This window comes from Copadichromis virginalis, linkage group LG10 (assembly GCF_057382275.1).
Source record: "Copadichromis virginalis isolate Kocher_CV1m ecotype Utaka linkage group LG10, C_Virginalis_male_GT1.1, whole genome shotgun sequence".
Taxonomy (NCBI): Eukaryota; Metazoa; Chordata; class Actinopteri; order Cichliformes; family Cichlidae; genus Copadichromis; species Copadichromis virginalis.
In genome coordinates this window covers 20,328,429-20,379,145 of record NC_140627.1, presented here as the reverse complement: position 1 = coordinate 20,379,145, position 50,717 = coordinate 20,328,429, and the positions used below count along the sequence as shown (strand labels likewise).

Here is a 50,717-nt window from a genome sequence, read left to right as displayed (position 1 = left end):
GGAGAGCACATGCCTTGTTCTGCTCAATGCAACAAAAATACATTTAAAAGCAGCGTCTCTTTCCAGAAGCCCGATTACCCCAATAAATCCACAAACCTTGTTGTGCAGGAACTATTCTCATATTGGAGAAAAAAAAGATTTAAAAGCTATGCTACACTTCTGCCTCAGTTTAACTCTCTGGAAGAACAGGAATCATGACCCGTCGAAATGTGAACAATTCAGTGTTAGTGCTGATTAAGCAGGATTCCACTTTTGACAGACAACTATTTGCACAAAAGTTGTGCTGTTGTTCTATTAATACGAGTCTGCAAGAGGCCTCCGGAGACATCAGCAGGTCGAGATGAATTAGTTACCCTCTCAGTGCTGACGCACACAGACGCTCACGCAGCAGTGACTGCTTCTCAGTCCTTGCTTCTTTCTGTCTCTCTCCCGTGAACCTGGGCTTGTCACTCTGCAGCTTTAAGGTTGGTGCAGTTTGAAAAGCTGCTTCCTCACTGTCACCTGACACACTGAGGACACGCAGCAAATCCTCACAAGGCCACTTTCAAATGTCTTCTTCCTTTTTCATGAATATTTTTAGAACAGCGTTTCCCACAGAATATGAGTAAGGTGTATTAAGATGATTTTGACCCCTGTAAATTCCCAAATTCTTCATGAGTTCCTACAAGACCATAGTGACCTACCACTCAGATATTTTTTGGGAAATGCTATCAGCATTGGAAACAAAGAAAAGCCAATCTACTGTGCCACTCCCAGTGTTGAGTATGCCATAAATAATTATTTTAGGTAGAAATCCAGCCCAGATATATATTTAACACAGAATAACCCTGTTCAGCATATAAAATGATCTAAGTGCTCTCTGAAAACTGCTATACATGTCTAGAGTGCCTGGGGGAATACCAGTAATGAACTCTCATCTGTAAAACACCTACTGTTACAGGATTGTGATTTATTTAATGCACCTTCAAAAAAAATCTAACTTGTCATGTTTGTAAAAGCACTTGAGCTGTTGTTGACAGTGGCCTCACAAGCAGATGCCAGTGCACTTACTGCATGTAAAAATCTGTTTGTGTAATTATGTCTGCACCAGATGGAGAAGCACGCGAGTCACATCTTCCTCCACCGCAGCCAGAGTGTAAGCACACCAGCGCAAGACGTGACAGAGGCATGGGTCAAAACGCATGAAATGTAACACAGTCACATGACCTAGAAGTGGAAAATGTAATATTCTGGGTCAAAGGTGGTTCACGTGTTTCATGTGTTTAGCTGTGGAAACTTGATCTCTTTTGTTGTTTTGCCCATGATTTATCAGTTTTGCTTGCTCATTTATGCAATCCTGTTTTTTTTAAAGTGTTTTTATTTTTGACAGTTCCAACAGTGTCGTTTGGAAAAAGAGGACTTTAAAAACCTTTCTATCGCGTCTCACTCTGAACTTTGTCACCACTGCATGCATAAATGCTACGTGTCCTCTGTGACTCAGCAGATGGTTTGTCCCTTTTCCTCCTGTAGTTCTTGTTGGAAGATCACAGATATGTGGGGGAAATGCAGAACCAGGACAGACCCGCTTGAAATCCAGCACTGAGTCTATTTTTAGCACTGCTGCGTTTAGCGTTTAAGAGCAGACCAAGCATAGCGCCCGGGGGCCAAAATTAGCTACTTGGAAATTAATAGGAAGGTTAAAGTGCATGTAACACTTAATAATTATGGGAAAAGGCAGATGTGTGTGCAGTACAAGGAACCAGTGGTGATCACGACTCTGTGGAACAGGAAAAGGATGGAAACTCCCTAGAAAATACCACACAGCATGCAGTGGAAGTGCTTTGAAATCCCCATGCAGGAGTGTGAAGGACGAAAGTTTTACAGATGGCATTCAGTCCCTTAAACATGATTAAAACCCTTTTTTTTTTTACTTTCCAGCTTTTTATAAACTTAAATAATCACAATGACAAAGTTTTTCTTTTGATTTTGAAAATAGAAACTATTTTTTAAAGATTATGTCACTGCCCAGAGGCTCGTAGCTCTTTCAGTGTTTTATTTTTTTTAACCTGTTTGTTGCACAGTACAGACCTCGTGGCGCAACGGTAGCGCGTCTGACTCCAGATCAGAAGGTTGCGTGTTCAAATCACGTCGGGGTCAACTGCTTTAACCCTGGGCAACAATCACATTATTCATGATGTGTGTAACGTACCGATTTCAAATACACAATACCTGTCTGTCACTGGTTTCCTATTCGCGCTTCATGCAAGTCACTGTATTCCCCAGAAGACAAAAATAAGACTTGTTTTCAATTTCAACTTTCTCATGATTTCCCGTGATTCCCATCAACTTTCTCGTGGTTCCCAAATCAACAGCAAACTTAATGCGTCAGATAAAAACAGCTAAACAAATAAAGTCTATGAGGTTCATCCTTCTGTTTCTAAAATGTCTTCATTGTCAAAGTGATTGATTCACTGGCAGCTGGCAGCACGGTCAGGATCACAGAGCAAAGACGAACAGTGCAGCTCGAATTCGGCTTACTTCGTTTGACGTGTCGACGAGACCCGAAGACATTCTTCTCTGGGAAGGTGTGTCCTGTTGCCATGGAGAGGCGTCACTTGGCAACTTGGCGGTGTAGCGTGATTGTGAGGCACAAAAGGTAGCTCTGCAGCTCGCAGTACTTAGCCCATCTCCCCCCGTTTGTAGAAAACGTATTTGTTTTAAATAAATAAGATTGAAGGGCAGCTGCTGACAGGCTACTTGTTTCCACCGAGGTTTCTTGCCTGCAGTGAGTAAGAAGAATAATCTAAGAAGAATTTTATCCTGTTCATCAGTTGGTTTGGCGTGAGCAGACCTACTCATCGGCACTGAGACACCAGTATGCAGACAAAGAAGAAAAGAAACAAAGGCATTGTTTCCAACTGTGAAAATGCAGGTATTTTATTCTCTTTTTTTTTATCAGTGGAACTCAAGTTCTGATTCATATATAATATTATGTGTTTTCCCTTAACTAGTAAAATCACTACACTGAAAGTTTATGAAAAGAATATGTGATGGATCTACCTGCCTATCTCTGAATCAAAGACAACCTCAAAATCTAGAAAAATGAAGTCCTCGTGCTGAAAAGCACTGAAAATTAGATTTGTGCCTCGAGGGCACGTTAGAGGAGAGGAAATTAAATTACAGTGCCACATTTTTTGTTATTGAAAGGATATTAGAAGCAGACCATGAAATGTATGTTACAGAAACCATTCTGAAATGATAAACTGTGACCTAATAAAAAGCTCTTGAAACTCTCACAGCACAGCATTGATTTATTATTGGTCATGCTACAGAGAAAAAAAAAGGCATGGAAAAACATCTGACCCTCATGTTTCATCCCTCAAATCACTTGAATAGGTCGTTAGAGAATCGACCCCGTGCCTCCTCATTAACCTATCATAGCTCTCTACTGTAACCCAAGCCAAAAGTCCTTAATCTCCATAGGAAGTCATTAGTAATAGGAAGCCTCAGTTTTGTTTGCTAGTTTCCCTACATGTTTATAATGCTTCCCTACAGAGAAACTTCTGGCTGTATCTTTGCCTCCTGACATCTTGCCGCTGGCCCTTGTGCCTCCTCAGAGTCCGGGTCAGTCCCAAGACCAGGTTCCCAAGATCAGAGCCTCCACTAAGAAGAAACGAGAACGAAAGAGGAAAAATCACCGCAAGGACTCTCCAGCCACGCTGACAGAGAACCATAAAAGCGATGGAAACGGAGATACTGCTCAGGGATACGTGACAGTGCTCAATGTCCCGCAGCACTCTCTCCCAGCTCAGACTCTCAGCCTGAGGTGGGAGGGAGTGCTGCAGGATCCCCAGGCTGAGGCAAAGAGACTGGAGCAGTACAGGGCCAACAGGCGGCAGCGGTACATTGCACACAGAGAGGCTCTGTTAAAAGAAACCCAGGACGCCTTAAGACAGACTTTTCCTAAAGAGAAAAAGGTTCCAGCTAAATGTGACCAGCAGGAGGCTGCGTCATTACTGCAGCTGAGCAGACACTGAATTAAAGAAGCAAAAGAGAGCCTTATGCTGTTAGTGGCCTCGGGATTTATTTGTTCACAGTTTAAAATAGATTTATGCAGTGTGAGACACAAAGTAAAGATCCTAGGGTGCTGTTAAGACACTGGACCAAAGAGAAACTGAGCAGCTGAACACCCTTTAAAACGCCCCAACAGAAATGCTTAGGTTCAAAGTACATAACCACAATGCCACAGCTTTCACGACAAGAACGCCTCCTGCTGAGCACACCTTAAGAAGTTGAGTTGATCTTTCAGGGCAAAAACCCGGTCGGGATCACATAACATGAACCCAACTCACATCTGTCAGTGAAGTGAAGGGGGGCTGATCCATTACAGCATGAGAACCACAAAGAAAGATGTCCAGCAGAGAGGGGGTGGCAATGTGACTGTAACAAAGCGCTGCTCTGCTGTCAGTCTAAGCACAATACAGTAAACACAGTAAAAAGCTTGTTGGTGACACGATGGAGCAACAATTTAATGTGCAAAGTCCTGAACTCATTATTTCTCTTTGTTGCTCCTCTAAACTGTTAACTGTGTAACACTAAATCCCTTACTGATAAATGGCAGTGGGTGTCTGTTTATCACATTTGAACTTTATAGCCACAATTATGCAGACAAGAAAATCACCACGCTACATGCAGCAGATAAAGATCATACAAATATACATACATATATGAGCTATGCGAATGCCAAACTACTGAAAAAAAATCAGAAAAGATGAGAAGGGAAAAAAATGTTAGTGGCTTCCACCTGTAAAATCATTCCTGTTTTGGGGCTTGTCTCATTGTTGTCCCACCTGCTGTTAATTTCGTCAAAGCAGCTAAAACATATTAACAACCCCTTCAATTACTTAATTGAACAGATCAATATTCTAGAAGTTTGACTTGATGCTGTAGTCTAAATATAAAGTGTTCATTAAATTTTTTCTTAACAGTATATGTGATTTTTGGAAAATGTTTGTATATGCATAATAGATGCTGGCACTCGCAGTTCCCTAAGCAATGTTTATGCAAAGTTTCATCAAGATGGCTCCACTCCCCCAGGAGGAAATAGGGAACATGCAAACATACATCCATACATATGCATAAACTAATTATAGTATGATGTCTCCCCGTCCACACAGGAAGCAGTTTGTCTGTAAAGCATCACTTTGACACAGATGTTTGGCTACTAGTAGACGTTCCAGGTTGTGGTTGCCTAGGTAACCCTATAATGTATTTACCACCCTATCATATGTCAATCCTCTAATGAAAGGATGTCAAACTGATTTTGCATGTTGCATCACATACAAACCAATTTGGCCATAAGTGGGCCAGACACTCCCCTTTGTGTCAATGTGAAGACGTTTAGCATACAAAAAACATACATTTCTATAGTTCTATAGTTGTCTAGTGGGCCAAAGTTTCTTAAAACCTGCAATTGCTACCAAGTTTCATTGGCTTTCAAAGGTTTCTGGTCACCACATAACTCGAAATCACTTCATGTGTGGATGCAGCTTAAGGCTCTTTGTGCTATAGATCTTTTACTGTCTCTAAGATGTTTGATGAGCAAATGCAGTAACATACAACATCTTAAATGTCCTTCAAATCGCATAAAGAATTAAGTGTAATTATAGGTGTACATTTATGAAGTGGGACAGATTACTTCCTGTTTCTGTCCACTCTGTGTAGGAACACTACCACTGGTGGACAATAGATGTCAGAACAGTCCCTCTCTGAGTGAATCATATGTTCTCATGAGTCACTAAATACAACAGAGACCAAACTGATATGCCTGAGTTTTTTTTTAATTCAAAGTTGAAAACAAGACAAAAATGTTTAAATGACAAGTACTTCACTTTTATTCTTACTCTTGGCATCAAGAATCACTTTGAAATGATAACAACGCTGTTACTAACAAGAGGGCTGATGATGCTCATCAATGTGTCTTCTTCTTGTCACCTCAAGAAAACAAATCTAATAATGTTCTTATACCGAGGATATCATAGATTACTCGTTGTTACAGAGTGACTGGGTTCCTGTGAATTTACAGCATTATACTGTAAATGCATTGTACATACAGAAATGAGGTAACTTGAATATCACAGGAGTCAGTCATCTCCTGTGCAATGAAATACACCTGCTCTATCCATAATTCTCTGTAAAATTAGCCATTTTCCCCCTGCATCACCAGAGCTTGATTTTCATTGTATTTAGGTTTGCACAATTAGCCAATTTTTATTTCTCTTACATAAGATAAGAGCTTCAATTTTATTAAAATGGCAAGCAACAAGTTTCAATTCAAATGCTAATAAAAAAAACTGTTTAGCCTGCCCTTTGCAAAGAAAAAAAAAACTAAATCTTTGACAGGCAACATTAGTACAGAGAGAAAAAAAAGCCATTACCACCTACTACCACCTAAAATATCACTACTGGTACTACTAACTGGATCTGGCCCTGAAAGGTCCTGGGTGAACTGAGGCATCCTGCTGAGAGCGAACAGTAAAAGCTGAGGTGTGAATTAAAGATAGCAGCAGAGCGATTGAGGCGGGGGGAGAGAGAGAAACGCAGCATTTCTGTTGTGCAGTGCTTTTGTTCGTTGTTTGCTGCAGGCCTATTGTTTGCTGTTGGTGTATTTTGTTACCATTGCCTGTTTCAGCATCTCTGTTTCAAAGAGCTGAACACTGCTGCCTCTGTTTTCCTAATCCCCCCCCAACTCACTGACCGGACCACGAACGCGGATGTAGTGGGCATTAAGGTCACTTATGTTTTTCCAGCTGCCCCATCCAAGTAAAAGTGAGCTTTAAATACTAACAGCAGAGAACATACTGAGGCATCTTAAACAGCGATGTCTCTGGACTGTTACTGAAACACTCCTGGAGACATAAATCCATGAAATAAAATAAAAAATCTGTTAAATTAATGACAAAAAAATTAGATTTAAAAAAGAAGACCTATAAGCTGCATCTTTTTGAGGTATCTGTTGTTGACATTTGGACTCCCCCTCACATGAGCACTGAATGCATGGTATGCACTTCCACACAGCCCGTATTAGATGCTGAGCTGTTACTGCAGCTTTCACTGTGTTTGGTGCTCCTTCCCTCCGCAAGTGAAGTTTGTCTCTTCCGACTGAAAAGTTTCAATCCACATTTCCAAACTCCCCCTGGTCCTTTTTGTGAGCCGTGCTGAAGAAGAGACATACGGAGGAACGAACATTGGACAGACGAGTGTAAGGAGCTGAATATCAGGACAGCTGCAGCCAGCTCAGGTCGTCTGATCTGTCAGAGAGAGAAAAAATATTTCAAAAAATGCTTTTATGTAGATTTCCACTTATCTTGTGTAATTCTGCCTCCATTCACCAGCACGGTGAATTTTAAATCAATCACCATGCGATGTGCTGACTTTCAGCTTTAATTCAAGATGTTTAACAAAAGTATTGCAATAGATACATCCATTTTTAAAACCTTTTTTATACAAAGCTCCCTTTTTTTCAGAAAGTTAATTGGACAGATGACTGTCAGGTGCTTATATGACCTTGAAGGTCTGTTCTCTTGCTATTCATTCAGAAATTAAGCAGAAACAACGTCTTCCTGGAAGTCCCAATATGAGGTCCAGAGAGATACCAAAGCAAGTGAGCGAGTGAGTCATCATTAGATTGAAAAACCAAAAAAAATTAGGAGTGGCTGAATGACCATTCTAGCTCATTCTTAAAACTGTAAGTGCAGGATGATGGAGGCTATGTAAAGCAACTTCACAACATTCAGCATTTAAAAGTCAAGAATACTCTTCAGGAGGTATCATTGTTATGGTCAACAATCAAGAGATGCCTTCAAGAATGGAAACACAGCGCGTTTGCAACAAGCAGGTCAGATCAGACTTTACCAGAAAACATGCAAAGAGAAGATGCAGCTCTAATATAATGTTTGGACAGATGAAACCAAGATTAACTTGAAACATGGTGACAGCGTTAGGGCATGGGCATGTATGGCTGCCAGATCATCTGTTTATTGATGATGTGACTGCTGCTAGAAGTAGCAGGGTCTCAGGAAACATTTTTTCTGAGTGTTAAACAGGATATGCTGTATTTTGAAATTAAGATGCTCCTAGCTAACAAGTGTGTTCCATATTTCTTAGTCAGATATGCACCTCATTCATCATGTTTGGTTTCAAAACAAGATGATATCATGGGCAAAAAAGACACTGACCTATGCAGGGACGTCTCTAATGATGCCATGAAAAACTGTTTTCAAATTTTAGTTATCTGAGATTTTTACAAAGCCTATGAAAAGTTTGATTGAGCCCATGTGAGAAGCATTCATGTTCTACCCAGATCCCAGGCATCACCAGAGACAAAAGTATTTGTTTAGTTAGAACTTGTCTGAATCTCTTTTGAATGCTACGTGTAATAAAGGCCAGCTTGAAACAAGGCAATGGCTTGATTATCCGAACAATGTCTGGACATCATGTCTCAAAACAGCTTTGAAGTCATGTTCCTGACCACCTGTGGTGTCTAACTTAAACAATGAAACTCTGTTAGATCTTTTTTTGGACTCCACCAACCTCTAGGTAAGAAACATGGCTCATTTTTCACAAAAATAAATCTCTCTACATTGTCTCTCTGGAGTCATATTGTTCAGATTCAGTTTGACTAAAATAATCAGAAGATGGGAATATAGAAACAAAGTGTAAAACAAACTGAACGATTTTACATACTGGGCCTCGTCTTTTGTGATGACTTTTCCTGTTGCGAGTCTCTCAGCTACTGCCGACACTGCTGGATCAAAGTTCAGGCCAGCTGCTGCTATGACCTCCTCATCCCTACAGGGAAAAAAACATTCCAAACATACACATCTGGGTATTTATTTAATGGTTACATTTTTTCTATCACAGTTGAATACAGTTTTAACAACAACTTACTTAATGTACAATGCGAGGAACTTCCTGTCCTCAAACTGTCCTTTTATCACGAGCTCAGTGTATCCCTCCCCATAGCCTGCACACAGCCAAAGCAAACATTCAACAATGGCATGCAGAAACATATGAAATCTATCACAGAGGGTTTATCTACAGTGTTTTCAGGCAGTAAAATAAACAGTTTGGATGGCAAAGACTGAAAAGAAAGATGTAATAACTTCACATGAATAATGATAATAAGACACCTGATTTTTTGTGTGCCAGTAAATATTTACGTGTGTGTGTATACCCACCTGTGTATCGGATGGTCTTACCCACAAGGACAGTCCAGTAGAAAGGGACTGAGTTCAGTTCAGTTGTTTTGTTTAGCATGTTCAGAGCTACTATTCTCCCTTAACACACACACAAAAAAGTTTAACATGTAAATGACATATATGGGATTTTACCCTGTAACACCCAGTGTATCATATTTTATACATGAGTTTTTGAGACCATGAATCAATAGCACCATAAATTTTTAAGCAATAGCAAAAATTATACAAATTAAAATGTATATATGCAAATTGATATTTAATTTGTTATTGTTTGTATTCATCAGAATGCTTAGTAAACACTCCAGCCTGAAGGAGAGAGCAAAGGTAAGGTTGACAGTGTTGATGTCAGTTTTGGAGCTTTAAGTAATATAAATTGACCCAGAATTCTCGTGAATTTAGTCCCGCTTCCCATAGATGACATTTTAACAGCTTTTGTGCTTCCCATGGTAAATGTCAAACATTGATTTTGTGCATCAAAGTCTCTTTGTGAAACTTTCCAGTTAAGTCTATATGTTTCCTGCTTCACCCTGTGCTTGTGCCATCTGCCAGTGTCCAATGTTAATCATCCTGTTTTTAGCAATGGCCAGTGGGAACATGGCCAGATCACCACCACAGAAGACATCGGGGACATTGGTGTGCATGTACTGCAGGAGGGATACACACAGAGAACTGATGATCAATGTTCCAAAGCACAAGTTTGGGGAAAAAGTACAAGTCAGGCTTATGTGCTGTAGATAATCGGGTGAACCGCTGACCTTGTCGACCTTTACAAAGTTTTTTGAGGTCATCTGTATTTTACTGTCCTTTAGGTACTCTGAGTTCGGCATGGTGCCTAATGGAGGAAAAATAGGAGCAGTTAATCAGGTCATTTCACTCAGTTATTTGTATACAATTTCAACAAGTCATTTAACATTAACATCAGACATATTTACAATATGCTGGCAACAGTAATTTAAGTGAATATATACATATATTCCTTCGGGATTAATAAAGTATTCTGATTCTGATTCTGATTCTGATTATAAAAGCTTTCAAGAATTCTGTGTTGCTTAATAAAAGACTCATAAAAGACTCTGATATGTTTCCACTTACCAATACCTACAATCAAAACTTCAGCTGGGATAACTTTTCCACTTTTCAGCACAACCTCCTTCACCTTGAGGAATAAAACAGAATGTGACAGGAAGAACTCAGTGTTAGTATTTTTTTTTTCATTACTGAAGATAAAACTGCTGATATTCTTATCTAAAACTAGGCGTCACAATCCTGGGCCATTTGACCCAGCCTTTTGAGTCTTAATATATTTTGATGTTTATGGTTTATGTTTAAGTTCATTAGCTTATCTAAGTTCATTTCTTTTTTGCCTATGATGCCCTGTTATAGTTCATTGTTTATTAGATTTCCCTTGTGTCTTCATGCCTCTGTTTAAGTTTCCGTCACTCTTCATGCGTTTCATGTCTGCATCTCATTATGTTTCTCGTTTTATTTTGAAGAGGTTTGGTGTCCCGTGTTCGTTGTGTTTAGTTTCACTTCCCCTGTGGCATCAATATGTTTATTCTAATCAGCTGTCACCCATGTGTTTCCACTTCCCCTGATCACCTCCAGTGTGCATTTTGTGTGTTTTCATTGATTCCTTGTCAGGTCATCTGTTGAGTTCTCGTCATGCCTCCATGTTTCCAGGTTTTTGTCATGTTCAAGGTTTTGTTCTTTGTCTGTTGTGTTTAGCATTTAGTTTTTCCCAGTTTAGTTCTAGTTTCGCCTCAGTGTGCATCTGCCTTTTGTTTTGTACCTTTTCCCAACCTCAAATAAACGGCTCGCCTTTTGTTATATTATAGTTTTGTTCCAAGTGTCTGCATTTGGGTCCTCTTTCTCCATCCACATGTTCTGCCAGTGCAAATCGTGACACTGGAATGAAGTTTATCTCCTCACTTTACCTTGCCATTCACACCTCGGATCTCTGTCACGCTATCATTCATGTAGAATTTCACATTTCTCTCAATCAGCATCTACAGAAACAAGAGTGAACAACAAACGGGTAAGCTGGAGATGAACTACTGTCAGGGAATAACACGTACATCTCAATCTCTTCATCTTTCTTACCGTCATGGTGAGTTTGCCGATTTCAGGACCTAATGTATTTTGGTACGGCATTTCACTGCTGCCTATCACTGTGATACTGGAGGCTTTGTCTGTCAAGTAAGATGCCACCTCCATGCCTGAAAGCAACATGTAATTGTAGGTGCTGGAGCGAATATCAGTGTGAATAATATATTTTACTTAATATTTGACATATGATGCGAACAAAAAGACAAAGAAAAAAAGAGAAAAATAAAGCTAAAAGATGTTGATGCTGTAAACTAAATTTTTTATTTTCCTCTCTTTTGTAGGCTTTTGGGTCTATATAAAAATAGGGAAGAAAGGAAAAAAGGAAGTTTTCACAGTTAAAGCATATAATTCCACTAGCTTTGTTTTCTACACAAATCCAGGCAATACAAATGTGCACATAGTAACTATAGTAGAGCTGGGCGATATAAGATTTTTTCATATCACGATATGTTTTTTTCACTTCAGGCGATAACGATATATATCACGATATAAGCCATATAACTATATTTGTAAGATTTAAATGTGCCGTTGCTCACAAGTAAAATGTGAAATAATCAGCAGCTTGTTTTTATTTAAATATTTATTTCCCATAATAAGTTCAACAGGGTAGATGTACTTAAGGAACATGAGACTTTTTCAGATAAATAAAGGCAAATATTGCAAACTACACAAAAGGCAGCCGCTAAAGCGTTTAAGTTCCAAAATAGAACAAACGAAACAGACTAAATTGTCAATTCCACTTAGAAACAAAATATTAATTCTAAAAATAAATCTTAGTTTGTTTTACAGAAGAACAGACAAAACTGACTAACTTTTGTCAATATCAAATAAACTGAGAACTAAAAGGAAATTCTCAATCTCTCCTTGTTGTATAGCTGAGCTTTTCAAACAGTTTTAACAGTTACTTTAGTCTGACAAAAGCCGAATGACGAAATAGAGCTTCCAGTCAGAGATTGAGCATGCACCGGTTTATTGTATTTCCAGACTTGCTTTCGGCACAATTTACAGTGCGCGCTACTCTGTTTTTTGTCAGACTTGAAATAGCCGAAATACCGTCACACTACGGAACTTCTATGGCTCTTCCGTACAACAATCTCTCCGGTGTTCTGACAAAACGTCCTACTTTGGCAAAACGTCCTACCGTAAGTAGTTTATGCACATTTCTGCTGTCATAGTAATTCCAGCACAAATGTAAGTAGGTATGACAGTTTGCCACTTAACTTTGCCTATCAGAGTATGCTTGTAGCTCACATTCATAAAGCCAGGATGGTTTGCCACTTCATTTTACCCATTAAAGTATGCTTGTAGGTCACATTCAGAAAGGTAGCATGGTTTGACACGTATTTATACCCGTCAGAGTATGTTTCTAGCTCTTATTAACAAAGGTAAGATGATTTGCCACTGAATTCTAGCTGTAAAATTATGCTTCTAGCTTATATTCACAAAGGTAGGACGCCACTGAATTTCGTGTTGTGCGCATGCGTAGAAACAACAGGTAGGATGGTTTGTCAGGTAGGATGGATTCCCAGAACACCTGCATTGGAACCATCATCTGTTTTCTCTTCGGTAACCTTCGGTCACGCTCTCGGTTGATTTTTCTCTAGTCAGCACACTCATTTCCTCCATTACCCGGGCGGCACGGCAGCTGGCTGCTTTCCAAAACAAATACACATGTGCGGCTTGGCACTTGTGCTGTACGTAACAAGTCACGTGACGTGACGCTGCGGCTGTGATTGGTTCGGCTCTGCGCTAGTTAATTTGGATTGGCTGTTCCTCTTTTTTTTTTAAGAGGACAAGAGAGATGAGGCCTATCACAATAGTTTAACTTTTCTATCGAGAAAAAGTTATTTCGCAATACATATAGTTATCGTTCTATCGCCCAGCTCTAAACCATAGTAATCAGTACCAACAAATGAGGTTCCCACGAGGACAACATCAGAGCCCGTACAGGCTGCGTGGATTTGCCGGGCGTCCTCTGGCGTCTCCAACATCTTGATATTCCCCAAGTTCATGCCAGGAACATCCAGACCCTTTGCTCTAAAGGACAGGGATCAGAAGCAACTCACTCTGTTGTAAAGTAAAGTGGATGCTCCATGATCCTTTCACAGATTTTTTGAAACGACTAATTATATCTCAAAGCGGTAAATTTTCTCGTTTTAAACTTTTGATGTGTTTTCTATCTTCTACTGTGGGTTTATGAGATTTGCTGACCTCTGCATGCTGTTTTAGGTACCTTTTATGCAGCAACCCAGCTTTTTCAGAAAAGGTGGTGTTACTCTGAGACTCAGCTTAATAAAGTCTCCTTAGTTTTATCGTAAAAGTGAATTATAATATTTTTCTTATTTAAACTTTTCCATCAAATGTGCAGACTTAAAAATATATAATAAAACTGAGAGGACACTAACAATAATATTTTAGTTGGGGAATAATTGATGCCTGCCTGAGGCCAGAGAAGGTGTTTGTGCTGGAGCCAAGTATGTGTTTGTACACATATTTGTGAGGTTGTCTGTACCTGCAGCCAGTTGAAATGAGGAGTTGGTCGTAGCTCTGGACTGAACCATCATCAAATGTGACCGTCTTCTTGTCTGTGTCCACGGAAAGCGCCTGCAAACACATCAGCAACCAGTTTCAAAGCATGACTCAATCACATAGATAGCAAGTCATTCCCACATGTGTTGCTGTCCGGATGAAGATTTACCTCAAGGTCACAATGTCTATGAGATAAAACACAGATGCAAGCACATGCAGGATGTTGTCATACAGGAAGTACTCACTTCTTTCCTGAGCCACACCTCTATGTCATACTGATGGAAAAACTCCATCCTCCTCATCAGGATGCTGTCGCTCTCCACATTCATCACCTGTGAAATCAGCGAAACTCCAGTGAAGTGAAGAAAATTCATAGAGACTTTCATGTGTTTGTGTCGAGTTATTCGCTGTGCTGAACCTTGCTCAGACGTGTTTTGTCGTAAGGTAGGAGGTCTTCTCTGGTCACCATGATGATCCTGCCACCAAAGTTTTCCTGCCGCAGCGTCTCAGCACAACTGAGTGAAGCGGCTCCTACACTTACACAAAACAACACACACACACACGCAAAGGAAGCAAATCAGAGGCAACGCAGTCTAATACCTGCACGTATCCATGTACAGCATACATGTACTTTTTTTGCAGGATCAGAGAAGCGGCTCATTTTCCTGACACATTTACTCAAATCCCAAGGCAAAATTGTTACATTTACTTATTTGTTGAGAGGACATGGTGGAAGATGCCAGTTAAGTGCCCTATTGAAGCCACACAACCACACACACATATTGGTCCACACTCACCTCCTCCCAGCAGCAGAACAGTGTGAGTAACTCCTGGGACTGCAGTGCCCATACGCTTTATCCTTTTCTCCTGCCTGAGAGTCTGAATCATGGATCAAACACGTGGTCAGGTCATCAGTAGGTACCAACAGTGATATTTACAAACAGAAAATTATTTCAGTTGCCTAAAAATACACTCACGGTTGCTTTCTTAGGTTCAAATCAAATCAGCCAGTCACATGAGACAGCCCTTCAGTGCATTTGTTCACTGCAACTTTCAGCTACAAACCAGTTTACAAAAATGTGAATCAAAATAAAGCATAAGAGTTTGTGTCAGTGATGAACTAAAAAGATAAAACTTGATATTTTAATGATTTTTAAGGGGAAAATGTGCTCAGTATGAATTTATTGACACGTCACACTTAAGAAAAGCAGGGAAATTCCACTCTGTAGCATCCTATTTTTTTAAAAACAACAAAATGATAAGTGTTTGGGGCCCAACTGTTTTAGTTTTTAAAGCAATATGCTCCCCATTTTTGATTAATCTGTGTTTTCAACTGCAAAGGTCCTCTTTTGTTAAGTTTTGTAATGTGCTAACTGTTTCAGTGGGTCACAGATTTGGGTTGCAGAAGTACCAGGAGTCTGCTATGTTGAAGTCAGGTCATCAACTGGTGTTTATCGCCTCCACCATAAAAATCCAGGTTCTCCCTCCAACAGTTACTCCCTGGCAATAATTTCAGCCTCTCTTTCCTGTAGCTGGGTTTTAACTAGTGTTCATGAATGCAGCGGGGAGCTGTGTTCAGTGACAAAGGTTTTCAGAATTAGTTGTGTATGGCCTTCTTTCCTCGCTGAAGAGATCGATACCAGGAGATTAAAATGGCCTCATATTACTAAAACAGAAAAGGTAACCTACTTACCTTTTTATTTATGGACACATACACTTTGCTGTTTTGAATATGGACCTTCAAAAGCGAAAATAAAAACATTTAAACAACAGCAAATGTGCTCATAAGCTTTGTATCAATCTGTCTCTCCGGTTCATACTTTGTGGCAAGGTAGACAGTCGATGCCGGGGTATTCCTCGAGATCGCCTGTGTGGACATTGAAACAGGAGCCGTGCCACGGGCAGCGCACTCTGTTCCCCGAAATAAAACCTGAACACACAAAGATGCGCACAAGAAAAATACAAGATGAAGACAAATTATTAAAACATAAGAAACACATATGAAGCTCAGACCAGTCTGATACCTTACAGTGTGCACAGACAAGATAAATTTCCTTAAATGACACTTTTCTGCCCACACAAGCACCCAGACTTGACTCAAGACTGAAATACATCTATGTCACAGAAATTCCTCTTCAGACTTCCTGTCTTCATACCTTTGCTAAGTGGAGCGCCGTAGTGTGTACACTGGTTCCCAATGGCGCTGTATTTACCCCCACTGCGCGTCAGCAGCACACCGTGATGTCCGACTTCAACTTCCATCATCCTGAGATAACAGACACACACACACACACACACACACACAGAGAGAGAGAGGTTTTTAATTTTTTAGAATAAGATAAATTTCATTGTTTGTACATCTAAGCTTGTTTAACACTTCAACTTGGTCTTTTCCTCCAGCCGTGGAAGCGTCGTGTCTGCAGGGATGGCTTTATCTGGACTGAAAAAAATATTTTTTTAAGTTAAATGCACCTGAAATGTATAAAATCAAAGGTTTATGTATTAAAATAATTCATCATTAATGGGTATAAACTGAATGCACACCTATCAAGTAAGTTAGTTGACCAGATTAGATTAAATGTAATGTTTTAGATTGAATTTATACAACAAAATTATGCACAAAAATTTACATGTAATCAAATTACATAAAGTTACCATTTTGGGCATAAATATTTTTTGAATACTTTGGGCTTTTTTATTTTTAAAAAAAAGTGCCCGATGAAAACTGTAGTCTGTGGGCCATCAACCTTTTGCTGATTCTGAAGTGTGGTGTGCCAGAAAAAGTCTGAAAACCAGAGCTTCAGTTCAGCCAGAGACAAGGTGGTCGTGTTATCCTCCTTATAAACTGTACTCACTTTGTTGATGCCTTACCCCTCCCCTGTTCCCGCAGAGGCTGTATTTTTTTGATAAAACTGCAACCTTGGGGAGTTTTTGACGGGGTACAATCAATGACAAGGCCTCCTGGTAGTATTTTCACTAAAACTGTTGTAGTATTGTTGGGTTTTAGACAGGTTCAATAGCCCCAGTGTCTCTGGCTCGTGTTTATGAGGCTGGTATTCACTGTCTGATCTACAGTTTTGACCAGATGGCACAGACATATATTCACTCTGGAGCTTTCATCTACTGGGACCCCCACTGTCATTTAGACCCCACAGAGTGTCTAAATAATCTAAATAAAGGGGGTTTTGTGGTCAAATGCGTTTTACACTGTGAGGTACATACAGCTCAGCCCCAAGGAAAATTCCCCTTTCTGTCAAAGAAAAGAAGGTTATGAGATGTCTTAATTTAAGAAAAAGAGAGGCCAAGAAATGTTGCTTTAGCAAAGAAAGAAATCTCTGAGCAAGACTCTTTGAGCTTAAATTGTAAGAAATAAATGTGGAAAATAACAAAAAAAAAGTCTAATTTCTCAGACTGACCAGTAATAATAGAAAAAAGGGTTTATTCACAGAAATTAACCATTTTTGTGAGGACAAAAAACAACAACAAAAACGAAATAGATTGGACTCTTTGCCGGGCCGTTTCTGGTCCCTGTCCCTTTTGTTTGACATCCCTGCTATAAATCATTCAAGTGTTTTAGATGTCACACTGAGACCAGTTTAAAATTTATAGCAATAACTGTTTATGTGGTTAAAACACAAAGGCATATGTTTGCAGGTTCCCCATCCCCTCCTTACTGTCCATCCTGCAGGTCTGACTCCAGACAAACCACCTCTGTCAGCTCCTCTGATGGGTTCTCTGAATCAGAGTCCGTGAGCTCTCCGCGGGCTGCCCAAACACATTATAAATAAATAAATGAGTCATCAAATGAATGATCATCAGTTTACTTTCAGACACCACTCTGCTGAGGCTACTCACACGGCTTGGTCGACATCTCTGTGATTCAGCTGTAAGAGCTCGCAGACACCAAGGCGAACCCCAGGGACATTAAAGGTTATTCAGACGCTCAGGTGGAAACAATTTGAGTCCTGCGTCACTTTGCTTTCCTCTCAGCAGATGAACAATGGGAGTCCATTTCCAAGGGAACCAGTCCATCCCCAACCTGCATCCCAGTTGGTCCAGTGAAAAGTAGATGATTTGGCTCTAATCACCCTGGAAAGTGTCTTCGGTGAGGCAGTGAGCGGAGAGTTTGGGCACTGTGGCGGCTCATGTTCAGCCGCCGTATTGTCGCAGAGAAAGGAGACCCTGCTCTTTTGTTTTTTTACAACGGCAGCACAGAGAAAGGCTGACGAGGCTGAACGCTGAATGGAGGGGCGACAAAGCAACACTTACTCAACCACAGGTGGTTATAATTCACTCTAAAGCAGAAACACTGAAGTCAGGCACTGTGGTCACATTCACACATGAGGCTGCACGTCTATCAGATTTTCGCCCATATGTGCCACAAGGAATTTCATTAAGAACATCCGGTGCAAACATCAAGTTTGCCATCAACTCGGCTTTCACAAAACGTTTCTTTTTTTAACATTGTTGAGATCACAGTTGTTGGAAAACTTGGCGTGTGTGTACATATGTGTGTGGGGCTAGTAGAGCTGCTGAACTGTTCAGCAGACCTAACAGTACTGCTGAAAAGATGTCATAAAGATGAAGCGAAAGTGAGTTATGAAAGCCAGGGTTGTTGTCCTTGAGAGGCAATCGTACCATTATGTGTCCACGGCCCTTTACTATCAGCTATGAGTTTATCACTTGGTGTGCGTGATGTGCGTTAGAGGGCAGAGACTAGAAACAATATATGATATATAACAGTGACCTCACAGTGACACAAGCGTCTCATGCTCTCTTTTCATGAAGCGTGTTTCCACTGAGGTATGCACTGGACATGCGTGAGGTGAACTCCGCTCAACTATTGTTATGGATTTGAAATCAACACTTCTTCTCACTGGAGGCTCTGCCGGCTCTTTCAAACTGCTCAATGCAGTCATCAGAGTCCTGCCAACACCGCAGCCGGCACAGAGGAAAGCCTGGAAATGGAGGAATGTCAGCACGTCGTTAGCTCACAGCTGCCTGACAGGAGCGGGGGCTGTTTTATGGTTCGTAGAGGCGCGCAGCAGTCAGGGTAGTGTGGACGTTTGTTTTCTACTCGTGTGATATTCACTCTTCCTGTGGGCTCTCTCGCCCTGCAGCTTTTACCGTCACCCTCAGATGATGGAGGACCTGATCTCCTTTTGCTCCCTGCACTCCCACAGTCTTTATCCACAGGTGATGCCCACACAAACACACGCACACACACACACATGCAAATGTGTATACATTGAATTTCAAAAAATAACTTGATAGCAGTTTAATACTTTAGCATTGTTTAAATACATTAGCCTGCACGCATATTTCTACCTCTCCTCCAGGGTATTTTATCCGCGACTTCCTAGACATGGCCTTGAACCAGCCCTTCAAACAGTCCTGGGAGCTACTCCTCCACCACTCTTTGGTAATGACCTTTGTGGGTCTAATGCTTGGGTGTGTTTTTGCTAACACAGTGTGAAAACATGAACCAACATACACTTTTTGTAACGGGAACACATCAGTTTATTTTACACAAAAACAGGGAATAATAATCCATCTATCTCAGTTAATAAGATACTTAAGATACTTCTCTCTTGTCCTTACAAATGTAAGTGAAAATTATGACCTCATAAGAGATCATAATGAGCTGCTTTTTGTTTTGTTTTTTACATTTTTGAATATGGAGGTAGAGTGATGCAGCTATTCACAGGATAGGATTTGATAGGATTTTTTGGACAAGACCCTGCGGAGTTGAGATGCTGGTGGGGGTGAAGATGAAACCTGAGTTCAGTGAAGTGAAGATGAGAGATGAGTCTGAAAAGAGATCACAGATTTAAACAACGCAGAGTGGAGGCTGATCGCCTCAAAGAAGCCAGGCAAGAAGAAAGTAGTAATGAAGAATATAACGATGTCAGTATTGAGATTGACAGCAGGGGAAAGTGGCAGTAATGAAATGAACAGACTAGCAGCCGAAGAGCCAGGAAAGCAGGCAGATGAGTGATTACAGATCTTCCTTATTGAACTTTCACATAAGCTTAATTTCTGTCATCCATTTAAAATACGGGATCTGAGTACTGTTTCATCTCCTGAGTGTGTAATCTAAGAACACAAGCACAAAGTTGAGTCAGTCTGGTGATAGCACTCATCCCATATCCGGGTGATAACGACGAGGTCAGTGAGCGAAACCTCAGTCGTGCTGCTCTATGCTGTGATTTTACTGTCAGCGCATACAGCAGACCTGCTTTCAGGCAGCACATGTTGTGTCATGGTGCGTTTGCTCCTGACTGTGCTGCTAAGTATCTCTATGCAGGTTCTACTTTATCCAAAGACACAACGAGTTATTTATTTTTACGTGGCGAACAGTTAATCCTGCACAAGCCTTTCTGATCAAAGTTCAAGGTTCAAGTTTTATATGTTTGCGTCCAGTTTTCTCAGAGTGGGTCACCACATTCCTGAGGTTACCCAACAGTATATTCTCCTTCATCAAGTTTGGCTTGTTTTTAATTTATCCAGATACTTAATTCATTAAATTCATGCAAAAAAAAAAAAATCTCACAGAATGTTTAGTTACATAACTCTTTTACCAAACTTTATTTACAGCGATTTATTAACATTTTAAACTCTCTTCTGTTGTCATTCTGTTATTTCCTGCGGTATTATTTTCAATAGTGGGAGGGCAGCAGCGTCGCCTCTCAGCACGCATCAATAACAGCCAATATAAAACTGATAATTATGAGATCAATCAGCAGAGCCATCAGCTGGTGTGTGCTGGCACAGATCAGCTGATCTCAGGGGACGTGTGGAGCTTGACAACCTGAAATTCATCCTCCAAATACTAATGATGGTGTGTAAAAATTCATTCATAAAAATTCATAATTATTAAAGGCTATAAAGCCTTTAATAATCATGGTCCAGCAGGTTTCTATATATCACTTACTGACATTCATTTCTGGGTGGTCTGAAATTAGCTAATTCACATTTTCCATGATTAAAACTTGTGATTTTTGCATGATTAACGTGTAAATAAAGTGTTGTATTGCTGTCTCTTTGCATGTGCTGTTTTAACATTTCTCTCAGGTGATCTCATGCTTCGGTTTGGCTGTGACGTCCCGCCTCTATCTGGGTTTTGCAGCGGTGTCTCTGCTGGTAGAGATCAACTCTGTTTTCCTTCATCTCAGACAGCTCCTCATCCTCTCAGGACGGAAGAACAAGCCAGGCACTGAACTCACCGCCCCTCAGCCCTCTCTCGCCTACAGCATCACCAGCTGGCTCAACGTGGGAACGTAGGTGGTTCAGGAATTCTTTTTAGCAGGAAGAAATGATCTTTTTATGCGAGGTGGGAAAAGATCATAAAGCACCTTTTTAAAAGCATTTTTGAATATGTTACATCAAATAAATGTTAATATTATGCAAACTTAGCCTGAGTAAAGCCTCGTTAATTTTTTTTAATGATGGCTTCATTTATTAAGGAGAGGAAAAAGCTAATTCCCCCGAAACCTAATAATTGGTTGTGTAACCAGAATTGTTGAGCTTAAAGTTGTGAGGCCTCCAGGAAACCATCTGCGCTCTACTTTTACTTCTTTAATCTGTTTCCTGAAAGGCCTGTTTTGTGTTTATCTGCCTGAAACTGTTGTCCAATAATCACAGATGTGCCAGTTTTATCCCAGCTGCTCCCACATCAATATCTCAGATACTGTGCAAGATACTGAATCCCAAGCTTTCACTATCTGGGCCTTGCATGGTGACTTTAGTGTAGACTGGTATCTGTCAGCTTGTTTCTTCTGTTTCATCTGCAGGTTTCTGGTGTTTCGTGCCTGCACGCTGGGCTGGATGAGCCGCTGGCTGGCCCGTCACAGTGAACACATTCCTCGTTATGTCCTGATGATGGGGGCCGCCGGCCTGAGTCTCATCTCCACCATGAACGTGGCGATGTTTTATAAAATGTTTAAAGCGGATATCCTCAAAAACATGCGCAATGCCACTGAGAACCACTAGGGGGAAGCAGAGCTGTGTTACTCCTGCACAAGTGACTTGAATCCGTTTTCTACCTCATCACGTGGTTAACGCTGCACTTGCAATTCATTTTCTAAGCAAATATGTTTTGTTTACAGGCGTAACACAAAATAAAATAAAATAAAATGTGGATGCATAAGATAAAGTGTTTGGTGATACTATTTAGTCATGAAATCCCTCTCATTTCAGTTTATAACCATTTGCAAAGCATCTGTGAAAAAGAAACGTGTGAATAAAAACAGCAGATATCTGTAGCTTGATTTATTTATTTATAATTAAAATGAACTTCAGTGCTCTTCTGACATCATTTTTAAATATATGTAGTTTCTAAGATTCAGTTCAACATGTGACCCCAAAACTTATCTCTGTAAGCATTAATTTTATATTTATTGTGATTTTTCTCCTGTAATTTTAAAGTGAACTGCAGTGGCAGGAGATATAGGAATAGAAGGAGGGGGAAAAGAAGTTAACATGCAATAAAACCCCAAACCAGACCAGTTTACAGTGAACTACATCATGATTCTCTTCTGCTGGAACATGGTAACCAGAGTGGGAGGTTTGCAGCTTGTGTTGGGCTGGATTTCTTCTCGCATGCGTGGCAGGTAAATCTTCTCCGTCCTGGACTCCCTCTCATAATAACGACACACCTTTAGATGCTCTGAGATAGGCGGCACATCCTGAAAGCACCACGTATCCACCGGAGAGAACAAGGTACTGAACTGCCAGACCTGCAGTGATGAACAGCGATGGAGATGCAACTAAATATAAGGTCCTGACTGCAAAAGTGGGATATCTCACATTTTATTTCACATTAAATCTTTCAGTGCTTTGAATGTCCAGAATGGTCACTATTACAGTAGTCTAAAAAATGAGGTGATTTGCAGGCCTCTGCTTTTTCAAACTGGGAAACCATTCAATCTGTCATTTTTATTTATTCTGAAGTTGCTTCAATTATATTTAGATAAGGGTGCTCTTTAGGGTGAAGTCAATATTTCTAATATAATCTGCTCCAAGTGGTCACAGCATGAATTATGTGATTCATGAAGTCAGAAAAAAAGACTCATGATTACAAAGATGTTAAATTGCATTCATTCACTGACTTTTTGCTGTGAAATGTTGCATGCGATTACCTCTTTGGCTTTCAACAATTAAACAGCCTGGTAAGAAACGTCAGCGTTGTGTTTTCTAAACTAAATGTAGCATCACTTGATTACTATCAAGGCAACCCTGCTACATGATGACAACAAGATCAACAATCATCTGGTTTCTTGTGCCTCCAGCTCAAAGCCAAACTTGCACTCGTCCCTCATATCTTCCTTCTTTTATGCTGTATTCTTGCCTTTATTTCTAATATTTACTTCTAATCTTAATTGCCCCTTGGGGATAAATAAAGTCTTTCTGATTCTGATAAACATGAAATATCTCGCATTATGTCTACTGTGAGTCCTGTTAGCGTGGCTCCAATCTTACCCTCTGCTTCACCCTCCACTTGGCTCCTCCATGAGAGTAGGTCTTCCTCTCCCAGCGGAGGGTGACCATCCCTCTCTCCTGCAGCTGAGAGGAGCACACCTGCCTCATGAGGTGGGACACCATAGCCAGCTGGGACAGGGAAAAGCTGTCCAGGAAACTGGCCATGTGGCACAGCACTTCGTAGGGAAGAGAGGTCAGCGAGTCGTCCGCTCCTCCCGCTCGACTGCCTCTCTTCCTCCAAGCAAAGCTGGTGGAGGCATCCGTGCTCCTGGATGTCTGGGAAGTGTCACCCAGGCAAACAGAGGTGGTGGGAATCAGGCTGAAGCAGCCTAGATCATCGCTGAAAGTACAGACGAAACTGTGGTCTTTGAAAGAGTATTGGATTTTTATTTGCAGAGGATTAAAATGCTTTGACTCTGATCTGAGTTATAGATTGTTAAAATAAAAGTTATAGTAGCTTTAAGGTTAATTTATGCATCATATTTGTTATTTTCACAACAGTGTGATGTTAAAAGTGTGACTTGTGATGAAATAAAAGATTAACTGAAGTTCTGAAGCGTTGTTCAGTTTGATGCTTTCAATTTTACAGCCCAAAACCAAAATCAGGGACACCTTGCAAGCAATGAAATATAAGAGTGAAGCATTAAGAGCTAAACTTACAGATAGTGTATTTGTGTGCTTGTAGAAGCTACAAACATCCAAAAAGGAGAAAATATTACTCAAGGAGGCCAAAACATGACAGCTGTGTTCTGCATCTGCAGGATATGTGAACAGATAACTATGTGCAAAATGTTTAACTAGTCAGTTTGATAGTGTGTTTCTGCTGCCCTCAAGTGGTTACAAATAGTTGTTGCAGATTTACACGATTCACTTTGACATAAAGAGAAGTGTGGAAAAAAAAATCTACACGCGCCACGATTCAGCAGCTCAGATTCAGAAGCATCTTTAGCAGCAATAACGTGAAGTAATCATTTTCTGCAAGACTTTATGAGACTTTGATATCACTGTGCAGGAATCTTGGCCCACTCTTGTTTACAATGTTGTGTCATGGAGGTTTGTGGGCGCACGGTTATGCACGGCTCTCTTAAGTTCCCACCACAGCATTTGAATCAGTTTTTGGACGGGGTCATTGCAAAAGTACTTTCTTTCCCTGTACTTGAGATCATTGCCCTGTTGCATGACCCAGGCTCACATTTGACTCTTGAATACTTTGATATGGTTTTGTTTGTTCAAGTCAGTGGCTGCAGTGCACTCAGGTCATTTGGCTACAAAATAAGCGCAAACCATCACTCCTCCACCACCGTGCTTTAAAGTTAGTTTGAGGTGTTTGTGCTCACATGTTGCTTAGTTTCTGCCAAACCTCCACTGTGGTCTCATCTGTACAAAGGACGTAATTAGTAAATGTACTTCACTGTTGCTTGCAAATGTTTTTCAGATTATTGCAGTTACTCTCTGCCCAGCACTAAAGTTTACACAGGAGTCTATGCACTCCTGTGTAAACTTTCTTTATCACATGACTGTATAAAGAGCTTTTTTATTTTCTACACAACTCTGAATTGATTTTTTTTTATTGTTTATAAAGCTCAGAAAGTGAATTAGAAATGTAACTGGGACACAGTGCAGTTAGAATGTGTACCCTGTACCCCTCTAACACGCTTCAGCTCACAGTTAAATTTGTTTACATTTCGATGAACTCTGTGATTTCTCTCACTTGTAGCTGATGGTGGCTTCGTGTGTGGAGGGCTGAAATCTCCTCTGGCTGTAGCTGCATCCCAAGTAAGCGAGCGGGCATCTCTGCTCGAACCATCCGTTTACACACATCTGGATATCACTGTGGACGTTCCTGCACACAACAGAACATTTTTTATTAGAAATAGATCACTTTGCTCTCACAGTATCAGATGGGGTTTAGAGCATCATTCTGAGTCAGTGACTGCTTTGTGTATTTCTTGTTCAGGTCTTAATCTCTTTAAACGATGCAAAACCTAAATATTTAAGAAAAAACAACTCACTTGTAATGTTTGCCATATTCTCTGCGCTGGAAGGTGTGTCCACAGAGGAAGGTGAAGGCAGAGCTGGCCTTGTGATGTCGGCTGGTGACGCTCTCCACCTGCAGCTGAAGGTGCAGCTCAAGCGGTTTGACAGCCGTCAGGTCGGCCAGCGAAGTGTTTCTCCGGAAAGGAGCCGACAGAAAGCTGTAGGTCTGCGTGCCTTCGTCTGTTAACAGACCGTCTGTGGACACGCTTTCTGCAATGAGGTGACCCCTCAGCTCCTTCTCCAGGGAGCACAGCAGAGAGGCCTGAGCAGCCAATCAAACAACAGAGCAATATTTCATCGGGGAGCTTCGTAGCTGGTGAGCATTAAACAACAACGAAAGCAAAAACGACTCTCATTTATTAAACATATGACAAATATGACATAAAACGTCATCAGTAAACAGTAACACTTGTTTGTTTACTCCGTACTTTGAGAAAACATGAATATTTGTTCACTGCACATTTTGTTCCATTGGCTTGTGATGCTCCAGGATTTAAAATACAGTCTAAGAAGGTACAAGAAAGATATATTCCTGCTCAAGAACATGAAAGAAGTTTTTTCACTCACACTGTCGGCTTATAAAATGTAAAAAGAAATTAAAAGCCCTAAAAAACAACAACAACAACAAAAAAAAAAACCAACAGTTCTTTCTGATATTGTCCTGCAGCAAAGCCACACTCTCCTCTTAGATAACCAACTTAAGTGGTTTATTTTATAATTTTTGCATGTGTCCCAGCACTAAAACCTACCGAAGAAAGTAAAAATGAAAATAGACATACATTTTTGTAAATGACCTGAAAGAACTTCAGTAACTTTGTCTTCTCGCTTCAAACTTATTACCATTCACCTTCATCAGCTAGACTCTGTTTTCATCAGGGTGTCAGCTATAACCATCATGCTTTATATGTTTTACAATCATATTATTCCTGGCTTTTAAATCTCTTTTAATATTATTATTGTTGCATTTTGTTGTAAGGTGACCTTACAATTCAGGACAATGATTCAGCTCTATGAGGTTGCTGAATCATTTATAATGTTTAATTACTTTGACATACACGTCTTAGGACTGTGGATGGGAGCGCAGGAAGAACTAATGCACATGGAAAGTCTTAAAATCATTATGAGTAATGCAAAAGGAGGTATTGAGTCTGTGGAAATCCTTTACTGGACTTGTCTACAGAGCTTTTCAGCCATTCTGAATTCATGGGTCACCTCTCTAACAAAACTACAAAATGCACAGCATTAGCAACTATCTCGTGAAACAGAATGCAACATATATTCCTCTGGGGTCAATAGAGACTGAAAACTATAAAGCTAAAAGCAAGTAAGCAATCAAGCAAAACATTAAGACACACCTTTAAAACAATAAGCAGCTGTCTGCTGATAGGTCTGAATGCATGAATGAATCTGAATGAATCAGTGCTGTGTTCACTGCTTGTTTCTGCTGTACCTTAGTGACTTTTTTAAAGCCTTTGCAGGTCTAAAAGGACAATTTTACAAAAAGTCTACAAGGAGGTTCAATTTCTTTGCCTCACCTGAACTTCCTCCCACACTGGCATTGCCTCTAGTGCCACCCCCAGGTCACTGGTATCCACAGCTTTGCTCTCTCTTTTGTAAAAACCTGGGTTGCGGATGCGGCTCTGCTTGGCAGAAAAGCTGGTCGGGACTTTGAAAGTGCGCACAGTGATGATCTTCATTGGCTCCAGGCGCTCATATGTAAACTTCTTCTTGTTCAGAGTGCTGGTCAGCAGTTTGCAGGTGTTTGATGATGTTGCACCTCCACAGGTATCTGCTTTATCTTCTTCCGTAACGGTGCTCAAGCCTTTCCCCCTCCCTTTAGCCAGTCCCCGTCCCCTTCCTGCCACAGCTGTCCCCTCAGTTTCCCTGCATCCACCCATCTCCATGCTGAACATTCGCTCCCAGGCACTGTAATTTTCAAGATGATCAGCCTCTATTCCTGATGCCCTTGCAAGAGCCTCTCTTTCTTCCTGTGTAAGCCCCTGCTCATATTCGACCCGAACCTCTTCCTCCTCATCTTCTTCTTCTTCTTCTTCTTTGTCATCAGGGGTATTATCATTCAAATTGTACGTGTTAAAAGAGGCCCAGGCGAGCTCACTGGCTTGTTTTGCAGCTGCCCTTTCTGCTGCCTCCTTCTCCAACATGGCCTTTTTCTTCCTCTCCTTTTCCTTCCTTCTCTCCTCCTCCATCCTCCTTTCCTTCCTCTCCTCCTCCTCCACACACTGGATCAGCTCTGGGAACAGTTTCTTCATCTTCATGGAGTGAAAGAGGCGGTCCTGGTCTTTCAGAGCCAAGGCCAGGTCCAGACACCTTCCCTGCGCTCTTTCTCTGAGCAGGTTTTCATGCAGCTCCATGTTTGGGAAGGAGTGGGCGTCATTGGCTGGCCAGCGGTTCCACTCCATGGAGCAGCACACCACGCTGGCCGGGCACACCTGGAGGTGAGCTGCCCGTGAAGAGCGAGGCAATTGGATCGGGCAGCCGTACTCAGCGTTGATGCAGGGCACCCTCACATTAGGGCAGAGCAGCAGGTGATCCTCTTCTTTGCACAGGTGGAAGAGAGCGCCACAGAGCAGACGGCAGGGGATGACTGCGCAGCACACAGAGGCCTCTACCCGAGCCCTGCAGCGGCGGCTGTAGCAGGAATCACAGTGGATGTGGTGGCGCACCTTGGAGGCCCGAGAACGGTGACTCTGATTTGAATGAGAAAATAAACAGGAGGAGCCAGCCGTGTAAGAATGATGACTTACTCAAAAAGCAACACAAGACATTAAAACACAACTCATTAAAGCTGAAATATGTAGAAGAATTAGGTGAAGAAGGAGTCAATGTCGCACGTTCTGTTTCTAACCTGACTTTCTTTCTGCACATCGTGTTGGCTGCTACATTGACTGACTATCCCGTCTTGAGCTACGAAGTGATATCATAGAAAAATCTGTGCTGTTGCACAATCATACTGGACATGCTTTTGCATGTTGGATGCCCAAGAACGATCACTCTGATTTGGAAAAACTAAGAGAGACCAGACTGATTTTTCAGGAGGTCTTACTAAGCCAGCTTCTTTTGTCAATTTTTAAAAGTAGAAACAATAGATGTATAACAAGACAGGTTTAAAAAGGATTTCGGCAAACAACATATGTGTTCAATGGAGAGATGACAAACATAACACACCTCATGTGACAAATGTAAAGCTGCTGAAGGAAAAACAACCAACAGCGTTTTGAAATTTTGGGGGGGATATGACGACTGCAAAAATGAAATCATACCATTTTTTCAGATCCTCTGGTGCCAGGTCTCTGAAGCTGCAGGTCTGCCCTGCGAACAGAAAGGAAACTGTTAATCAGACTGAGCCCAGTGCATGTAAATGGACAATCAGAGGATATCAGCAGAATCCTGTGGCGTAAGATTCAAAGAGGGTTTGAGGTTTGAAAGGAGAGAAAGTCCTCGCACTCCTTCTGGTACTTTTAAAGACCAAGTGTTTCCATGTGTGTCTGTTATGTGTGTTTGTGTGTTATAAATAGAGCTCAGCACTGACTGAGAAATCTTATACGGGTGGTCAGAGACATGGTTTGGGTTACTGGTCGTCTCAGACACTTGCATCAGAAATCTGCCTACTTTCATTCTGCGCGCAGCAAAACGAGGCAGATTCTTGCTTAATATCCAAACGGAGTCCTCTAGTGGATATTTAAGTGTTGTCAAAACACTGTCAATGTGAATTTATTTTGCAGTTGTTGCAGCAGAGGCTGAGCTACTTGTTCTAATGTACTTGTACTAACAAACTTGTGCTCGGACACATAAACTCAGGCTGTGAATACGGAGATAGGACGTCTTGTATAAAGTTTGGCACCTGTGGCTCCCCGCTGCAGCAATGTTGAGAAGCTGAGCGCGGAGTTATTTCTACTTGTGAACCTGCTTGTGCTGCTTGGCTAATTATAACCTACCAGTTCAAAGAGCACGGGGACAGAAAGCAACGTTATAAAACCAAAGAGAAAAAACAACTCGTCCGTGCTGTCCAACCGGTAAGGTATTCGTCGAGAAGGTTTGACTCCATTGTGAATGTGCTGAAATTCTCTGAGATTACCTGGTTTCATCTCTAATTTGAAAGGATTCCAGTGAAACTGCTCGAACAAGTGATAAAAGTGGAGAAGTGAAATATTTCAGCTGATCTAAGTGCTCGTCTGACTTGTACGTGTCGAGATTTACAGCCACACAGGCCACAGCTCGTTCTGGGTGTCTTTAAAACTGCACTAGAGCCAAGTGACATTTGTTTTACGCTTAGTGCAAAAGCTGCTGCATCAGTGTAGAAATGCTGCCCAGAACTTATTTGCCTGCTTGTTTTGCCTGTTTTAGGTCATTATTGTCAGAGTCTACTTGTTACTGAACAGGAAAGCAAAACAGTGGGAAACTGTTTTGACTTTCACAATATTTTTTTTGCAGATGTTCCTTCAGTTTTTAAAACCATGTCCGGTCAGGATGGCGTGCAGTGGTTAGGACTGTTGCTTCACAGACTGTCGTTCTAGGTTTGAATCGAGAGGTTGCTCTGCTTTCTCTGTCTGTACCGATTTCTTGATAGATTCCAGTTACAACTTCCCCTCTGCAGCTCGGGATCGGACAAGAGGTTTAGAAAACATTTAGATTCTCAAGTCGTGCAAAAGGGTAGTAATATGTTTTGTTTGAACACCTCTGACACATCCTGGCAGCAACCAGACTGAGAAGCATGAACTCTCCAAAGGATTCTGTTGTGTGACTTTGGAGTTTTTCACCCTTTTATGCAGACAAATGTACAGAAACATATTTGTGGGTTTGAATGAGTGCGAGATGAACTAAGTAAAAAAATTTAATGGTTTATGGCAACATATGAGCTTCGGTTTTGTTCATTTTTCTTTGTTTACTTGTCTTTAACAATCTGATATACTGTACGTGACCAGTGATGATGGATTGCATGTGGATTAAATGTGGCCTATATTATTCAGTGTTGGGATGATGTCACAGAAAGGTCATATCATGTCATATCATGCTTGACAGAAATGTCAATCATATACATTTGCTTTGTATTTTCTTCTTACAGAGTTAGAAAACCAGCTGAAGTCCCGTTAATATGGTGAGTCAGACTTTTTCTGCTGTTGAATTAAAGATTGAAGCTCATAGAGCTTTAAAGGTGGAGTATGTAAGATTATTGGTTTTAAAGATTATTTAAACCAATGGACAAACCTGCTTCCATCTCATATATACATATGTCTATTCAGATACAGAATAATGTAGATAATTCACTGCTAATGCTATTTTCTGATATCCCACTGTCCTCCACTCATTATTATAATGACTTATGTGTGGTATTAAGGACAGTGTTATTACTATTGTACTATCAAGACTAGACAACCCCATTGCCTAGCTCTAATAGATCTATGTATTATTATGATATTATCATTGTTGTATCTTAAAGATAATGGAAATAATCATGCATGCATGTAACTTGAACTCCCCACCTTTCCAAGCTACCCCCTTTTGAATATAGTAACTATATAGTCTAACTGAGATAACCCCCATCACTCTTTTCATCGTTAAATTCTCTGATCCTCTGAGTTTAATATGATCAACAAACCACTTATACTGTAAGGAGGCTGTCCCCCGACTCCGATCAGGTCTGGGGGTGAACCAGAGCTCTGAAACTGGACTTGTAACAGTTGTAATTCCTGCATTATGCGCACCATAGAAAAGATTTCCACTTACAAACCATCACTCTTGACCTCAGTGACCTTTTGTGCCAGAGCTGTCCTCTGAGTATAGTCTCTGACTGACTGTCTCTGTAGTAGTTTTACAATCATTATTACTGTTATATTCCCTTTTTTCACCCATCCTAAGTGCATTTATTTTGGACTGAAGAGAAATGAGGACCCTCACACTCAACACACACTCTCACATTCACACCACACCTATTCTCTTTACCTGCTCTGTCTTGTCTTGTTGGTTGTCATATATCTTTCTCTAAGTATCCTAATCCATGTGATGTCCTACTCCTTTTGTGGTACTCTTCAAAATAAGGTTCATTTAAAAAAAGATTCAAATATTATTAAATTAACAACAGATTATGAAACAACAGATCATGTGTATTGTGTTGTAGAGATATCCACCAAAGTTTGCATGCTAATAGCACATGCTATCAGTTTGTATCTAAAGACTAAATTGAGAGCTAAAATGAGAGCAAGAAGCAGTGCAAACAGGTTACGCCTATGATGCCAGACCAACATAGAGTTCTGAAGCATCCCTTTATTCCAGGGAATTTCACATATTGCACCTTTAATGAGCCATATTTTCATATATTGTAAACATCTTGTCATCACTGAATCATTCTGGGTTTTTTCCTGATCCAAATCAGAGTCGGCGTTCTCGGGCCTCCAGGATGCAGCAGCACATCCACTGTGATTCCTGCTACAGCCGCCGCTGCAGGGCTCGGGTGGAGGCCTCTGTGTGCTGTGCGGTCACCCCCTGCCGTCTGCACTGTGGCGCCCTCTTCCACCTGTGCAAAGCAGAGGATCACCTGCTGCTCTGCCCTAATGTGAGGGTGCCCTGCATCAATGCTGCGTACGGATGCCCTGTTCAGCTGCCTCGCTCCTCACGGGCATCCCACCTCCAGGTGTGCCCAGCCAGCGTGGTGTGCTGCACCATGGAGTGGCTCCGTTGGCCGACCGATGACACAAACCCACACAGCCACAAAGCCCTGCAGGACAACTTGGTGAAAGAAAGTGAGGGACAGGAGGAGGCTCTGGACCTTGCCATGGCCATAATCGATCAAAAAGACCTTTACAGCCGCCTAAAAATGAAGCCGCTCTATCCGGAGCTGACAGAGGAGGAAGAGGAGGAAATAAATGATGAGATGAAAGAGGAAGCAGCAGCTGGTGGAGTAGTCAATGGTGTCGTAATTGAAGATACCAGTGATGGTGGGTAATAGTGGTGCTTTTCAAAAGATGCTTTCCCTAACAAAATCTGCCTAAGAGTTACTGAAAACCTAAAACCCATGAGAGATTAAAAATAAATTGAATTTTTTGTGAGATTAAAATCATGTTTTAGGTACTCTAAAAATAGATTTGTGATAAATAAATCCTTAACACTTCTATCAGCACAGAATATTTCTGGATTAAACTAAAACATCTTCAACTGTTTTTGAATGTTTTTGAAACTCAGTAAAGTTCAGTTTCTCTCTTTGAAAAGTGTATTTCATTTATTTTTTCTCTCCAGGTCTTCCTAAAAACACCTCCTGTGAGCATAGTGGTGCTGAACAGACTGTACCAAACAGTGCTGTGCAAGGTTCAGGCATCAACAAAGATAAATATGACCTGTTCGAGATGATGTTCAGCATGGACAGAGGCGGCTGTGAGGCCGCTCAGGAAAATCTGAACAACCCCAAACAAAACCCAAACGTTGGTGACAAGGGAAAAACTCAGAGTGGCAGAAATCCAAAAGGGACTGAGAGGCAGGACCAGACAGACGCAGAGAATGACAGCTCTGCTGCCAAAAACTGTCCCCCAGCGGACACCAGTAAGACCGGGATGGCCCCGTGGCAGGAGGGAGTGCTGGACCGTTTGGGGCAGGAACTCACACCACAGGAGTACAACATGTACGTGGTGCATCATGGTCGCATGCTGCTAGCCTTTGGACAAATCGAGGCCTGTACTCCAAGGGAGAAAGACTTTGTGTACGGCAGCTTGGAGCCTATTCCAGTCCAGACACTGCGCTCATTCAAGGTGATGAAACTACATTTATTTTTTTATTGTAAAACAGAAATAGGACAGAACAGGATGTTTAAGTGCCACTGTTGCCTTACTTAAAAAAAAGAAAAGAAATGCTACTACGTCTCTCATTTTTCATTTGAGGATAGATGGATAGACGCCACTAGGACGTCATTTCCATCCGTGTATGACCATTCAGACCAGTTCTAAACAGTCCAAAATCTAAACTGGACTTTAAGAGCTCCTTTTACATCTGATTTTGGGTTTTAACTAAGAGCAGGAAGTGGAAAATGAAAACGTTAAGAGTGAAGCACAAATAACAGCTGCTAAAAGCTCCAACCAAAGACAAATTGCACTCAACAATGTTAAAATCCCAAACAGACTTATTACCAAGTATCCAACACTCAAAGCTGAGGTTTACAGGAAAAAAGAAATATATAGTATTTACTGAGGTTTCTTATTGCTATGGAAGCTTCTTTGTCCCACAAAAAACTGCATTCAAAATTTCTAAAACTTCTAAATTTCAACTTACTCGCTTAAACTTCTGAGAAAAGAGGTCAAAATCAACAAAAGAACTTTAAATTACAGTCTCCATTTCTGATTTGTGTCATACTTTTTAAAGTGAGTAGCTGGACGGTGTTTGAAGACAACTCCATCACTTCAATTCAAACTAATACCATAATAATACATTAGCGACCAAAGGAATTACAAATCTTTGCCAACTGGCTGGTAATTCACCAGTGGTTGCCAGATGGTTGCAGACCAGTCTTCATTTTGACTGGAACAATTGTCACATGTTCAAATATTAATGGCATATAATATATAATATAGTTAGTGGTTACATGTGTCCAAAACCCCACTAACAAAGTGAATCTTTCAAAACTTGGCTAATTGATTTTATATAATATTTGTGGGTGTGGCTTCAAAGCTAAGCATAGACTGGGGAGATAAATAAAACCCTTCTCTTGGGCTGCAGCAACATAAGTTACTGTTTAACAAACTGATAATTGTTAACTGAGTCCAGAGTCTGTTTGATTTGAGACTCACTATTAATTGATCGATAAGTAGCTGTAGCTAAAAGGTCCCATAAAACTACTGTTAAAATCAACAGTGTGTTCACACCAAACGCAATAGACGCGAGCGAAAACGCCCCAAACGCCTCTAATTTGACTCGTGCACATTCGCACCTCAACACGTGTCCAAGAAAAATCCATCGCGCCTCAAAATTGCATATTTTGACGCGCGTGAACCGGAAATGTGGGAGGAAGTTGTGCCAGACGGTATCTTTGCAAGATGGCAGCTGTCGAGCTAGAGCTTGAAGAGAGAGTCTCCCTTCTCTATGTACTGTGGAGAGCAGTGCAGCGGCGTAAAAGACGTCCTCGCCGTACCTGGGTCCATCAGGTCCTCCAGAGGCGTGAGCAGTTTGGTGAGTTTCACCATTTGCTCCAGGAGCTGCGCCTGGATGACTGCCGATTCCAGCGATACCACGTCTTTCACTCGCCAGTTTGAGGACCTGCTGTCCCGCGTCGGTCCCAGAATCTCCGCCTAGACACCAACTACAGGCGCTCAATCCTACCTGCAGAGCGCCTGTCCATCTGCTTGAGGTTAGTAAAAGTGTTTAATACTTAGTCCTTTATTGATACCTGTGCTAATATATGCTAAACCATCCGTTTATACACTGCTAACATGGATGTGCTATGCTAACAGTGAATGCATCGGTGTTTACTGAAAGCAAACTGTGGTACAGAGACGACTGTGTATAATATTTCTAGTGATACTCGAAAGGTCTCATCAAGTCCCGATTTAATTCGATTTATGCTGTTATCAGTGTTTACAATGATAGCACGGCTGTGGTGTCATATCAATATATGCTCTCGGTGTTTGCTGATAGCAAACTGGTATGAGGACCACTGTGAGTTAACCTTTGTAGTGATACTCACTCCTTTTTTTTATTTAGACCAGGTTTAATTCTGGGATAGTTGAATATTTCTATATAATCCCCGCAGACTGTTTTAGATTATATCTAATATACATTATGTAATTATCATTAAAATTACAAAATGTTTTATGTAAGATTTATGTTTTGTAATTTAAATCTGACATCACAAAAGTGTTTTGGAATTTCAATAATGTATTTGTAACTGCAGTACACATAACACTAATTTTAAACAATTTTGTCCAGGTTCCTTGCCACCGGGGACTCCTTCAGGACCATCGTGTTCAGTTTTCGAGTTGGTGTCTCCACGGTGAGCCAGATCATCCCCCAGGTAGCGACGGCCATCTGGGACTGTCTAGTGGATGATTTCATGGCTGTGCCTTCACCTGGAGACTGGCGGTCCACAGCAGAGAGGGATCCCAGCAGCGCTGGAACTTCCCTCTCTGCTGTGGAGCTCCGGATGGTTCTCCTTGCTGTTGTGGATGCAAGGTATCGCTTCCGCGTTATTGATGTTGGGGGGTACGGGAGGACCCGGTGGTATTCTGGCCAACTCCACCTTTGGTCAGGCTCTTCGGGCTGGGACTCTGCCTCCTGACCAGCCTCTACCTGGTGGAGAACACCGTGGAGCCCAGCCCCATGTCTTTGTGGCTGATGAAGCGTTCCCGCTGTGGCGTGAGCTCATGAGGCCTTTCCCTGGACGCCTCCTCCCTCTAGAGAAGAACCTCCACTCCAGGGCCAGGATGAGAGTGGAGGGTGCCTTCAGTGTCCTCTCCTCACAGTAGAGGTTGTATCGGCGCTCAATGGAGCTCCGTCCTGAAATTGCGGAGAAGTGTGTGAAAGCAACGTGTGTTCTCCACAATTTTCTACACTGTTTGGACGAGAGTGGGGCACCTGCTGTGAGGGGTGTGGCACCTGCTGTGGTGGAGCCGTTGCAAGGCCTGGGTCGTGTAGCAGCAAACAACTCCTCCAGAGGCTGTCCTGGTGAGGGAGAAATTCATGGCCCACTTCTCGGCGTAGGGAGCTGTGTCTTGGCAACCAAAGGAGTAGCCTGTTTGAAGTCCGAGTGACTTCCCCACAACGGCTCTTTTAAGAGCCACCCACAAACCTCTAAAGAGTGTTCCTGTCTTTTTCAATTTTTCTTAATAAATGGAGCTCTACTCCAAAACAAACTAGCCTCTTTTTACTCTCTTAAGTAACTTGTCTTCACTGTGTTCCTATAACCAGTGTGATGCAAAAGTTTGGGCAACCTTGTTAATAGTCATTATTTTCTTGTATGAATCACTGTTACAATGAAAAATGTCACTTGCATATATCATATAGGAGACACACACACATTGATATACACTAAATATTTATTTCATTTCTTTTTTTGTGTTGCCAATTTATGCACCTGCTTGATTTAGTTTAAACAGTTATTGCACACTTTCTGTAAACCCAGTGAACTTCATTTCACTTCTCAAATATCACTGCGTGTGTCTCCTATATGATATATTTAACTAACAATTTTTATTGTGACAACCAACAATTTGTACAGGAAAATAATTACTTTTAACAAGGTTGCCCAAACTTTTGCATCACACTGTATTGGTATATTTTGTCATTAGTATAATATGAAATAAATTCTACTTGTGTCAAGTCGTGTGTCAACATTTGCTGTGTAGTAGAACTGAGACATTAGTCATTACAAATGTTTATTGGAAAAAATATATAAATTCACTAACAAAAACATTAAACATAAATATAAAATTTAACTATTTACAGAGACAGGAATAAAAAGGACCCAGCTTGGAGTGGAAGAGCCTCAGGGAGAAGGAGGAGAAAAATAACAACATTGTTTCTGCCCTGGAGAGCTGCTGCCTCATCAGAAAACTACTGATCATTAGGGTCCAATGTTTCCAAATTTAACACAGCTGTGCTGTTGTCAAAAACTAATTTATGAATTTGAAATTTCACGAATTCTCGTGTCTGAGGCGGCATGCTCTCCAGAGCAGGAACAAGGCCGAGGAGGAAATACTCTGTTGGAGACGGGCGTGGCCTCTTTAGGCACTCCAGGATGGCCAGCTCCACCGCCGATGGACCGTCCTGGGACCTGTCCCTCAACCGCCTTCGAGATGTCCTCCTCTGTGGGCCTGTAAAACACAGCACAAAAAGACAAAGTAATGAGAAGGCTGCTACTAGATTTTCATTTTCAAAATTGAAGGAAAAAAAAAAAAAAAAAAACAGGATATAAACAGATTGGTTATAGATATTTAGTACATGCCTGTGGGTGCAGCAGCAGGAGTGGAGGGACCAGGGACTGGGGAGCCAGGAGAAGCAACAGGGGATGACTCTGCTGTAGAATCAGTTGACTCTATCAAGACAATATTAAATGTTAACAGGTTGAAGACAATAGTCAGAGAAATTATATAGAGTGGTCTCTCATTTATTGCAGCACATGAACAGTAGTCGCAGTTCTCACAAGTTGATTCTCAAAGTGCAAACCTTTGTCGATTTTAAAACGTAAAAGTATTATGCCGCGCTTTTTCCAAGGCGCCACTTTTGTGCGCCTTTTTCCCTCGCGGTGCAGGTGTGTATTTCCGAATGAGGGTCATAGTTATGAGTGTTTTTGTGCTGTTTTTTTCTATTGGACGTGATGGTTATAGAAACCAAACATGATACGTTTGGCAAGCGCAGGAGACACGACACGGAGGAGATTTGTCAATCAGGCTGCAGAATGCAATGCTGTACGATGCAATAAAAAAAAATCAGCGAAAAGGCGAGGCAGTGACGGATGAACAGCGGGACCACTGTATACTGTTTATTAATAAACAAAATATATTCCTATATGACAACACGCATAAATTAACTGCCTACATTAACTCATTGTAAACATACCTTCTGACTGACACTCCCCTGCTGCCTCTCCGGGCTGTCCCTGGTCCTCGGGGGGGAAGTTCTCCACGGTCCGCACCAAATTCCCACTTGTCTCCCGCGGGGTGAGGAAGGGGTCCAGAAACCCCATGACCGCGAAGAACTTCCATCTCCTCCCCGATCCTGCTGCAGACCCACTCCTCTTCTCCTTATTATACGTGTCCCTGAGGCTATTCCACTTTCTCCTGCAGATGTCCTCTGAATAAACACATTATCTTGTTAGCGGAAAGGTATTTGTATATCAGTGGGAAAATAGCGGGACAGTAGGCGGGCTTGCTAGCTTTTGCGCGGCTTCATCGGGTCAGTCTGAAAATTAAAAAGAAGAATGAATGAACTTACCAGGTTGCCCGATCTCCTCACTTATGTGCCTCCAAGCTAGGTCCTTTTTATTCCTGTCTCGGTAGAAGTAGTAGCTAGCATCATATAGCTCTGGATAATTAGCCACGGCTCTGATGAGCTTTTCCTCCATACTGAATGAAGAATGAAGGGCTTTGGCTGGATCTGCCCCTTTGACCCAGGTCAGAGCCACGTCAACAGGCTCCTGATTGGTTGTCGCGGCACGATTTGACGCTGGAGTTCAGATTTTTCCATCTCGAGCGGTTGACGCGATATGCGCGCATGCACAAAATGCAACACAAAAACTGACACGCTTGGTGTTTTTTTTTTTCGCGAGTCAAACGCGCCAGACGCGGTACGCTGTCATCGCGCTTTTCCATTGACTTTACATGTAAACCTGACGCTCTGGCCGCCTCTATCGCGTTCGGTGTGAAGACAAACTGCTTTATAAATACATGTAGACCAGTGATATGACTTAATTTGCTTAAAAAAAAAGTTTCGATCTCCTGGTTTATTATACTTACAATAATCATATTTATGCTAGTATTAACTTCGATAATCGTTTGAGGGATACTTTTTACGTTTTTTGCTTTAAATTACTTTTATGGACAAAATCACATTATCCCCACTACTGCTGGGGTGGAAGCTAATGGGACAACACATAAGTAAGAAAAAAAATATCATGTCAGTGTCCTGTAAAATGACTTAATAGCATTACCTGCCTCTGTGATGTATTGTATCCTGTGCCAGCCCTCCAGGGTTGAGCAGCATGACAGGGTTTTCTCTGTACAGCAGTGAAAGATCCTGGTGTACAGAAGAAACAGATGTTACAGATGTTGTTCAGTTATAGCACAAACTTCATACTTCTAAAGTGCTTTATTTTAACTTACAGAAGCACAAAATGAATATTGGATATTTGACATGTCTCTGTGTGTTCCATCTTTTAGTTTCCCAAAGTTTCCCTCTTCTTCGTACTGAGGCGTCACACGTTTTGTCTCACTGTATATACGCTGAGCAGCTTATAAATGCACCATTATGGTCCTTTAACCTGCTGGAAGCTTTAACTTTTAGATAAAACGGACTGTAGAGGCATTGTCACATAATATATAGTAAGCAGAGATACAGCCATGAGTTGTAGTGTGAGTAAAATAACTGAACTTTTCATCACCAAACTAAAGTGGCTTACTGCATTTGATTCAAGTGCTCATAATTGGTGTTCAGTAGAAATGAGTTCCACCCACTTCAAACTAGTGAGACTCTCACAGCTGAAGCAGTGATCTGTGTCTATATGTGCAATCCTACCAATGAGATTAAAGCTGACATTTGAACTTTTAGTAGCCTTTTAAACAGAAAGAAAACAGTTATTCAGCCTCTGCTGTTGACCATTCTGGCTTTAAAATATCCACCAGGATCAGAAAGCACAAAAGGTTCTCTGTTCACTGTACTCGCTTGATGTTTGTCTTCCTCACAGGTACCTGACAGCTATCACTACAGGCGACGTGTTCATCTATACGACACGGCCGCACGGGTTCAAAGTGAACCTCGCGGTGTGGACACATCGGACCTCGGAGTCAAAGAAGATGAGTGGCTCACTGATGAAGCAGCAGCCACGCTGCTGGGCTATGCAGAGGAAGAGGTCATGGGTCACAAGGTATAACATGCTCAAGCACACAAGCAGTTCAGGAAAAAAAGTGGAAAGTCTGAAAACCTTTATATGGTTTATAGTTGATCGGGTATTGCAACTGACTGGTTTCCCTCCCTGCAGATCAGCGAGTCGAAAGCATACGACGGGCTCTACATTGACGTGGGAACGCAGACATATTCGTTTCGGTCAGCTCCTTTCAAAGGGAAGACCACCCTGGCTGAGGTGATGGTGGACAGACCGCTGAAGCTTCACCTGCAGCTGCAAGCGGAGAGTGTGAACAGCAGACACAACAGAGCCAGCTGTGTCTTCACCTTCCTCTGCGGTCACACCTTCCACCGACGAGAGTTCGCCACACATGTCAGGTGTCTGTGCAAAATCTGCCCTCAGCATTAAAGTAATAAGTGTTAAGCTCTCACTGGAAGCAACTGTGGATGAGCGCATTTTTGTCTTTTTATTTTTAGACACAACCTGCAAAAAACAAAAAAAAATGTGTATGAATGGCCCTGGTTGTGTGCTATGAATGTATAAACTGCCATGTTCTTTTTCCAGGAATGTGCACTGTGACATCCACACATGTCTGAGCGGTTGGTTCGAGCAGCGGTGTCCACTCGCGTATCTGGGGTGCACCTATAGTCAGAGGAGGTTTCATCCTTCCACACATAAAGCTACCGTCACATACAAGTGAGCACAACTCATATGAATCCACAAGGATTCATTTGTTAATGAAAATAGTCTCTTAATGTCTTAAACATTGAGTACAGTGAGTGCACCAAAGGGAAGATTTTATTGCATATGCTCCTCCTTTATTTTAGTTTTAACTCCACCCACTCTCCTTTTTCCCTCCCGTACAGTAAGGAGCTGAGGAGTTTTAACTTGCGTCCAACATTCGAAGGATTAGTAGGTGACAATTCACCCACGAGCTCAGAAGGAAGAGGGGGCTCTTTGGGCTCTCTTCCCTACGAGGTGCTGTGCCACATGGCCAGTTTCCTGGACAGCCTGTCCCTCTTCCAGCTGGCTCTGGTGTCCCGCCTCATGAGGCAGGTGTGCTCCACTCTGCTGAAGGAGAGAGGGATGGTCACCTTCCGCTGGGAGAAGAAAACCTACTCACACGGGAGAACCAAGTGGAGAGCCAAGCTTGTGAGATATAGAAACAAAGCCAGCTAGTTCATCACATACTATGGCAATTATTCCTCCTTTGGTCTTCTCCTGACTCTGTTTTGGTTTCTCTTCAGGTGTGGGAGTTCAGTCATCTCTTCTCCTCAGTGGATTCGTGGCATATGGCTGACATCCCTCCTATATCTGCTCACCTGAAAGTCTGTCCCTACTACGAGGTCTCCCTGCACAGTAAGCCGGTTTCCCTCCCCAGCATGGACGAGAAATGCAGCCAGAAGAGTTCGAGCCTTGTCAACCATTTCACAGGAAACAGATGACAACAATTCCCCTGCTGCACCTGCCCCAAAAAATGTATTTATGGCCAGGTTATTCTGCACAGATATCAAGAGTGTCTTCTATAACCATTATGTTGCAAAACTCTACAGAAAAAAAGTTACCTAAACTTAACAGAGGCTTTTGGCTTACTGGAAAATAACGTGTTCTAAGTATTATCATTAATCAGACTTTTAGCTGATGATATTTGTATTGTGTGGGATTAAGATGATTATAACAGAATAAAAACTGTTAATGTTAAATAGAAAATAAGTTCATACTTTCATTTATAAATATACTATATGTTTATTAGAAGTGTTGATCAATCATATTTTAGTCATTTTAAACAAAACAGCTGAACTGGTTCAAGGCTTTTTTGTTTTTATTTGTCAGAAAAGATATTAAAATTAACACCTTTGTGGTTTTTACAAAGATTATATGCAGAACCGTAGGACCTAAAGCTGGATAAACATGATGAGGTATACCATTGAGATATAAGAAAGAGTTGTTGAAGCTTGGTTAAGAGGAGAGACTGAGCAGCCAAAAGAAGAAGATCATTGTGGTTCATCTTGGTCTGTGAAAATGACAACGCACATAATAAATGCTTTCTTTGGACAACTTCTTTAAATGTGTGACTGATTGTGGACTTAAATTTTATTTCAGTTTTTGTATATGTAATATTCATATAACTGCTACCTCCTTTTAATTTCAGAGGCAAACATTGACTTAGCTAAAGCAACAATTACTGGTTACTTCTCTTTGTCAGACAAAACATCACCTGCCAAAGCAAATGCTGTTTTTTGTTTTGTATTTTAGATCATTTTTGAAAGATTCAGAGTTACACAAAAGGAAAGTATTCTGAATCTGCACGAATGAGAAACTTTACAGTAATTTTAAACAGAATATATATTTTCCATCTTTTTTTGGTCCAAGCTTTTAAAAGAGATATAATTATTTTCATTCTGTTCGGGATGTTGTCCACATCAAAGGAACAGATCAGAAAATAGGGACTTTTTAGGTTCTTTAGTTTCTTTCTTTACCAACACTTCACAAAACATATTACAAATTTTAATTTTAATTTCCTTGTCATTGAAAATAAGGTCTTACAAAAAACAAAAGTACACCAGCCCATTCAGTCTCTTGTAGAAGCTCCATACCAGCAATAACTTGAAGTAATCTTTTCCTGTATGACTTCATCCGTCTCTCACATCATTTTTGGAGGAATGTTGACATCTGCTTTTACAGACGTCCTCCCACCTGCCGATGATCAGTTAATCAGCACCTTTTTTGCTGTTCATATGATGGTGTATTTACCTAATGTATCTAATTTTAAGGTAAATACTAAGAACCATATTTATTTCTAACAAAGAATAAAAAGGGCATACTTTCTTTTTTACCATAACTGTAAATTAAATAAGGTAAATTGATTAAATGAGTAAAATAAATAAATTTTACTGGATATGTAAGACAATAAAAACAGAACATAGAAGAAATAATCTAATACAGAAAATGCTGCTGATTGGAATTTTTTGTGAAACAGTTTTTTCTATCCTTGTATGAAGCACGGGTTGCTGTCATATAAGCAAAATACACTTCTGACTCTGTTCACGTTGGAGTAAAGATGAACTGTTGTGGGCTTATTGGTGAATTTTGAGGCATTTAGAGCGGGTTACATTTCAGGAAGCTCCTCCTCCTCCTGGTGCTGCTCCGTGGCACCGACAACCTCACACTCCGTGGTGCTTTTGTTGTGAATACATCACCGCGCTGCACATAGCCAATAACCAGAAGGTTACGAGGAGGTTGTTTCGACTCAGCCTGCAGTAGGATTCATTCATTCGTGTCGTCCCGGAGAAGAAAACAAGCGAGCGCTTTTGCAGACTGATCGCTTTGCACGGGCCTTTTGTTTTCTGCGTTTCTGCTCCATCAAGGACGGGAAATAAAGAGCCAAATCTATACGGAGATCCATGACAGACGCTTTGGAGAGGATATCGCTTCAGTATCACGGTAGGCCACAGCCAGTGATGGAGATAAATGAGAGACTGAGTAAACGTGCAGAAATGAGAAAGCTCATAAAACTGATAATATTAAATAAGAGCAGGCTACTGTCAAATCACCCAAGAAGCAGATGCATAGAAATGCATTAAAAACCCTTAAATGATGTAGAAAAGCATTGTAATATAACACCAGTTATGCTATATTGCATGAAGAAAAATGCATAATTACTAATGGATATCATTGAGTGATATAATCTTATTTTAAGTGTTCGCTTGCAAGTATTACTCAATGCCAGCATTGAAACTGCGACACTAATATAAACAGCTGTGGTAATAAATCTTGCAGCCAATCCAAAGACAAACCAGCCATCAACATCTGTGCACAGGTTCTGCAGGGGTTCGGCCATGGATGCCGGGAGGCTCGAGCAGCAGGTGGCCAGTGTGGAGAGAGGCATCACCTTCCTGAAGCAGGAGCACCTGGCCATGCTGACTGGCCTGCAGCTGGAGATCACACACCTGAAGAGGCGCTGTCACGGTCAGTGTACAGGTGAACTGCTCTTGCCATCTCATTATGTACTTACTTGTCTTATATTTGTCTGTCTGCCAGCCTGTTGTACTACTTCCTTTCTTGCCTGCAGAGCTGAGCTGTGAGCTGGACTCCAGGTTTCCCGACAGAAACACAGCAGGTGAGAAATTACAAACCCTTGCTGAGCAAGGGAAAAATGATATATGAGAGACGCTGAAACTTTATATCATAGCTGTAGAGATCTAAAAAAGAAAAGATGGGCAGAGGACAACTGAGAATTAACAGGGTTACACTGACAGGGCAAGCTTGCTAATATTTATAAAATCTATATTTATTGTAAATTGTCACAAAGCAGAGCTACAAGTCGATAATAGATTTTAAATACCGTGATTTAAAATCTTGTTTTTCAGTTATCAGCTGGATTAGCTGCTGTCATAGTTAAAAATGAGCCTAGGGAAATAAAAAGTTATGTCTGTAGATCCCAGTGTTGACTTATTTGTAGCAGTACATGATGATATTGGTTTGTTGTTAGCATTTTGAGTTGCATATTTAAAATATATCAAATAAAGTTATCAAAATGACGTGAGATTATAAAGTTTTGCGACTCTTCTAAAAAATAATTAAAGATCCTAGCTCACTGAAATTTAGCCCTTACTTTGTAGATATACCTCTTAGGTAGCACTCTGCTTCCAGTGTGTCTGCCACTATATAGTACTGTAGTATAATACTGACAAATTAGACTCATGTCTCTCTTGATTTGATTCTTGATGTGGTCAAAACAGCTACCCTTAATCTTTAATTTCATTTGGGAGAGGGAGACAAAGTAGAAAGTTTTCAAACTTGGTGAGTGGGGTGGGCGATAAGTGGTAGTTCTGCTGATGTAGCATGTTTTTAATAATGCATGGTGTTCCCCAGTCATGATTCTGACCTGATGTGTCGCCTTTGACAATGTAGACATTCCCACTAACAACCCCAGTTTGGTTTTCAAATCATAGTCAAGACATTCAGCCTCATACTTCTGGCTGCATGTTTGACCACGCTTCTTGGCAGAATTGGTTTCCTGGCACAGACCCACAAATTTTCAATAGTGTTGAGGCTGGGACTTCAGAAGCTTAATGTTAGCTTGCTTTTCCAGATATCCAAATTCAGATTTGATGTGTTTGTAATAGAGATGGCACGATACCACTTTTTTATGTCCGATACCGATACCGATATCATAAATTTGGATATCTGCCGATACCGATATGAATCCGATATAGTGTTTTTTAATCAACAAAACTGTTTTTTAAATATCTTGCTGCATTTTGTATAAGTTCATACTCAAGTTTAAAACAACAACTACACTAAAGCTATTCTGTTATACCTGTATGCAAAAAAAAAATTTCATAGTTCAGCAATACTGATCAATCTAATAAACTTAGACCTACACCATCCTCCCTATTCTGGTATTTTAAAGAGTACTTAGCATAAATATTAAGCAACCTAACTAATAGGGTTCCAACTCCCAGCAACAACAAAAATAAATAAATAAAAAATAGGGAACCACCCCTCACGCTCCACCTCATGATGCTTAATCGACGTAATCAACCTTAATTTGATGCAGTGTGAAAAAAAATGCACAGAAATCAATTATTTTTCAAGAAATATTAAATAGATTCAACATCTTTCTTCAACAAAATTGCAGACTGCACAGATGGTACCTTCCCAAAGGAAAAAGTACTATAGCTTACTAGGGTATATATATTAGACTTAATAGTTACTATATACAGTAATTGACTTCTATTCATTTTACATCAAATTAAAACTTTGGGTGTAAGATAATTATTTATTAAAAGCTAGACATTTTAAATGAGAATAAGAAAGAAAAGTATGTCTTTGTGCCCCCTTTTCCCTGTTAATGCCCTATCGGCCCCCCTGGCTAAACTTTGCTAGATCCGCCCCTGCACAGTTACCAGCGTCAGCTACGTAGAAAAAGATCCTCGAGTAGAAAGTAATATTAAATAAATTCTAACAACAGCTGATCAAGCTTAAACGTGCTGCTGTTGTTTATCCGCTGGTTTCCTCTTTCTGGTGCAAAGTGGGCCAAAAGCAAACTAGAGACGGACTCCTGACAGAAAAGCCGATCAGCTGATCGTTAAGCAGTTTCATGATTGAAGTAGCAGCAAGAAGAGGCAGTCGCTCCATATATCGCTTGTTAAGCTTAACGCAGGAATGCTTTACAAACATTCAGAGATGGACTTACACACTTGCTTTACTTCTCTCGGGATAACTTTGTCGGAGATGAAATGCCGGGTTGCTAGCGAAGCTCCAAATGCTATCCAGACCACCGACAGGTCGGCATGCCACAGCCGCTCTATCACGTGATGCATACTGCTCCGACGTGCTAACGTTCTGAGGTGAGTTACGGTGTGTTGCAAGTTTTGTGAGGTGCTTTCGTGATATTTAATGGATCGGATTACATTTTTTATTTTTCTCCGATATCCGATCCAGTAATTTAGGTCAGTATCGGACCGATACCGATATGTAATATCGGATCGGTCCATCTCTAGTTTGTAATCATCATCCTGTGGGAACACTCAATCACTCATTATTCCATTCTAATGTACCGGTATCACAGCAAACAGCCCCAGAGCATGATGCTACCACCACCATGCTTCACATTTGCTACACTGTTCTTAGGTTTGAAAGCCTCACCTTTACTCCTGCGAACACACCTCTATTCATTGTGGCGAAACAGCTCAATCTTTGTCTCGTCTGACCATCACATTTTCCCCAGAAGGCGTTTGGCTCGTCTCTGTGGGCCTCGACCTTGAAGGTGTGCTTCTTTCTTGGTTGAAATCCTCCCAGTCCTTGGTGATATAAAACTCACTTCACTGTGGACAGTGATGCTGGTATTCCAGCAGTTTCCAGTTCATGGGAGGCTTGAGCCTTGCTGGTTCCTGATTATTCTTCGGTGGTGGTTCGATCCCAGGCTGCCTCCTGACTGCATGCCAAATATCCTTGGGCAAGATACTAACCCCATGTTTGCCTACTGGTGGTGGTCAGAGGGCCCGGTGGCGCCAGTGTCCGGCAGCCTCGCCTCTGTCAGTGCGCCCCAGGGCAGCTGTGGCTACAATGTAGCTTGCCATCGCCAGTGTGTGAATGTGTGTGAATGGGTGAATGACTGAATGTAGTGGCCTCAGAATCTCATCTCTGATTTTTGCAGATGATGTGGTTCTGTTGGCTTCATCGGGTGAGGGCCTCCAGCTCGCACTGGAGCGGTTCGCAGCCGAGTGTGAAGCAGCGGGAATGAGGATCAGCACCTTCAAATCTGAGGCCATGGTTCTCAGCCGGAAAAGGGTGGAGTGCCCACTCCGGGTCGGGGATGAGTTCCTGCCCCAAGTGGAGGAGTTCAAGTATCTCGGGGTCTTGTTCGCGAGTGATGGGAGAAGGGAGCTGGAGATCGACAGACGGATTGGGGCTGCAGCTGCAGTAATGCGGACGCTGCCGTCGTGGTGAAGAGGGAGCTGAGTGTAAAAGCGAAGCTCTCAATTTACCGGTCGATCTACGTCCCTACCCTCACCTATGGCCACGAGCTGTGGGTAGTGACCGAAAGAACGAGATCGCGGATACAAGCGGCAGAAATGAGCTTCCTCCGAAGGGTGGCTGGCCTCTCCCTTAGAGATAGGGTGAGAAGTTCGGCCATCCGGGAGGGGCTCAGAGTAGAGCAGCTGCTGCTCCACATCGAAAGGAGCCAGCTGAGGTGGTTCGGGCATCTGACAAGGATGCCCCCTGGGCGCCTCCTGGGTGAGGTGTTCCAGGCATGTCCCACCGGGAGGAGGCCCCGGGGCAGACCCAGGACACGCTGGAGAGATTATATCTCTCGGCTGGCCTGGGAACGCCTTGGTATTCCCCCGGATAAGCTGGAGGAGGTGGCTGGGGAGAGGGAGGTCTGGGCCTCTTTGCTTAGGCTGCTGCCCCCGCGACCCGGCCCCGGACAAAGCGGATGAAAATGGATGGATGGATGGATGGATGGATGGATGGACTGAATGTAGTGTGAAGCGCTTTGGGGTCCTTAGGGACTAGAAAAGCGCTATACAAATGCAGGCCATTTACCATTCTTGAACAACCTAACCAGTTTCCACTAATCTGAGGGTGACAGTGTGGGTTCTCTGAAAAAGCTGTACTTACAGTTGGTTGAACTGATGTTGGAATGTGCAGATGTTTAGAACTGGCTCCAAGAGGCATTCCTGACATGTGTAAACCTGTAATTCACCTTCTTAGATCGATCTTAATCGAGTCCTTGGACTCAACTGAGGTGCTGAGTGCTGTCAAACAAATCCTTTTTATGTTGGCAAAGAGAAACTAAGAGTTACAGTTACTACACAGTGCTGGAAATGGTCCCTAATGCACAATAATGCATGCAGGTGGAGATCTGCCAAACTGAAGGTTTTGGAACTTTGTGATTGTACCCTGTACCGTAAGCTCTGATGCAAAATGTGATCTAAATAATAGATTTATTTTTTTTTAATTATTGGGCCAGGTTTCACTGACTGATAAGCAAAAGTAGACAGAAAGCACAGTGAAAAGTGAAATTCATGCAGAATAAGATAAGAATGAATGGTTAAGTAGATGAATCAACAGATATTAAGCACAGAAAAACAGACCAAAGTCTGGCACTAGAAGGTAAACAGTGAACCCCTCATAATTTGTAGTGTATCTCATAGCTTTAGTATCCACTGAACCTGCATTTCTGTGTGTTTGTGTTTTCATATATGCTTCACAGAGGAGGAGGCAGAGCTGGCGGCACGTTGTGATGCTGCAGAGCGACTTCTACAGGACCAGCACTGCATGATGGTCGCTGCACGGGGGGAACTGCGGGCCAGCCGGGCACGGGCATCGGCACTCGGGAGGAGCCTCAGAGAAGAAGAGCGACGTTTCTTAGAGGAGCTGAAACGTCGAAGCCACAAGATCACACTGCTGAGTCGTGAGCTTCAGCGGCAAAATGTCACGACCACGACCCTCTGTCACGAGCTGCACACTGCGCGGTTAAAACTGTTCCAGCAGCAGCAGAGCAGTGGGTCTGCTCCTGAGGGAGAGGAGGAGGCCAGAGGAAAGGAGCAGGAGGAGGAGGAAGAGGAAGAAGAGGAGGATGAAGATGATGAAGATGGTGAAGGGGAGAGCTCAGACTGGCTACTGTCTCCACCTCCTCCTGTCTCTCCCAGCCAATCAGAGGCAAGGCAGAGGATGCGCATCAGCGTAAGAGAGGAGAGGGTCAGGGCTTGCGTCCCACAGGAGAGAGTGACATCACCACAGCAGCCACACCCCATGCCTGACCCCGCCCTCTTCCTGGTGCCACTTAGGTACCGCCTCCTCCGCATGCACCAGCCAGTCAGATCACAGGATGGAGAAGGGCTGGAGGACGAATGGGAGGATATTGATGACAGCAGGGTGCCCAGGAGGGTGGACATGGGAGCAGGGGAGGGAGAAACTGCTCTGTGATGAAGACAGGGAGGTGGCGTTGTCTTCCAACAGGTCTCAGCTAACGTCTGATGCAGTTATACTAGAAAAAGATCCAGATGAGAGCGATGTAACCTTGTGATTGTGTGTAGATTTTGGGAGGTTAGAGTTAAGTTGTGCAGGAGTGCGTGATCCAACCTACACGTAGACGTTATTAGGTGAATTTGTTAAATTGATGGTGCAGCTTATAGTCTGAAAGTGTGAAGAAACAGGGCAAAAAAAGCAAAGAAGATTAATGGCTTCATATGGATGCCTTTTGATTTAAACACTGTTGATCACAGCTTTTTTCCTATAATTAGTAGCCTTGCCTCTGGGTTCATGAACACTGACATCGTGCCGATAAAGTGGCTGTCTGCTTTCTCACTGCACAAGCTGTACTGCAGGTTTGGAGAGTCACTCTGAAAGGCTTAGGGACATTTTGTAATCATTCGCACTTTATTAAATCCATGCAATGTGCCTGTTAATGGCCGAAAATTATGTGGTCATGTTTTTTGTTCTATAGTTGACTTCTTAGGCTGCCTCTAATAACATTAGCGAGTTCTCTGCCCTAGTTAAGTCTCCCACTAAGCTGTAATAATTTATTTTATATTCATTACATGTTTCCTTAGAAGATTCTTTAAGGACACAAAGGTAGGGGGAAAGTGCATCATCCAAATCTTTATTCCAGGCTTAGGTCATACATACAGTGGGGCAAAAAAGTATTTAGTCAGCCACCGATTGTGCAAGTTCCCCCACTTAAAATGATGACAGAGGTCAGTAATTTGCACCAGAGGTACACTTCAACTGTGAGAGACAGAATGTGAAAAAAAAATCCATGAATTCACATGGTAGGATTTGTAAAGAATTTATTCGTAAATTAGGGTGGAAAATAAGTATTTGGTCACCTCAAACAAGGAAAATCTCTGGCTCTCACAGACCTGTAACGTCTTCTGTAAGAAGCTTTTCTGTCCCCCACTCGTTCCCTGTATGAATGGCACCTGTTTGAACTCATCATCTGTATAAAAGACACCTGTCCACAGCCGCAAACAGTCAGACTCCAAACTCCGCCATGGCCAAGACCAAAGAGCTTTCGAAGGACACCAGGAAAAGTATTGTAGACCTGCACCAGACTGGGAAGAGTGAATCTACAATAGGCAAGCAGCTTGGTGTGAAAAAATCAACTGTGGGAGCGATCATCAGAAAATGGAAGACATACAAGACCACTGATAATCTCCCTCGATCTGGGGCTCCACGCAAGATCTCATCCCGTGGGGTCAAAATGATCATGAGAACGGTGAGCAAAGATCCCAGAACCACACGGGGGGACCTGGTGA

The 50,717-nt window shown here is 41.8% G+C and overlaps 7 protein-coding genes, 1 non-coding gene and 1 pseudogene across 13 annotated transcripts; 6 read left to right on the top strand and 3 right to left on the bottom strand.

Moving 5' to 3' along the window:
* The first annotated feature begins 2,064 nt into the window (after positions 1-2,064).
* trnaw-cca (transfer RNA tryptophan (anticodon CCA)) lies at positions 2,065-2,136 on the top strand. The gene has a single exon. It is a non-coding gene; the product is annotated as a tRNA-Trp (tRNA).
* Positions 2,137-2,576: 440 nt separating this feature from the next.
* Positions 2,577-4,969, top strand: LOC146700374 (uncharacterized). 2 transcript variants are annotated; one of them, XM_085470545.1, is made up of 3 exons: positions 2,582-2,635; positions 2,751-2,911; positions 3,535-4,969. In XM_085470545.1, the coding sequence occupies exons 2-3, from the start codon at positions 2,857-2,859 to the stop codon at positions 4,014-4,016; spliced, it is 537 nt and encodes a 178-aa protein (XP_085326671.1). In that variant the 5' UTR covers positions 2,582-2,635; positions 2,751-2,856; the 3' UTR covers positions 4,017-4,969. The 2 variants fall into 2 exon arrangements, with proteins under 2 accessions (XP_085326670.1, XP_085326671.1); XM_085470544.1 differs by having other exon boundaries at positions 2,577-2,911.
* Positions 4,970-5,817: 848 nt separating this feature from the next.
* Positions 5,818-17,745, bottom strand: aifm5 (apoptosis inducing factor mitochondria associated 5). The gene is made up of 19 exons (XM_085470543.1): positions 17,730-17,745; positions 17,549-17,639; positions 16,031-16,140; positions 15,695-15,804; positions 15,568-15,612; positions 14,672-14,753; positions 14,293-14,405; positions 14,120-14,206; positions 13,858-13,949; positions 13,252-13,382; positions 11,340-11,455; positions 11,174-11,245; positions 10,332-10,395; positions 9,995-10,071; positions 9,766-9,883; positions 9,219-9,317; positions 8,929-9,004; positions 8,725-8,829; positions 5,818-7,289 (listed from the first exon to the last, which is right to left on the bottom strand). Exons 1-19 carry the CDS (start codon positions 17,743-17,745, stop codon positions 7,256-7,258), a joined length of 1,638 nt encoding a protein of 545 aa, XP_085326669.1. The 3' UTR covers positions 5,818-7,255.
* A 1,093-nt stretch (positions 17,746-18,838) lies between these two features.
* On the top strand, positions 18,839-21,887 carry LOC146700372 (TLC domain-containing protein 2-like). The gene is made up of 5 exons (XM_085470542.1): positions 18,839-18,901; positions 18,995-19,070; positions 19,214-19,296; positions 20,949-21,154; positions 21,668-21,887. Exons 1-5 carry the CDS (start codon positions 18,839-18,841, stop codon positions 21,864-21,866), a joined length of 627 nt encoding a protein of 208 aa, XP_085326668.1. The 3' UTR covers positions 21,867-21,887.
* A 247-nt stretch (positions 21,888-22,134) lies between these two features.
* Positions 22,135-28,732, bottom strand: LOC146700371 (F-box only protein 40-like). The gene is made up of 6 exons (XM_085470538.1): positions 28,673-28,732; positions 26,927-28,099; positions 25,367-25,653; positions 25,066-25,197; positions 23,355-23,694; positions 22,135-22,612 (listed from the first exon to the last, which is right to left on the bottom strand). Exons 1-6 carry the CDS (start codon positions 28,673-28,675, stop codon positions 22,394-22,396), a joined length of 2,154 nt encoding a protein of 717 aa, XP_085326664.1. The 5' UTR covers positions 28,676-28,732; the 3' UTR covers positions 22,135-22,393.
* An 81-nt stretch (positions 28,733-28,813) lies between these two features.
* On the top strand, positions 28,814-41,996 carry LOC146700368 (F-box only protein 40-like). Of its 2 annotated transcripts, none has more exons than XM_085470540.1 (9): positions 28,814-28,864; positions 30,475-30,507; positions 31,783-32,344; positions 32,643-33,148; positions 39,787-39,966; positions 40,081-40,322; positions 40,510-40,641; positions 40,812-41,097; positions 41,193-41,996. In XM_085470540.1, the coding sequence occupies exons 2-9, from the start codon at positions 30,505-30,507 to the stop codon at positions 41,388-41,390; spliced, it is 2,109 nt and encodes a 702-aa protein (XP_085326666.1). In that variant the 5' UTR covers positions 28,814-28,864; positions 30,475-30,504; the 3' UTR covers positions 41,391-41,996. The 2 variants fall into 2 exon arrangements, with proteins under 2 accessions (XP_085326666.1, XP_085326665.1); XM_085470539.1 differs by lacking the exon at positions 28,814-28,864 and adding an exon at positions 29,018-29,425.
* LOC146700370 (uncharacterized) lies at positions 33,159-36,396 on the top strand (annotated as a pseudogene). Its single transcript, XR_014922556.1, has 2 exons — positions 33,159-34,737; positions 35,316-36,396. The product of XR_014922556.1 is annotated as an uncharacterized LOC146700370 (transcript).
* On the bottom strand, positions 36,744-38,572 carry LOC146700369 (uncharacterized). The gene is made up of 4 exons (XM_085470541.1): positions 38,319-38,572; positions 37,944-38,177; positions 37,330-37,419; positions 36,744-37,198 (listed from the first exon to the last, which is right to left on the bottom strand). Exons 1-4 carry the CDS (start codon positions 38,446-38,448, stop codon positions 36,939-36,941), a joined length of 714 nt encoding a protein of 237 aa, XP_085326667.1. The 5' UTR covers positions 38,449-38,572; the 3' UTR covers positions 36,744-36,938.
* A 1,058-nt stretch (positions 41,997-43,054) lies between the features above and the next one.
* ccdc92bb (coiled-coil domain containing 92Bb) lies at positions 43,055-49,878 on the top strand. 3 transcript variants are annotated; one of them, XM_085470534.1, is made up of 4 exons: positions 43,055-43,389; positions 43,726-43,926; positions 44,018-44,065; positions 48,671-49,878. In XM_085470534.1, the coding sequence occupies exons 1-4, from the start codon at positions 43,350-43,352 to the stop codon at positions 49,384-49,386; spliced, it is 1,005 nt and encodes a 334-aa protein (XP_085326660.1). In that variant the 5' UTR covers positions 43,055-43,349; the 3' UTR covers positions 49,387-49,878. The 3 variants fall into 3 exon arrangements, with proteins under 3 accessions (XP_085326660.1, XP_085326662.1, XP_085326663.1); XM_085470536.1 differs by having other exon boundaries at positions 43,057-43,389; positions 43,726-43,914; XM_085470537.1 differs by having other exon boundaries at positions 43,333-43,389; positions 43,766-43,926.
* The last annotated feature ends 839 nt before the right edge of the window (positions 49,879-50,717 follow it).

What these genes read in the sequence shown, in the direction of transcription:
- LOC146700374 (XM_085470544.1), top strand. Translation starts at nt 2,857, where the DNA reads ATGCAGACAAAGAAGAAAAGAAACAAAGGCATTGTTTCCAACTGTGAA. An exon ending in TTCCAACTGTGAAAATGCAG is followed by an intron (nt 2,912 to 3,534) that starts GTATTTTATTCT and finishes GCTTCCCTACAG; the next exon opens with AGAAACTTCTGGCTGTATCT.
- aifm5 (XM_085470543.1), bottom strand. An exon ending in TCAGACCTGCAGGATGGACA is followed by an intron (nt 16,141 to 17,548) that starts GTAAGGAGGGGA and finishes CTGTTATCTCAG; the next exon opens with GATGATGGAAGTTGAAGTCG. An exon ending in CGGCGCTCCACTTAGCAAAG is followed by an intron (nt 15,805 to 16,030) that starts GTATGAAGACAG and finishes TTGTGTGTTCAG; the next exon opens with GTTTTATTTCGGGGAACAGA.
- LOC146700372 (XM_085470542.1), top strand. Translation starts at nt 18,839, where the DNA reads ATGGAGGAATGTCAGCACGTCGTTAGCTCACAGCTGCCTGACAGGAGC. An exon ending in CCCACAGTCTTTATCCACAG is followed by an intron (nt 19,071 to 19,213) that starts GTGATGCCCACA and finishes CCTCTCCTCCAG; the next exon opens with GGTATTTTATCCGCGACTTC. An exon ending in TACTCCTCCACCACTCTTTG is followed by an intron (nt 19,297 to 20,948) that starts GTAATGACCTTT and finishes CATTTCTCTCAG; the next exon opens with GTGATCTCATGCTTCGGTTT.
- LOC146700371 (XM_085470538.1), bottom strand. An exon ending in GAATATGGCAAACATTACAA is followed by an intron (nt 25,198 to 25,366) that starts GTGAGTTGTTTT and finishes TGTTGTGTGCAG; the next exon opens with GAACGTCCACAGTGATATCC. An exon ending in AGTGGAGGGTGAAGCAGAGG is followed by an intron (nt 22,613 to 23,354) that starts GTAAGATTGGAG and finishes TCATCACTGCAG; the next exon opens with GTCTGGCAGTTCAGTACCTT.
- LOC146700368 (XM_085470540.1), top strand. An exon ending in AGACACTGCGCTCATTCAAG is followed by an intron (nt 33,149 to 39,786) that starts GTGATGAAACTA and finishes TCTTCCTCACAG; the next exon opens with GTACCTGACAGCTATCACTA. An exon ending in AAAGCTACCGTCACATACAA is followed by an intron (nt 40,642 to 40,811) that starts GTGAGCACAACT and finishes CCTCCCGTACAG; the next exon opens with TAAGGAGCTGAGGAGTTTTA.
- LOC146700369 (XM_085470541.1), bottom strand. Translation starts at nt 38,448, where the DNA reads ATGGAGGAAAAGCTCATCAGAGCCGTGGCTAATTATCCAGAGCTATAT. An exon ending in TGAGGAGATCGGGCAACCTG is followed by an intron (nt 38,178 to 38,318) that starts GTAAGTTCATTC and finishes GTGTTTATTCAG; the next exon opens with AGGACATCTGCAGGAGAAAG. An exon ending in AGGGGAGTGTCAGTCAGAAG is followed by an intron (nt 37,420 to 37,943) that starts GTATGTTTACAA and finishes TTGTCTTGATAG; the next exon opens with AGTCAACTGATTCTACAGCA.
- ccdc92bb (XM_085470534.1), top strand. Translation starts at nt 43,350, where the DNA reads ATGACAGACGCTTTGGAGAGGATATCGCTTCAGTATCACG. An exon ending in GATATCGCTTCAGTATCACG is followed by an intron (nt 43,390 to 43,725) that starts GTAGGCCACAGC and finishes TAAATCTTGCAG; the next exon opens with CCAATCCAAAGACAAACCAG. An exon ending in TCCCGACAGAAACACAGCAG is followed by an intron (nt 44,066 to 48,670) that starts GTGAGAAATTAC and finishes TATGCTTCACAG; the next exon opens with AGGAGGAGGCAGAGCTGGCG.